General features: G+C 32.1%; 5 protein-coding genes and 1 long non-coding RNA gene across 12 annotated transcripts in view; 1 reads left to right on the plus strand and 5 right to left on the minus strand.

The window, feature by feature from the left end:
• Positions 1-4,544: 4,544 nt before the first annotated feature.
• LOC147386715 (protein trichome birefringence-like) lies at positions 4,545-8,827 on the minus strand. Its single transcript, XM_086423439.1, has 5 exons — positions 7,980-8,827; positions 7,487-7,679; positions 6,987-7,180; positions 6,707-6,865; positions 4,545-5,221 (listed from the first exon to the last, which is right to left on the minus strand). The coding sequence occupies exons 1-5, from the start codon at positions 8,720-8,722 to the stop codon at positions 4,867-4,869; spliced, it is 1,644 nt and encodes a 547-aa protein (XP_086279565.1). The 5' UTR covers positions 8,723-8,827; the 3' UTR covers positions 4,545-4,866.
• An 11,200-nt stretch (positions 8,828-20,027) lies between these two features.
• LOC147386716 (protein trichome birefringence-like) lies at positions 20,028-24,302 on the minus strand. Its single transcript, XM_086423191.1, has 5 exons — positions 23,317-24,302; positions 22,817-23,009; positions 22,340-22,533; positions 22,078-22,236; positions 20,028-20,753 (listed from the first exon to the last, which is right to left on the minus strand). Exons 1-5 carry the CDS (start codon positions 24,069-24,071, stop codon positions 20,399-20,401), a joined length of 1,656 nt encoding a protein of 551 aa, XP_086279317.1. The 5' UTR covers positions 24,072-24,302; the 3' UTR covers positions 20,028-20,398.
• Positions 24,303-27,100: 2,798 nt separating this feature from the next.
• Positions 27,101-34,455, minus strand: LOC147386717 (uncharacterized). The gene is made up of 3 exons (XR_015171868.1): positions 34,319-34,455; positions 34,107-34,152; positions 27,101-27,299 (listed from the first exon to the last, which is right to left on the minus strand). It is a non-coding gene; the product is annotated as an uncharacterized LOC147386717 (long non-coding RNA).
• Positions 34,456-44,220: 9,765 nt separating this feature from the next.
• On the plus strand, positions 44,221-47,852 carry WCRKC1 (WCRKC thioredoxin 1). The gene is made up of 5 exons (XM_086422347.1): positions 44,221-44,739; positions 45,763-45,837; positions 47,315-47,381; positions 47,517-47,534; positions 47,635-47,852. The coding sequence occupies exons 1-5, from the start codon at positions 44,426-44,428 to the stop codon at positions 47,731-47,733; spliced, it is 573 nt and encodes a 190-aa protein (XP_086278473.1). The 5' UTR covers positions 44,221-44,425; the 3' UTR covers positions 47,734-47,852.
• A 1,209-nt stretch (positions 47,853-49,061) lies between these two features.
• Positions 49,062-58,085, minus strand: LOC147386719 (E3 ubiquitin-protein ligase RING1-like). The gene is made up of 2 exons (XM_086422346.1): positions 57,038-58,085; positions 49,062-49,274 (listed from the first exon to the last, which is right to left on the minus strand). Exon 1 carries the CDS (start codon positions 58,021-58,023, stop codon positions 57,049-57,051), a length of 975 nt encoding a protein of 324 aa, XP_086278472.1. The 5' UTR covers positions 58,024-58,085; the 3' UTR covers positions 49,062-49,274; positions 57,038-57,048.
• An 11,785-nt stretch (positions 58,086-69,870) lies between these two features.
• Positions 69,871-72,089, minus strand: part of SPC98 (spindle pole body component 98) — a 5,175-nt gene continuing 2,956 nt past the window's right edge. Inside the window, exons 2-6 of one of the 7 annotated variants that reach the window (XM_086423211.1) lie at positions 71,578-71,988; positions 71,304-71,353; positions 70,946-71,030; positions 70,590-70,835; positions 69,871-70,323 (exon numbers count right to left, since the gene is read on the minus strand). In XM_086423211.1, the coding sequence (XP_086279337.1) occupies positions 71,694-71,988 (295 nt within the window). In that variant the 3' untranslated portion in view covers positions 69,871-70,323; positions 70,590-70,835; positions 70,946-71,030; positions 71,304-71,353; positions 71,578-71,693. Of the gene's footprint in view, positions 70,344-70,589; positions 71,031-71,073; positions 71,354-71,577; positions 71,989-72,089 lie in introns of those variants that run through there. The other 6 variants (XM_086423214.1, XM_086423209.1, XM_086423213.1 and 3 more) reach the window with 6 other exon arrangements.

The raw sequence follows: 72,089 nt of genomic DNA on the forward strand, positions 1-72,089 counted from the left end.
CACGCGTCCAATACCGAATTTACCCTCTAACAGAAACTATTTAAATTCAAAAAAATTTTAATGCTTATGTTACTGATTTATCTTTCCTAATCTTTCTTCCACTCATTCATGCCAACTTCCTCTTCTTTATTACATTCAATTTTATAATATGGTGCTTCACGACTGTTAAACATTTAACTTTGATTTTTGGTTGATCAAGTAGAACTTTTTATGTAATTTCATAGAGATCCATAAACTATGGTTCTTAGTCTTATGATGTTATGCCTACATAAATAATTATTTATTCTATGGACTTGAAAATATAAGCCCCATCTTCTTGTAGGCTTAAGATCAAGGCCCTGACCCCTTTTTTTGTTTTTTTTTTTGTTTTTTTGTTTTTTTCTGCTGTGTCATGTCAGGTCAGGTCAGGTCAGGTTAGGTTAGGTTAGTAGGACAACAGCCCAACAAAAACGCTATAGTAGGCCCAGGCCCATTTCAGCACTGCAAACCTTAAGCCCAATCTGGTTGAACCAGAGATGGGCATAAAAACATGCTATGGGCCTTAAAAGAACCAACTCCAATTAGTAAACTTTCTTCATGATCGGGGCTACAAATCCTGATGGGCCTTCACATCAAGTCCCGGGCCCGTAGCACTAATTTGCCATTTAATTAAAGTGACTTACACATATTATTACAATTTTCAGTATATATGTATATATTTGTTCCCAAAATTAGTCATCTTCAACGACTATGGAAAAATTCTTTTACTCTACTCTTCAACTTTAAGTTTCTAACACCAATTAGGGCCCATTAGATATCCAATTGAATCTTCTTAAGGCCTGACACATAATTTTAAGCCCATTATATCTGGGTACCAAAATCTAGAATAATTAGGAACTCCCCCATTGAAGGAAAAGCCATTAAAGGCCCAGCCCATTAACTAAAACACTCCCTATTTAAGGTGTTCATGAATTATTGACTGATTATTTAAAAAGTAATTCATTTTATAAAGCCCAAAATTCAATTCAGCTTGACCTTGGACCAGACCTATATGAAAATTTTGCCATTTTGGCAATCAATTACTATTAGATTGGAGCATTATTTTCCAAATAAAGTTTGGTCCATAGGTCTTTCGTGCAATAAGGCTAAAAATCATTTATCGGTATGATAGAGATAAGTTAGGTGCAATATAATAATATATTATTACAATATTTCATCTAATCATATATTAAAGGTTTAGATTAGTATCAATTATATTGATGAATTCATGTGGAGTATATAAATCTTCTAGGATTTATATAAATTTTATTTTCTTTGTATGAGAGCTCAAATTCTTCTCAGAGCACAATCTTAGTACGTCTCGCTTTGTTCACCCCACAAACTAACGTATCGTGATCTCCTTTTATTTTATATATATATATATATAAAAGGTTGGGTTATTTTGACAAAATCCTAAACAATATTCTAGACAAAGTTTTGTCTTATATGGCTAAATATTTTTAGAATGGGCCGATTTTTTTGTGATGATGATCTCTATAGTCAGTAGATCATCTTCACAAAAAATCAACCAATTCTGAAACTTTCAATCCCATGAAAAGTGGTTATAAATTAACAATAAAAAATTGATAGTTCACGATTTTTCAACTTATAAATTAGAGCTAGAAATTTCAGAATTGATTGATTTTTTGTAAGGATAATTTTCTCACCATAAAGATTATCTTCACAAAAAATCAACCCATTCCGAAACTTTTGGCCTATATATGACAAAATGCGTTGTCTAGGATTTTTATAAATTCAAAATACAAGAAAAATCCAATAATAATGGGCTTCTCAAGCAAGCAATAATTGTGAAGAAGGTAGGTGACATAAATACATAAAGTTAGGGTTCATAGATATAAGTTAGGTGTATTACCAATCCAATAGGTGTAAATTTTTTGATACTATGATAATTAATTTAGAGAGATTCTATTGGCACACCAACTTTTATTTACAACTCACCAATCCTTATGAAATTAAATGATTATTTACTTATAGTTTGATGTTTTTAAGTAAAAAAAAAATTGGTGGGTTAATAGAATCTCTCTAAAGATATTATTATAATTTTTGTGGAGTAACATTTTGGTCGAGATCATCAATATTCCACATTAAAACTTGGTGTTGTTACTGTCTATATCTTTGTCAATATTATCATAATCGAACACTTGTGTGGTATTTGCCAAAGAGTCTCTAATGCGTAAGTTAGACTAAAGTTTCTATTCAAAGAATGATAAAAAAAAAAATATCATTTTAACTCAAGGATCCCCTCCCCTAGACAATAGCTTGCACTTTCATAAAAATTGTTTGGCAATTTTCTTCCTCCATGTTTCTCCCAACAATCTCACCCACGATTTTAGAATTCTTGTCAATTATGCTTTCTGGTCTGTACTTTGATTCAAGAAAACATAACTTAGATGTATTGTTAATCAATCCACGCATTTCGTCAATCAAGCTTCACGGTGAGTTCGTTGTGGGGATTATAGGGTAAAATCGTACTTTTCAATTATTATGTTTGTGACATCCACAAACATAATAATCTAATGCTTCAGGGTTGTAGAGAAAAAAATTCTTTGAACTTTGAAAAAAAAAACATCCCAAAAAATAATTATTTTTCACTGTTGAATTTCAATTTTAAGTTTGGAAATTATGTGGAAGTTTGGTAACCGTCCATTTTCAAAACCTTGGATCATGTTAAAAAAATTTGTTTTTTGTTTTTTATCCTACTTTTTTGAAGCAACTTTGAGGGCTGTGGTGTTGGATTGTGTTGAGGTGATAATCCATTTGAGCTAAATGACCCTTGTTAAGGCTCAAATCTTTACTAAGTTAGTTAGGAAACTGTTTCTCATTTCTTTATCGTTCTCTTCCATTTATTCCGTAACCCAGAGTCGACAGTTGGAGTTTTTCCAACACCAGATTCTTTTGTATTGGGATTCCTTTTTAACCACTACAAAATATGAATCTCGAGGTAAATATGTTTTCATCGATGATTAACTTTGTACTTTTTTTCTAAACATAATTAAAATTAGACTAATTATAATCTTACTCGAAGATTTTCACTTGGTTTGTACTAGGTCGACGTGGCAAGTTCACATAACCGTAGAACTTTTTTCCTTATGTATCCCAAAGAAAAAGACCAATGGTTGTGTACACTTGCCATGTCGATTGAGTGAAAAAATTTGGAGTCAGAGTATCATGACTTATAATTATAATCAATGGTGATGAATTGATGTAAAACAAGTTGCAGAAGAATTTATGGAACGTTTGGATCGTCAAAAGTCTTAGACCCACACGGGCCCACAGACCCAGAGGGACGATACACTCAAAATCATCTGAACAAACTCATTCTCAAATAGAAAAGTTGAGATCGTCAAAATCAATTGCTTTGTAATTGAGTTTTTCGTTTTTAGACTTGATTCATTCATTTACCTTTTTTTTTTTTTAAAGGCAATTTTACTATCTTTGATCATTTCTATTTTATTAATAGCTTTACTTATACAAGTGAGAATAACGAACCATCAATTATCTCTTACTTCTATGGTTTAGTAATATTCATTTTTAGAGCTTAGATAGTTTTTTTTTTCTTCTATTTTTAGTAATTTTTACTACTTTTGACAAATTTCGTGTTTTCTTAAGATTAGTAGTTTTTTTTTTCTATAAAAAGATTATAACATCGTCAATTTAATAAAATTTCTCTTTTAAGAATTACTTCCTAGTGGATTTCAGATTTTATTAGTCTTCTATTGTTGTTTCACACTCGCTGTGTCATGAACTCTTGTGGGTCGACATAAGCTATCCCTCCTTATAAGTAACTTTTACACACACACAAATACAAAATCAATCACGTTTTTGTGTGACCAACAAACCCCAAACCCAACTTGAGAAATATAAAGACTTGTCAAATTCTAGAATACAGAATACACAAGAGGACTTGTACAAACCCACGACGAGTAGACAAATATCAAAGAAGAATAGTCAAATTTCAGAATACATTAAGGTCAATGGACAAGACCTCCTGGAAACATTATTGAATGGTTGATTAAAGAAGAAAAATGCGCGTATCCCATGTGCACCAGACTTTTAAAAAACACTCTCCTTAAGAAATTATTTTCATTAAAAGCACCCAAAGTGTTCCAACATTTCCTCTTATTCAATCAAACTTCATCTATCTGGAAGAGGAAACTCTGATTGATGGATCAATGTTTCGTGTTTCAAATCTGGGCTCACGCTCACCCCTATGGAACGAACCCACCCCACTTACTTGGGGGTACGTTGCTCCATTCAAATTTTCATTCCAGAATCGACACTCTGAAATAAACCCGACTCACTAGTAGTATATTGAGATAATTGGTTTCTCAATTACCATTGAGCACTCCAATAAAATGATAATTTAAACAAAAATAAAATACACATCATGTCAATTAATTTAGAGAATCATCGATTATATAGTAGCTTTATTTATTAACCAACGATCATACTATATAATGAAAACTAATATAAATCTATTTCACTTTATATATAAAGATTTAGTCTTCAAGCTTCCTGAAGAAAAAGAATATTTCGTGGTGGGGTTAGAGAGAGATTCATTCCCCACTCTTCCCAAATATAAAACAAATAGATCCTTTACAGCACACCCCACCCGGTCCAAATAAGACCCATTTCACCTCCCTCTCTCTCTCTCTCTAAATCTCTTTGCTGCTTATTAGAAAAGACACTCTTTCTTGGATCTTCTCCATGTTATTTGTATCTTTCCAAAGATGAAAAATATTATATGATACACATTAATTTAATAATTTAATAATTAAATAATTAATTAAATATAGCTCATAATCTTTGATTTTTCTTTTATGTTACCTAAGGCTGCTTCGTCTGTTGCTCTTGTTGCTTTTGTTTGATTAGAAGTTGTGCATAGAAGAGTTCGTTCCATGTATCGGGAACTCCGGGTAGGCACCAATGGCTGCAGTCTTGGTACCTTAACGGAGATTTTTGCTCCTTTTCTGAATAATTCTGTTTTCGGTAGATTGATGGGTGAGCATCCTTCCTGTAATCGGTCATCCTCGTGATGTTTAGGTAGGAGACGGGCACTTTCATCCCTTTGAGTACCGACTCCAACACTCCCATCTTTGGAGGGTATTTCATTAGATATGTCTCATTCTTGATGGGTTGAGTCTCGCTATCGCATTGTCCACCCGAATTCCACTGCCCACCACTACAAAAACATAACAATAGAGAAAAAAAATAGTTCATTATGTGAAACAACAAAGCAGTAAAGAGAGAAAAAAAACAGAAATCACGCACGAAAAACAATGGTTTATGTGGTTCGGCAGTGTGCCTACGTCCATGGATCAGAACAAGAACAAGAACAATCACTCCCTTTTCTTCTTTCCTTGCTTTTACAGCCCTAGAGATCTCTATTTATAAAGCCGGGAGTTGCTAAACGAGTCTATCTCCCCAAAATAGAAACCTCCCTAAAAAGAAAAAACACCATAAGAAAATATTACATCATACCCTTTTAGTAACCCCTAAAAAATTTGGTCCGGGGGCTCCACCAGCTTCACCCCAGAAACTCTGCATACTGCCAACAGAATACAAGACATTTGCACAACACTTTCTTTCCTCGTTTTAGAGATCTAATGAGTATAAATCAAAGATGATGGAAGAAACTAAGACGTGGGTATTATGAATTTAGAGTGGATTTGATTAAATTTACATGAATTGGGAAACGAAACTGAAGGTAGTGAAGGAAACTTAAAGATTGGAATCTAGAATTTACGATGTTCTTATTTCCCCATCTCAAGCTTCAATGAGAATTGAATCAAAGATAATGGAGGAAAATAAGTAACGGACATTAAGAATTTGGAGTGGACTTGATTCTATTTACATGAATTGAGCTCAAAGATTGGAATCTAGAACGCACAATGCTCTTAATTCCTCGTCTCAGAGCTTTATTGGTGTGAAAAACAAAGCTGCAAAGAGAAGAGAAACAATTACACAAACACAAAGATTTACATGGTTCGACAGTGTGCCTACGTTCACGGATCAAAACAAAATCCAACCACACCATATTCTTCTTAATTACAGCCCTAGAGATCTCTAGCAAAAACTGAGAGCAGAGAAAACATTTCTCTCTTCCAAAAATACAAAACCCTAGACGTGCATATCCCCAAAAAAATTTGCAGGGATGCTGCCTCAGAATCCCCACATGAGCCTAGTCGAGAAGCCTGACCGGGACCTTTTTGAAGCAGTGTGGGCTCACCCCAGATGTTTTGCCTCATGAAGCCCAAAGATAGTACAAGACATTTACACAACAAATGGGGACGAATCAAAGTAACTAATAAAATAACAGTGGGCTATTTACTTACAACCCGCTGCAACTTTGCCAACTTACACACCTTTGTCTTCTATAACTAAGACAGTTTTAATAATTTAGAGCGGATTTAATTCAATTCACATTGAAGATAGTGAAGGAAACTCTAAAGATTGGAATCCAGATTTTACGGTATTCTTATTCCTCATCTCATCTCAAAGTTTTAATGGGGATCAATCAAAGATGATTGAAGAAACTATGACATGGGTATTAAGAATTTAGAGTACATTTGATTCAATTTACATGAAACAGGAAATGGAATTGAAGATAACAGAGAAAAAACATAAGTATTGGAATCCAGAATTTAAGTGTCCTTGGTTCAATTACCTGAAATGGGAAGGTGAATAGCCCCTAAAGAAAACTTGGGTCTTGTCAGGATTTACATTTGCATCGACCCATCTTGCCCATGTTGTTAGAGCTTTTCGAAAAGCCTCTAGAACTTTCAATTGTCCATAGACATGGCTGCCTTCTTGGTAATAATCTTTCCTGCCAATCGTTCAATCATTTGGTGTTTCTACTTTAGTTTCTTATAATGAAAAATCTACACACACATAAAAATAAAAATAAAATTCATGAGAGAGAAACGTTAGGGAGATGGAGAAGATACCCTTTAGAAGTCTTCTCGTGAGTCCACCAATGTCCCGTATTGAAGACAATGATATCTGCAGTTCTGTATTTTGACGACGATCGTTCAACTAAATCAAGTCGAAGTGTTTCCTTCTTCGATCCATTCATGTCAGGCATTTCCCATTCTTGAACCAAGAATGGAGATGGAAAAAACTCAACGGTGCAATTATAGTCCTATTGATCCATCAAACCCCAGATCATCATCATCAACAAATAAATGAAGAAGAACAAAGAAATTTTTATTAAATATGAAACTAAGAACAAAGAAATCATGATGAACAATAGTCTTACTTTAAATTGCACTTCTAAGTTAAAATAAAAAATAAAAAAACTCAACAGTGCAATTATAATCCTAATGATCCATCAAACCCCAGATCATCAAACAAATAAATTCTACTAAAACAAGAAACTGAGAATTAACGAAATTCTACTAAAAATGAAACTAAGAATTAAAGAAATCAGGATTAACAATAACCTTACTTTAAATAAAAAGGAGCAAGAACGCCCAGTGCGAAATTTGCGTTGACCAGAAGCTTCAAAGACCTTGCTTTTATCTTGCAATGAGTTTCTAAGAATGCAAACTAGAGATTCCCACATGTTTCTATTTAGAGAATCACCAACAAAAACCAACCGTTTTCCTCTCAACAATTCCAACATCTCTATCCCATTCAACCTTCATTCATTCAACAAAAAAAAAAACCCAAATTGATCAATTTCAGTAAATTTGAACAAACCCCATTATAGAAAAAACTGAAAGAGAAATTAAAAATTGTAACTTGGGAACAAATAAACATAACCAAATCGATAAATTTCACTAGATTTGAAGTTTTTGAACAATACCCATAATAGAAAAAACTGAAAGAAAGATAAAAAAGTGTACGTTGAGAACAAATAAACAAACCCAAATCGTAAATTTCACTAGATTTGAAGATTCTACCAAAATCTATAATAGAAAAGAAAAAAAAAATTGTACCTTGGAAGATTGCAACCCTTGGGTTGCCACCTAAGTTTCTGATAATCTCCATCTGGTCTACCATTAAGATAACAATTGAAACTTTCATCAATATAAGGACAAGATCCAGGAGAGTAAAGCGGATGCAAATCATCCCTCACCCATTTCCCATCCAATATATCACATTTCATCAAAGAATTCGGCAAACCCATTGTTTTGTTCTTCAAAATCTGATCTTTAGTATTACTACTAGTAGTAGTAGAATTAGTGAAATTCGAAACCCTGTTTTGCTTTGCATCCCCTTTAACAGTATGATTCGAATTAGTAGTAGTTGTGAAATTTGAAACCGTGTTTTGCTCTACAACCCCTTTAACAGTCTGATTCGATTGTAATTCTTTTGATGGAGAAGTATCCATTGTTGGATTTGAAGTCTTGTTGAGAGATTGAGTGATGTTTTGGTTAATTTGTGAAGTGGGTTGAGATGAATTGGGGAATAAGTAAGAGAAAAAAGAGGACTGAGATCTATTAGGGGAATCTTCAAAAGTTGAGGAAGAAGTAGAGAAGATGTTGTGAAACCAAGGAGAAGAAGAGTTTCTAGAAGGACTGAAAGCTAGAAAGGCAGTGCAGGCAACGAAAGTGAACATCAACCCATAAACAAAGAGAGCTGTTTTTCTTGTTTTGAGAACAGAGAACAAGTTTCTGAAGTCTGTGATTAGATTTGCTCCTCCACCATTTGTGAAGATTTGCTTTCCTGTGTCCGCCATGGCGGATTTTTAACAGGAGTTGTGGAAACTAACCAACCAAGAGTCCTCTCTCAACATTTATCTCCTCTCCTCTCTCTTTCTATATATATATATATGTAACAGTAGTTCTTGGGTTGAGAGAAATGGAGAGAAGAGAAACTCAGTTTCTCTTTTCAGGTTTTAATCAACAGTAGAGAAATTGGGACAACTTTGGAATTTTAAAATGAATCAGAATCTAATAACGTGTCCCGTCCTACAAAATAGGTTATGTTTCTACGTGCCACGCTTTAGTTAGTGTTTAAAATATCTTGGGCTTCGAATCAAGCAGTTTACGCAGCCCAATGTATGTATTTTCTAATCAAATTATGACACGTAGACAATGTTCGTATTTATAGAAACAGACTACCGTATAAGATCTTAACTCTTTCTAAACTATCTTAAAAGTGATCTAGAAAGAGAGAGAATTGAAACTACATACGGTCGTTTTGGGGTGACACATCTGATGTGGTGGCGCGCACGTATCCGTAGATATTTTTCCGCGAGATTCGCGTAAAATCATCTACAATTATGTATACGGCATCATGTCAGATGTGTCCCCTCCTGTCACTGTAGCATTAGTGAATTATAAAATATTTTAAAGGGATTTACCTGCACTGGTAGATCTGTCTGGTTGCAATTTTTAAAAAAAAAACTCTCTTACCTGGCCGACTTCGTTACTTACTTTATGAATCATGCTACCATGACTGACTTAGTAAAATTTCAAATCTTATTAATGGTTGTTGGTATCACATCTATAATCAAATTAGCAATCCAACATATATATAGGTATATATTTCATGGAAAAAATCAAATTTAAAAGAGAACATAAAAACAAAAACCTTTTTAAGCTTGATAGTAAGTTTTGAAAATGGATAGCTATCAAACTCTCTAAATTAAAGATGAAACTTAACATTTTTTTGGAATAAATTTTTTTTTTAATTCTTATAATTTTATGCTTTTTGATCGTGTGGAATCAGATCATATTTTTGGATGCCACAAAATGTATGTTAAGCAACAAAGTAAGTGCATAAATTTGAATATTATGACGTGGATTCCCATTCAAGGGTTTGCTTGGTAGGTAAATAAAGTAAGGATTGGTGGGCTCCAAGGGAATTTTTTTATGATAAAAATGCAATAGTTGAATTTGTTCGGTAAATCTCTCCATCAGTTTGTATATAGAGAGAGAATTGAAATTATAAAATGTTCTAAAAGGATTCGCTCCATCCGTTCCTATCTATAGAAACAAGGCAACGTATGGGATCTCTATCTTTTAAAAATATCTTAAAAGAGATCTAGACAAAAAATTGAAATTATAAAATATTTTAAAAAGGTTTCTCTCCATTTTTCTCAATCCAAACATAACGAAGGAGCTATTCCCTACTAGACAAAGAAGTTCTCCTCTATCCAAATAGGGCCTAGGCCAACAACCCACAATTCATAGCTCCACTATAAGCCAAAACTATTGTACTATCATTTTTATTAAAATTAACTACATGTCCTTACCCCTTATGAAAAATAAATTCATTTTTGTCTAAAATTCAAGAAGAAAAAAAATATTAAAGTAAATTATGATTGTAAAATAGTATCCATTTCTTATAAAAATAAATAAATACCAAAACAGGCACATAAAAATAAATAAATAATCTAGTTGGACCAAAGATGGGCCTAAAAATTAGGCCAGCTTGAGACAATAGATATTTATAAGAAGGAATGAGCCTTAAAGAATCAATTCCAAGTAGTGGACTTTCTTCATGATCTGGGCTACAAACCTTACCGATAAGTCGATGAGCCTTCACATATAGTCAGTAGCCCATGTCACTAAGGCTTCGTTCTTTACAGAAATCAGCTCCAGCTTTATAAGCTAGCTTCTCGAAAAAACAAAAATCCAAAGCCTAAAAAGCCACATCCAGTAGAAGCTTGTAGTTACAGAAGCACATAAGCCATAAATTAATGTTCGTTTGACAATTTTTTATTTTTAGATTCTGAAAAATGACTAAAATACCCTTAATGTTGATAATGTTACTTAGAATGTACAAAAAAATAGACAAAATACCTTAATAAATATACAATTATAGTGTATATATATATTAAAAAATTATAAAAATAATTATTTATAATTTAAATAAATTTATAAATTTTATAATTCTATTAAAATTTTGATAGCATTTCCTCTTAAATATGAACATATGAAATTTTTCTGATAAAAAAAATACCTGCATAATACACAATTCAACATCCACATAAAGATGAAAGGTGTTTTGATAATAAAGTAGTGATAATGAATTGCTTTTGATCTTGGTAGTAAAGATGAAGGGTATTTTGGTAGTAATTCCCTTTTATTTTTTAAGATTAGGTTTAATTAAAAATTTGATTAAAGATGAAAGGTATTTTGGTAAAGATGAAGGGTATTTGGTAATTTTCTTTTATTTTTTAAGGTTAAGTTTGATTGAAAATTTGATTAAAAATGAAGGGTATTTTAGTATTTCCCTTTTATTTTTTAAGATTAAGTTTGGTTGAAAATTTGATTAAAGATAAATGATATTTTGAAAAATGAAGGGTATTTTAATAATTGGTAAAGATGAATGATATTTTGAAAGATAAATGGTATTTTAGTAATTTTCTTTTTATTTTTTAAAGTTAAATTTTGTTGTAAATTTGATTAAAGATGAATGATATTTTGGTAATTGGTAAAGATAAAGATGAAGGGTATTTTGGTAATTTCATTTTATTTGTTAAGATTAAGTTTGGTTGAAAATTTGATTAAAAATGAAGGGTATTTTGGAAGATGAAGGGTATTTTGTTAATTGGTAAAGAGAAGGGTATTTTCGTAATCTCATTTTATTTTTTAAGGTTGTTTGTTGAAAATTTGATTAAAGATGGATGGTATTTTGGTAAAAATGAAGAGTATTTTAGTAATCTCATTTCATTTTTTAAAGTTAAGTTTAGTTGGATATTTGATTAAAGATGAAGGGTATTTTGGTAACTACATTTGAACCATTTTACATTTTTTATTTTCTGAAAAAAACTATTTGAAGAAATCTCTTTTAGACTTTTGAGCTTCAATTGAAATCTACAATACTTAAAAAAGTCCAAACGAACATCATTTATTTAGTTTTTTTAATTTAAAAGCAAAAAAAAAAAGAAAAAACTGGTTCTTGAAGCTCAAACGAACAAAGCCTAAGTTTCCATTTACTCTTCCAAGTTTTAGTGCACATTTGAGATGCCCTTCTTTTTTCAAACTGATGAACAACCCATTTGACCTTGGTTTTCTCTAAAGACTAATGAAAAATGACCTAAATACCCTCATCTTTAACCTCTTACTCAAAATCCTTTATTTTCTATTTTCTTCCCACAACCACTTGAAAGAATTTTTTTTAACCCTACTTTTCAACCTTATTGTTGAAAAATGGGCCCAACCACTGACAACGCCCATTCCCAGAACTGCTGCTATTTGGGTAATTGGTGTAAGCCCTGCACCTTAGGCATTTCTATTCCAAATAGGAATTGACTCATAATTCTTAAGCCCATTAAATATGGGTCGGACTTGGGCTTATAGGGTTCAACCCAGCTCGACCTAAAATAATTAGGAATTGAATGAAAAACCATAAAAGTCAAGCCCATTAAGATGTTCATGAATTGCTACCTATTTATTTTAAAATCAATTCATTTTACCAAGCCCATAATGATGGAATGACCTCAAGATTGAACTTAATTCACACTTTGCTGAGGTGGAGGTGTACACGGAACCATAGATGCTTTTCATTGAGATAGGGGTGCAACTTGGTTCTGTTTAGAGTAAAATTAGAATCGAACCGACCAAGGTTGGTTCCATTATATGAGAACTGAAACCGAACCGATTTGATCTAGAACCGAACCAATCCAAACCAATCTTAATTCGGTTTGGTTCGGTTCGATTCCATAGGTTGCAAAAAACAAAAAAACAAAAAGTTTTTCTCCCACAAATTTATCAATTAAATTAAGTAAACACATAAATTATAAAAAATTAAAAACCAAAAAAAAAAAAAATGAGATCACATAAAAATTAGATTAATTTTTACAAAAAAAATTAGATTAATTTTTACAAAAAAAATTGGTTTCTAAAAATTATGAAAAAAATTAATTTTTCTCCAAAATCCATCCCAAAACAAAATGGGTTTAGCTAACCTGCAACCGCACGCCGAGAGAGAGAGAATATCTGAAAGCCAACGGAGTTCGCACTCCCGCAGTCCCACACCAAGAAAGAGAGAGAGAGAGAGAGCGCAGCCCGCAACAGCTCCTCCTCCGACGAGAGAGAGAAAGTAGCAGCAGCAGTCGTAGCCCGCAGCAGCTCCTCCTTCGACGAGAAAGAGAGAAAGAGCAACAGCAGCCGCCGCCCGCAGCAACTCCTTCGACGATGAGAGAGAGAGCAGCAGCAACAGCTCCTCCTTCTACGAAAGAGAGAGAGCAGTCCATAGCAACTCCTCCGATGGCAGAAAAAGAGAGAGAGTAGAGGGAAAAATGAAAGAATGAAAATTAGTTTAGGATTTTAAAAAAAGAAAAATATATATATTTTTTATTTAAAAATAATTGTTGGTTCGATTTTCGGTTTGGTTCGATTTTTTATTAAGTCTGAACCGAGAACCGAACCGAATTCATCGGTTCTTCATTTTTAAAACTCGAAACCAAACCGTTATTAATCTAAATTGAACCAAACCAATCCAAAACGCATGGTTTGGTTCGGTTCTCGGTTTGAACCTAATTAACTTGCACCCCTACATTGAGATACAAGTGAAAAGCATCTATGGTTGTGTGCGCACTAGGGCTAGCAACAGATCAGTTTGTTACCGGATTAGAGCCACTCCGATCTAATCCGGTCGGATTAATGAATATGTGAACCGAATCCGATCTGTTTCATTTCATCATTAATCCAAAATCGATCCGAACACATGCCTTATTTTTAAATCAACAATGTTCAAAAAAATTAAAAATATAAAATGTAAAAAATTCTACTTTCCTACTATAAATGTAGAGGGAAATAAAAAATACTATGTATTTATATGAAATTAAGAATAATAATAAAAAATTATTGAAATATGTTCGGATCGGATTGGGGTAGATTCGAATCCTATCCGAAATTATTTCAAATCTAAGATTTCAATCCAAATCCAATCTGAAAATACGATTTTTCATATATTTTTGGATCTGATAAGACCAATTTGAACATCATGTATATTTTGAATCATTGCCAACCCTAGTGCACACCTCCAAATCAGCAAAGTGTGAATTGAAACCGATCTTGAGGTTACTCCTGCATGAATCCTTTGGCAAATATCTTACTATTAGATTTTACCATTATTTTGATAAAGAGCTTTAGTGTACAAGTTTTTCGATCGATAAGTCAAAAAATCATTCGTTAGTATGATACAGATAAGTTAGATGCATTTTAAAATTTTATGAGATGCAATATATCATTACTATGGTGGATCTGATCATATGTATCATTACATCGATTGAGTTTTTCATATTGATGGATTCTTGTAAATTTATATAATCCGATAGGTTTTATGTAATCACATCAAGATTTTTAATGAAGTTCATTTTTTTTTACTTCGTATCAGAGCTCAAGCTCTACTAAGAGCACAATATTAGTTCACTATTTTTTCCATCAGCAATCTCATCACCACCAATCCACCGTCAGATGTCTAACGTGTTCGAGATGCACGATATCTTTAATATGATGTATTTTGTATTCATTTCGATAGTTCTAACCCATACATTGAAAAAAAAATGTTTGGCACAATATTTGGTTCTCTTTAGGACCTCCGAGCGCCACCCTATACATTTACATATATATATGGGTTAGGTTCAGCAGTCAACGTTAGGGAGCCAATGCATTTATCCTATATGACCTAAAAGTTTTAGATTGGGCTGAGTTTTTGTGAGGATGGTCTCTATGATGAGGAGATCATCCTCACGAAAAATCAGCCCAATCAGAAACTTCTAACCCATAAAAAATGGTTTAGAATTGTGAACCATCGATTTTTTTACCAATAATTTGTAAACCCCTTTTGATGGATTTTAGAATTTTCAGATTGAGCTGATTTTATTTTATTTATTATTATTATTTTTTTTTTAGGATGATCTCCTCATCATAAAGATGATCATCCTCACAAAAAATCAGCTCAATTCGAAATTTTTAAACCATATAAGACAAATATATATATATATATATATATATATATATATATATATATATATATATATATATATATATGGGGCGGTTCAAGGGCCATATGTAAAAACATATGAAAAAACAATGGTTTTTCAAAATATGGGTTAGAGGTTTTGGATTGAGCTGATTTTTCGCATGGATGGCCACTATGATCAGAAGATCATCCTCACAAAAAATCAACACAATCAGAAATTTCTAAATCCATGAAAATTGATTTACAAATTATTGAAAAAAGTTGGCAAAAAATCGACGGTCCACATTCTAAATCACTTTTAATGGGGTTAGAAGTTTCAGATTGGACTGATTTTTTTTTCGGATCGGATGATCTTCACATCATAGAGATCATCCTCACAAAAAATCAGCTCAATTCGAAACTTCTAACCTATATTTTAAAATTTTATTAATGTTACAATGTTTTTACATATGGCCCTTGATCCTGACCCACATATATATATATATATATATGTATGTGGTTCCCGTTCAACAACAAACATTTTGGCAAACATTTTGGCAAAACATTTTTCAAAACATGGGTTAGAGGTTTTGGAATCAGCTGATTTTTGGTGAGGATGATCTCTACGGTGAGGAGATCATCCTCCCCAAAAATCAGCCCATTCTAAAACTTCTAGCCCATATATATATATATATATATAGGGGCAGTTCAGCAGCCCTAAAGTTTGCCAAACATTTGTCAAAACCTGGGTTAGAAGCTTTGGAATGAGCTGATTTTTTGTGAGGATGATTTCTATGATGAGGAGATCATCCTCACCAAAAATCATCCTATTCCAAAACTTCTAACTCCATCAAAAGTGATTTACAAAAATTGGACAGTTCACGATTCTTCAACTTGTAAACTAGGGTTAGAAGTTTCAAAATGAGCTGATTTTTGGTGAGGATGATCTCTTCACCGTAGAGATCATGCTCACAAAAAATCAGCCTATTCCAAAACTTCTAACCCCATCAAAAGTGATTTACAAAAAATGTTTGGCAAACTTTAGGGTTGCCGAACCGCTCCCTATATATATATATATATATATGGGAGCGGTTCAGTAACCCCAAAGTTTACCAAACATTTTTCAAAATATGAGTTAGAAGCTTTGGAATGAGCTGATTTTTTGTGAGGCTGGTATCTAAGGTGAAGAGATCATCCTCTCCAAAATCAACTCATTTTGAAATTTCTAACCCTAGTTTACAAATTGAAGAATTGTGGATCGTCCAATTTCGTAAATCACTTTTGATAGAGTTAAAAGTTTTGGAATAAGCTGATTTTTGGTGAGGATGATCTTCTCATCATAGAGATCATCCTCACAAAAAAGCAGCTCATTCCAAAACTTTTAACACATGTTTTGAAAAATGTTTGGCAAACTTTGGGGCTGTTGAACCGCTCTCTATATATAATTAGCATTTTTATAAGTGATTTTTCGCCGATAATAAACATCCATAGTCACCAAGTTTGTGAAAATAAGTTGGCAAGGAAAAGTTTCAAAAAATTTGGTAAAAAAAAATCGAGGTAGATTGAGGGCCGTGTAATTGTTCTCATATTATAACATCGAATCCCATGTTAAACTACAATAATGAAAAAACCAAAAACATATGTTGATATCCTCAATGGATTTGTATGCATCAAAATTTAAACGGCCCCTTGTAGTCTTCTAAGTTAACAAAAGGCTCACCAAATCACAATTGGGCCCACAAATCTAAATTGGGGGTCTGTTAATCGGGACGGGTCTCATATGGTTTGGGTTTGAATTTTCACAGATAAAACCTATGATCTAACAAATCCAAGTGATCCATACATTAAATATTGAGTTTTATACCAAAGTAAATGAGTTTGGCCCAATAATGATCCATATAATCCTTAAAATTGGATTTGGACAAATTTAGCATTTTAAACAAATCAATTAAACCCCTTTAAGTTGGGGTATAATTGGAAAGCTAAATTATCTTTAAGTTTATAAATACAAGAACCTCTCTTATTAAAGGGGGATTTAGACCACTTTCTCTCAAAAGATAGAAAAAAATTTAGCCTTTTAAACAAATCAATTAAATCCCTTTAAGTTGGGGCATAATTGGAAAGCTAAATAATCTTTAAATCTATAAATAGAAGAACATCTCTCTTTGAGAGGAGATCTGGATCACTTTCTCTCAGAAGATAGAAACTCTCCCTCTAGAAAAGAAAAAGTTCTCAAGCCCTCCTCTAGAGACAAAGGAAGGTTCTTCAGAGATCCAGACTCCGACTAAAGAGAAGATCAAGCATAAAGTCCTTCTCCGGAAGTCAAGAAAACATTCTCAACCGATAAAATGTGAAGTCCGGAGAGAAGAAAATCTACAGAAACCTTTACAGAAGATCAAGCACATAGCAAAACCAACGTCAAAGCATCATTCTCAGCTAATAAAACACGAAGCTCGGAGAGAAGAAAAGCTACATACATCATTATCACTATTTTATATTTAACTATTAATCAGAGGAAACACTGAGAGTTGTATCTTTTTTTCATCAAAAATCAATAAAATTATTTACGATCTTATTTCACGAATCTCGAGGTAGTTTTGTTGAAATTTATTGTCGACAGGATCCACAACAAGTAATTACAATTTTACAACTCCTTCATGGTTTATACTGTTTACATTTTATAAAAATTACAATCATTAGTTGAAGTTAAGATTTATCAATTGATCAAAATCAATATCATCCTCATTTGTTGTCATTATCTAATGCTGCTTATTAGATAAAATGGTCATCGTCATCCTCTCTTATTATTGTATTAAGGTCATCTTTTTTACTTTTTTTCAATTTAATTGTAACATTCATGTAGTTCGCGATTTAATTATAAAGTTCTAAAATTCATAACTAATTAAGAAAAATTGCGATTCAATCAGTGAAGGACAAAGTCATAATTTAATCGCGGCTTTTTCAATAAGTAGTAGAATTTTATGACTATGCTTGAGATCGCAAATGTTCCACATCCGAACTTTCTACTAATGTTTTTTTTCGTCAACATTGTCATCTTCAAGCACTAGTGTAATTAGGGGTGTCACCCGAAATCAAATCGGAACCAAAACCAAAAACCCCGATTACGGTTCCCTTTTTATTGGAACCGATAAGAGCTGGTTCTAATATGAAATCGATCGATAGGAATCGGAACCATTGGGTTCTATCCAATGGGTACCCGTGGATATTTGGAACTAATTTATTTTGTCATTTATTTCTCACATTATACTTGATTGGAGGTTATCCCATATTTTAAAATTAACATATATGATATAAAGTTCTTCAAATTCCATATAAACTAAATATTTAAACTTAAAATAGGTCATTTAAAAAAAATTATTACATATAGAAGAAATAAATTTTAATTTTTAAAAATAAAAGTCATTAAATCATCTTTCTAGTGAAATAAATTATTATTAAGTTGATACTTTACAAATGATTTGTTGTTTTTCTCATAATGATTTTGAAATAATTTTTCTCATTCGATTCTTGAGAACGATAACAGACGGGTACCTGTGATTTTTGACGGTTCCGATTTCAGTTCCACTTTTAAAATTGGAATCAAAATCAAAATCAACAAAAACCAAAATCGATAAAATATAGTGATTATGATTCTAATATTCATTGGAATCGAACCGAAACCCACCCCTCTATAATACCTATTAAAGAGTCTTTACTGATAAAATTAAAATAAAACTCCCATTCAGAGATTGATAAATTTAAATAATAATTATAAAAAAACACTCTTCACTCGGCCCTCATCTATTCATAAGGGAAAACTCATTAATAAACTTTTGAGAAGGGACATGTTTGAAAATGCACCTAGAGTTTTGGGGTAATATCTTAAAAATCATGGAACTCAAATCATTGAACTTGACAATTTGAATTGTTGAGATTAATCATTCAAATCATCAATCTCAGTGATTTTATGTTGAAACATCGAGATCAACAACTGTAATTTATAACAAGGTCGATTTGACAATTCGAATCATTGATGTTAATGATTCATATCCAAATGTCGAGATCAATCAGATACACAATTATTGATCTCTCAACAATTGGAATTAAAGTTAATTCTTAATTATTTGAATCGTCAATTTGATAATTACAATCGTCACTCTCACCAATTGAGGGGGGGGATTAAGAAATAAAAAATTTACTAAATAGACCATCAAAATAGAAAATTTACTAAATGGACCATCAAAATAGTGAAAAAAAATTAGGTGGTTTTTAAACAAAATCCTACCATTAATTTTTCCAATATATAATACACTAGTCAAACAATATAGCACACAAAGACAAAGGTCAAGCACCAGAGGACTTGTACAAACACAGGACTAGTAGAGAAATATCAAGAACAGTTAAATTTCTAAAAACAGTAAGGTCAAAGAACATAGAAACATCAGACATGATTGAATGGTTGAAAAAAGAAGAAAAATTCGTATCCCCATGTGCACTAGACTTTAAAAAAAACTCAAAGTGTAACACAATAAGAAATTATTTTCATTAAAAGCACCCAAAGTGTTCCAATGTTTCCTATAATTCAATCAAAATTCATCTATTTTGAAGAGGAAACTCATTTAAATATCTAAAATAACATATATTTCCATTGATCATTATTTTATTATAACTAATACAAAAATAAAATACACTTAGTGCTCCAAATTCTACATATTAGACAACTTTTTCTCCTTTTTTATTCTTTTGTTTTTTAAATAATCATATTGTAAATTATGATTAGTAATTAAGTGTTGTGTAAATGTCTTGTATTCTGTTAGGAGTATACTGAGTTGAGTTGTCGTGTTGGGGATATTCTATTTTGGGAGATGGACATGTTTTTTCCCGACTCCGATTTTTTATTCGAGTACTATGGGTAAGAACAAAAATTAGGAAAATTCAAGAATTATAAAAATGGTCCTTAAAGAATAAAATAAGTGCTTTATGGATTTAAAACTAATTCAGTAGATCAGAAAAAGAACATTTTTTTTCCAATTAAACTATTTGTGGATTAATTTGGAGAATAATAAATTATTTCAACAAACCAGTAATAATTAAGGGGGGAAAAGTTAGTTATAATCACACTGTAAAATGAAGACTAATGTAACATTATTTCACTTAAAATAAACAAAAGTTCAAAAAGAGATTTACAGTCTTCAAGCGCCTTGGGGCTAAAAGAATATTTCGTGGTGGGAATACAGAGAGAGATTCATCCCCCACTCTTCCCAGATATAAAACAAATAGATCCTTTACAGCTCACACCACCCACTCCAAACAAAACCCACTTCACCTCTCTCTTTCTCTGTCTCTGCTGCTTCTCATCATAAAAAACACTCTTCCTTGGATCTTCTCCAGGTTATTTGTATCTTTCCAAAGATGAAAAATATTATATGATACACATTAATTTAACAATTAATTAAACATAGCTTACTAATCTTTGATTTTCTTTTATGTTTACCTAAGGCCGCTTCGTTTGTCGCTCTTGTTGCTTCTGTTTGATTAGAAGTTGTGCATAGAGGAGTTCGTTCCATGTGTCGGGAACTCCGGGTAGGCACCAATGGCTGCAGTCTTGGTACCTTAACGGAGATCTTCGCTCCTCTACTGACAAATTATGTTTTCGGTAGATTGATGGGTGAGCCTCTTTCCTGTAATCGGTCATCCTTGTGATGTTTAGGTAAGAGACGGGTATTTTCATCCCTTTGAGCACTGTCTCCAACACTCCCATCTTCGGAGGATATTTCATTAGATAAGTCTCATTCTTGATGGGTTGAGTCTCGCTATCACATTGACCACCCGAATTCCATTGTCCACCCCTACCAAAACATGACAAAAGAGGAAAAAAAATTGTTTGTTATGTGAAACAAAAAAGTAGTAAAGAGAACTAACAACAAAAATCGCACATAAAAAACTCTACGTGGTTCAGCAGTGTGCCGGCATCCATGGATCAGAACAAGAACAATCACTTTTTTTTTTTTCTTTCCTTCGTTTTACAGCCCTAGAGATCTCTATTTATAAAACTGGGAGTTGCTAAATGAGTCTGTCTCCCTAAAATAGAAACCCCTCTAAAAAGAAAAAAACCCTTTAGAAATATTACATCATTCCCTTTTAGTAACCTCTAAAAAATTTGGTCCAGCAGCTCTGCCCCCTTCACCCCAGCAATTATAATACAAGACATTTTCTCAACACTTATTTCCTCATTTTAGAGCTCTAATGAGTATAAAACAAAGATGATGGAAGAAACTAAGACCTGGGTATTATGACATTAGAGTGGATTTGATTAAATTTACATGAATTGGAAAAAGAAATTGAAGTTAGCAGAGGAAACTCAAAGATTGGAATCTAGAATTTACGGTGTTCTTATTTCCACACAATGTTCCTAATTCCTCGTCTCAGAACTTAATTGATGTGAAAAACGAATCTGCAAAGAGAACAAAAACAATTGCACAAACACAAGGTTCTACATGGTTCAACAGTGTGCCTACATCCACGGATCAGAACAAAATCCAACCACACTATATTCTTCTAAATTACAGCCCTGGAGATCTCTAGCAAAAACCGAGAGCAGAGAATACGTTTCTCTCCCAAAGATAGAAAACCCTAGACGTGCATACCCCCCAAAAATTCGCTTAGTCAAAAAGACTGACCAGGACCTTTTTTGAAACAGAGTGGGCTCACCCCGAATGTTTTGCCTCTAGAAGCTAACAGAATACAAGACATTTAAACAACGAATGGGGATGAATCAAAGAAAATGGAAGAAACTAGTAAAATAACAGTGAGCTATTTACTTATAAGCTGTCGCAACTTTGCCAACTTATACACATTTGTTTTCTATAACTAAGCCATAGTTTTAAGAATTTAGAGCAGATTTAATTCAATTCACATGAAATGGGCAAATAACATTAAAGATAGTGAGGGAAACTCGAAACTGGAATCCAGAATTTTACAGTATTCTTATTCCTCATCTCATCTCAAAGTTTTAATGGGGATGAATCAAAGAAGATTGAAGATACTAAGACATGGGTATTAAGAATTTAGAGTAATTTGATTCAATTTACATGAAACAGGAAACGGAATTGAGGATAATGGGAAAAACTTAAATATTGGAATCCAAAACTTAAGTGTTCTTGATTCGATTACCTGAAATGGGTAACTGAATAACCCCTAAAGAAAACTTGGGTCTTGTTAGGATTTACATTTGCATCGACCCATCTTGCCCATGTTGTCAGTGCTTTTCGAAATGCCTCGAGAACTTTCAATTGTCCATAGACATGGCTGCCTTCTTGGTAATAATCTTTCCTGCAAGTGGTTGGATCATTTGGTGATTCTAGTTTAGTTTCTTATAATTGAAGAAATAAAAATAATAAAAAAATACAACAATCATGAGAGATAGAAAAGATACCCTTTTGAAGTCTTATCATGAGTCCACCAGTGTCCCGTATTGAAGATGATGATATCTGCAGTTCTGTATTTTGACGACGATCTCTCAACTAAATCAAGTCGAAGCGTTTCCTTCTTCGATCCATTCGTGTCGGGCATTTCCCATTCTTGAACCAAGAATGGAGATCGAAAAAACTCAACGGTGCAATTATAGTCCTATTATCCATCAAATCCAAGATCATCATCAAAAAATAATAAATGAAGAACAAATAAGTTTTACTAAAAATGAAACTAAGAAAAAAAGAAATCACAATGAACAATAACCTTACTTTAAATTGCACTGCTGAGATTAAAAAAACTCAGCAGTGCAATTATAATCCTAATGGTCCATCAAACCCCAGATCATCAAACAAATAAATTCCACTAAAAAAGGAAACTAAGAATCAACAAAATTCTACTAAAATTGAAAAAAAGAAATCAGGATGATCAACAGCCTTACTTCAAATAAAAATGAGTAAGAACCCTCTGTGCGAAATTCGCGTCGACCAGAAGCTTCAAAGACCTTGCTTTTATCTTTCAATGAGTTTCTAAGAATGCAAACTAGAGATTCCCACATGTTTCTATTTAGAGAATCACCAACGAAAACCAACCGTTTTCCTCTCAACAATTCCAACATCTCTTTCCCGTTCAACCTTATTAAACACACGCACACAAATTGATCAATTTCAGTAAATTTGTAAAAAATCCATGATAGAAAAAACTGGAAGAAAAATAAAAAATTGTACCTTGTGAACAAATAAACAAAACAAAACAATAAATTTTACTAGATTTGAAGTTTTGAACAAAACCCATCATAGAAAAAAACTGGAGAAAAATTAAAAATTGTACCTTGGGAACAAATAAACAAACCCAAATCCATAAATTTCACTAGATTTGAAGTTTTGAACAAAACCCCTAATAGAAAAAACTGAAAAAAATATATATATATTAAAATTGTACCTTGGAAGATTACAACCCTTGGGTTGCCATCTAAGTTTCTGATAATCTCCATCTGGTCTACCATTAAGATAACAATTGAAAGGTTCATCAATATGAGGACAAGATCCAGGAGAGTAAAGCGGATGCGAATCATCCCTCACCCATTTCCCATCAAATATATCACATTTCATCAAAGAATTCAAAAAACCCATCGTTTTGTTCTTCAAAATCTGATCTTTAGTCTTAGTAGAAGTAGTAGTTGTAGAATTAGTAGAACCAGTGGAATTTGAAACCCTGTTTTGCTCTACAACCCCTTTAAGAGTATGATTCGAATTAGTAGAAGTTGTGAAATTTGAAACCCTGTTTTGGTCTACAACACCTTTAACAGTCTTATTGGACTGTAATTCTTTTGATGGAGAAGTACCCATTGATGGATTTGAAGTCTTGTTGAGAGATTTAGTGATGTTTTGGCTAATTTGTGAAGTGGGTTGAGATGAATTGGGGAATAAGTAAGAGAAAAAAGAGGAGAACTGAGATCTATTAGAGGAATCATCAGAAGTTGCGGAAGAAGTAGAGAAGATGTTGCGGAACCAAGGAGAAGAAGAGTTACTAGAAGGACTGAAAGCCAGGAAAGCGGTGAAGGCAACGAAAGTGAACATGAACCCATAAGCAAAGAGTGCTGTTTTTCTTGTTTTGAAAATAGAGAACAAGTTTTTGAAGTCTGTGATTAGATTTGTTCCACCATTTGTGGATATTTGCTTTACTGTATCCGCCATGGCGGATTTTTAACAAAAATTGTGGAAAACAAACCCTAAGTGAGAGAAGAAGATGAAGAACAATTGTGTGTGTGAGAGAGAGAGCGAGAGACAGATGTGGAGACGAGAGAGAGGACTCTGGGGAACTCGCTTTTTTGAGTGGAGAGGAACGATGGACAGTTTGTCGTTTGGCAAAGTTGTATGTAAAATTGTAAATGGTCACATTTTTTCATTTTATATCGTTAATGCCACTGACTTACCATTGATGAAGACCATGAGGTAGGGAGCAAACTCACTCTGCAAAAATGGAGAAAATTTACCATTGAATTTTTTAGCCCATCATCTTCAACATCACTAAATACTTACCTCTTCTTTAGATTTGAATGTTGAAGAAAATAAAATTTTGAGAGGGAAATGTGAAATAACATTTCATGATTAATTGATAAATTATTGACTTAATTGATTGGACTCTTATTTTAAGAATCTTACTAATATTTTAAAAAAATTAACTAATTTTGATATTATGGTACACCAAACTAATTTTGATTTATAATAGATAGTCATTCTAGATATTCAAGGGGTATACACTCCAATCATGTTATCTATAAGTTTTTTAATTCAACTCAAAATGAAGATAGATAATGCATTAGAGGCTTATAAAATTTAAAATGACTCTCCAAAATAATAATTAGGGGATGAAAAGTCCAAGCTTATTATTTAAAATGGATATTGAAAATCCCACTCTCCAAGACACATATTTTGGATTTAACTCTTAGAAATACTTAGGAGGGGTCAAGCTCTTGTGGATTGATCCAAAACCCGAACCATTTATTCATGATTCAAGTCTATATATTTTAATTTTAATAATGAAATAGAGTTTGGTAGATCTGAATAGAGGTGCAACTTGGTTTGGTTTGAGGTCAAATTTAAAATGACTCTCCAAAAAACTAATTGGGGGATGGAAAGTCCAAGCATATTATTTAAAATGGATATTGAAAATCCCACTCTCCAAGACACATATTTTGGATTTAACTCTTAGAAGTACTTGGGAGGGGTCAAGCTCTTGTGGATTGATCCAAAACCCGAACCACATATTCATGATTCAAGTCTATAGATTTTAATTTTAATAATGAAATAGATTTTGGTAGATCTGAATAGAGGTGCTACTTGGTTTGGTTTGAGGTCAAATTGGAATCGAAACGATATAGGTCGATTCCACTAAATAAGAATTAGATACAAACCAAACCAAATTCCATTGGAACCAAACCGAACTCAAGTCACTTTGGTTCAGTTCGATCTACAAATTGCCAATATTTTATAAATTGTAAGTAATATTTTTTAATGAAAAAACAAACATATAATAAACATAAAATTTCATACAATAATCATTAATCTATTCATAAAAAGTCATTAGTTTATCCACACAAAAAATATTAATCCATGTCCTATCTCCTAAAATAATTCATAATAATTATTATTTATACACACACACACACACACACACACACACACACACACACACACACACACACACACACACACACATATATATTTCTATACTAGCTTGATCCGAGAATTGAACCAATTTGATCGATTCTCCATTTTCGTAACTCAGAACCGAATCGCAACTTGTTCCAAACCGAACGAAATCACCCCGAAGCTATTGGTTCGGTTCTCGGTTTGAACCGAACCAAGTTGCAATCCTAGATATCACTGATGTGAACATGTTTTAGATTTGTAATCTCAATCTAAAAAACATTATGAAATTCATTGTTTTACTTGAATCTATCTAATCTTATGATAATAAGACTAACATTAATCTATGAAATAAATGGCAACAATAGTTAAGATTTCTCATCCAATGATAAGAGTTGGTCATCTGGTTAGAATTATGGTTTATTATCTCATTTTTGAATTTATCTATTATGCTATCATAACTAAAATCCCAATTTACATCTAGTACCATCGATAAGTATTTTTTACAATTTTTTTTTTTTTTGTTTTTTATTTTTTACTTTTTTAATAAAAGTCTAACACTCACTATTAGCCATGGAGCCTTAAGTAAGGGTAGAACTTGGTTTTGTTCAAATGGAGAACTTAACCTAACCGATAGCTTTGGGCTGGTTTGATTTAATTTAGAACAAGTTGTGATTGGGTACTAGCTTATGGAAATAGATAACCGATCAATTTGGTTCATGTCTTTGTTCAAGACTTGTATAGAATCAAACCAAACCAATAATTGAACCCTAATGTAATATATATAATGTCGGGTTAATGATTCATTATATGAAATTTTATGTTTATTGTATATTTGTATTTTGTTTTTCAATTAAAAATATGTCACTGCCAAGCAAGTTTATAGAATATTGGCAACCCATAGAATCAAAACAAACCGTCTTTAGTTTGGTTTGGGTTATTTGGTTCTATAGGAATGTCGGTTTGGTTCTAGTTATTATTTAGAAGAATCGACCTATGTCGATTCAATTCCAATTTAACCTCAAACCAAACCAAATTGCAACCCTAGCCTTAACCAATTATTCAATCTACTTTGGCATGTATTTGGAAATCTCATATTTTCCAATAGAAACATAGGCCTAATTCTACATTAGATATATCAACTAAGACTAATGTTGAAGCGACGTTAGGTTGGAATCTCATATCGTACTTCTTTACGTGAAAGTGTATAGGAATTATAAATGATACGAGTGAAAAAGTATTTATGGTGCCTATACACTTTCACGTCAAGAAAGATATATGAGGTTCCTGCTTGAGGTCATTCCGGCACGAATCATTGTATAATCCTTTTAACTTGTCGATGGAACATGATAGAACATTCATCTTGCCTTATGATAAAAAAAATTTAGAATTAATCCAACCATGGTATTTTTACTAATTTAACCCTGAGGGCCTTGAATTTATTGTGATCACAAGACCAATATGTGGGCACATATTCCCATAAAAGAGATTTGTTTTGTTCCTCTTTAATGCATGTGCCTTTGATTTTCATGATTAGTTCAAGTTCAACCGTTGGTTTGATTGATTGTGTTCATCAAACGGATTTGAGGTTAAAAAAGTCTTTTTCGAAATGGCAAATCCGTAATATTATGGATTTAATTAGTTACTTAACAAACCTGTTTATATTTGTCACATTGTTTCATGTAGTTTTCGCAGCTCACCGGCTTCACTTTCGACAACGCGGCAATGGTCGCGTGGGTCCATCAGTGGGACCGAATGTGCGTTGCACTGTAACTGACGTCGTACACTTATTTAGTACAGCGAAGCAAACGTCAAGAAAAAGTGAGAGAGAGAGAGAGAGAGAGAGAGAGAGATCACTTCAGTTGCCATCCTTAGGCGTGATCGAGAGACGTTGTTGACTCTAATACTTTAGAAAAATTCCACGTTACTACTTTAAAAAAAAAATGTTTTTGTGCAAATGAGGTGCACCGTATTCAGTGAACCTTAGAGTTTATGATTTTCTTCAAGATTTGTGACGAGTTATGTTGGCGTCCCTACTCGCTTGCGAGTTTTAAATGCTTATTGGTACAATTTATTACGGTGGAGCCTACTGCATGAAAGCAATTAACTACATGTTTCAAAAAATATAATTTTTTTTTTTTTAAATAATGTGTAAATCAAAACTATCAAATTTGTGGTCGCTCGGGCTTATCTCCTTTAGACAGTTATGATTTTGATGAGTCGAGAGAGCAAAGAAATTGACAGATCGTATTGACAAGACATGCGAGCAACTTTTATTCTTTAGGACAATAAAATGATCGAATTTATAAAAATCTATACAATTTTAATATGATAAATAATTATTGATTGATTTAATCGTCAGAATGCAATTACGAACAAATTATTAAAATTAAAAAAAAAAGATTTGATTTTTTTAATTTAAAATTAATCTCAAATGTTGAACTTGAAAAAAATCAATCTCACTGTAGTGCAAATAAAAATTTACGAACAATTGCAATATTCATTGTCGCAAACTATCAAATTACAATTATAAGAGTAACTCCAACCGAGAACTTTAAAAATTATCTTCAAATTGACATCTTCTTCAAAATAAAGACTCCAAACCACTTTTCTACTTTTTACCAATTTCACCTTTAAATCATTATTCATTACTTTAAAACACTTTTCAACACACATTAAAATAAATGTAAAATAAACTGAGTATTGCTATTGAAACTCCAATTAAGAGAAAAAAAAAAAAAGAGAATTGCTATTCACACCCCAACTTTAACTTATCATCACCTAATTTCTTAGATTAGTTAACACAACCAAATTAAAAATTAATACTCTCCAAACATTAAAAATGTTTGTCTTAAATTATAATCTTAGCATTACAAAACATTATAACATTCGTTCAAATCAATTTAATAGTTGTTTACAATCATGTGATTAAGTTCATTTAAAATCCTAAATCCAATCAAACATAATTTGTGATAAATTTTCATAAAGGTTAATCGATTAATTGATTTGGCTTGCTTTTAAAATATTAAATAAAAGACTTTAAAACTTCTAAGGGACAAAAGTGGTATTTAAATCATGTTTCATGAAAAGAGGAGAGTAAATTGACATTTATAAATAATAAAAAAATAATTAAAATGAGACACAATAGGATATATTGAAAAAGATGATAATGATAAAGGTGGAGTTTTAAATCTTCTCTCTCCACCTCAAATATAAAACAATGAATAGTGATTTAAAAGTGTTTTCTTCAAAATAAGGATAGTTGGAATTTAGTTCAATTGCCCAAGCTTTTATAATCAGAGTTTTAAAGGATGGTTGGAGTTTCTCTAAATGTGCGTATTATTTTCCTTTGGTGAATGGGAGGGTTAGCTGAACGGATAAGAAATACACTTGAGGCAGAATCCCCAATGTTATGCCTTTCTATTTATCAAATTAGACCCAAATTCTGATTTGTTCAGATTTGATAACTTCATATCTAGATCGTGGATTTTGGGTTCGAAAAAGGATCAAATTGACGAGGATTTAGTCAGATAATCTATCGTTTTGTATTTGGATCAACCTTCTCCAAATCCCAAAGACTCATGATCCAACAAATGCGAAGAAGTTTATACATCATACTATATATTTTATTTAAATATATAATAATAACATAATAAAATACTTGATCATGGTTAATGTTAATGGTGACGGATTTTGGCACAAAGTACCAACCCGATACAATCTTCCTCCTTTAGTAGGGTTTAAGTCCAACAATGCACTGGAAATGAAGTAATACACATAAAAATCAAACTTGATCCAATTCAAACATGATACAATTTGGATCATAATTTTAAGATCCGATAAAAATTCAATTTGTAGGGGTCCAATCCAATTCTTATCAGATCAATTTCGGGTCGACCCTAATTCAATCCAGACTACTTGATTTATTAACAACCCTATCTAACTTCTTCCCCAACTTTCTACCTATAATTTGTTGGTATTTTTTCAGCTTTTGCTTACTTAATCATGTATTATTTTGACAAAGAGCACATATACTTTTACAAATTACAACCAAACAACTGCATAATTATTGGAAAATGGCAAATTCAAACGGTCGGTGACATAAGTCATTATTCCAACCCACTAAAGAATATGAAAAATATTTTCCTTACTAACTTAGTAAGGAAAGTTTCCTGACCACATCATCTTGTGGCATCAAAAACATGATCTGATGCTATAGGGTTGTATAAGACAAAATTCTAAAAACTTTAAAAATGAATTTAAAAAAATTTACTTTTCACCGTTGAAATTAAATTTTGAATTTAACAGTTTGGTGGCCATTCATTTTCAACACTTTTGGAACAAATTCCAAAAAGATTTTTTTCATTAATCTTTATATTTTTCGTGAAATCTAGAAGATTGTAATGTTGGATTATCAAAATCATAATCCATATGAGCCCCAACAACCCTTAGTAAGATTTAAAATCTTACTAACTAGTAAGGCTAGCTGTTTCTAGGAACATTCATGAACAAAGACTGTTGTCTAATGGAGAAGCTGACACGTATCTGTCCTTTATAGCAAATTAGGTCCGTACCATCGACCATATCTAGTGTGTTGGATGCCGTGGGTTATGATTTCTAACCTAAAGAGGATTCTAGAGAGACTGTCCTTTTTGCCCTTTCCATGGCCCACTGTGAATGTTTGACCCTTTTTTTACTTTTTCTCGGAGGACCTTTCTTTGGGTTACCTTATAATTTAATATTATTCTTGATTAGAGTAATAAAAATTATTTTCTAATAATCAAAATATGAGAAGTTGACTAAAATGATAAAAGATGGTATATATATTCTTGATTTATTTTTTTCACTGATACATTGTTTTTCAATAAAAATATATAATATTTCATCTCACACTAAAGAAAGGGGGTTGTCAAGAAAAGAAGATTTTAATTCTAAATTATGTAATTAGTTTTCAAATATAATTTAGCATCACAAGTTTTTGAATTTTAAAATCTAATCTATATTATTTATTGATTTAGTAGTTTTAATTCACAATCAGAACTAATTCTCTGTTTGATCAACTCTCAGATTCTATCGTTAGAAAAAGTAATAGTTGAAGTGTTATTAAAAGAAATTGAGAAATGTGATTGGCAACTATGTTGGAGATGCATTATTGTATCATAAAAACCAAGGTTTATTGTTTGGTAAAAATAATTTTCAGATATTAGATTATTACGACAAAATTTAAAGATAAAAACACCCTGAACTAGTTTTAGTGAAAAGCAACAGGTGAAAATTGTTTCATATTGTATCGTAAATTTTGTTAGTGGGTCAATATGGGAGCATGGTTTTAAATCTTATTCGACATCGAGATGACTCAAGTGACTCATCCGAGTCGTCTCGATCTCAATCAACAACGATCCGGATATACATAATATTTTAATATTCATATCATCTTGCAAGATAAACAAGAAGTCTCGAATGACATTTTAGGATTAAAGTCTATCTTATATTATTAGAAAATTATAATTATTTAATTAAAATATATGTAAATCAATCAGGATAAATCTAGTTCAACTCGATCTCATCCATGGACGACACAGACGACAAAACTGAGTTTTCAAACCTTGTCCGAGAGAGATTGACAAATAATTATGAGTTAAACGGTCACAAAACGCCATGGTAGAGGTCTGTCCTTTGTGCCTTTTCCTTTCTTTGTTTTAATAAATGATCTTTGACTTATTAAAAAAAAATGTCATATGGAGAAAAGATAGAACAGAAGTTGAATAAAGTTATTCAACTCCTGGAGCAGCAGATCATCACTAAGTAGCATAAAAAATAAAACACTCCGTACGATGTGGCGCGTGTGTTTGTTGGACCGCAAGACTCATGTCGGTGGCTGATTACTTCGTTAAAAACAACTAACTATTTATTTATTTAAAAATAAAAAAGAATATATTAATAATATTTGTTATAATCGTATTGGATGGATGGATGGATGGATGGATGGATGGTTTGTCTCCAACATCACTTTCAATTCTACAAATACTAGACTTCTGTGCTGTCCTTTAGCCTAGACACTCGATAAGTGACGAAAAAGGTTACGGAATACGGACCCCTATTTCGTAATTCTCTTTGATAAATTTACCTTTATGCCCTTAAGCTGAATGTAGATTTATGAGAAAGAGTGAACAATATATAGTCACTGTGATATAAATAAGTAATTATAAAGTTAGGTATATTACTGTTTTAAGTAGTTGTCAATCTAAATGTAAAATTGAATGAAACAGATTTCAAAAATGTACGAGACTAAATATATGGGAGATTCATTATTACGATATCAATCAAATATTGGATTATATGAGATAAGAATCCAAACCAACTTTCATTCTATTTGATTATATTGAATTTGAAACCAGGCTCTATGTCTCACCCTTTGCCGAGGGAGGTCTTATGACGATGGTTGACTCAAGTTCAAAACCAATCGTCACCCCCAAGTTATTGAACTCAATTATAATTTTCCTTTAAGGTTGAAGAACATGAAGTTGAGTGATTTTGTGACGAAAATTTATTTGTTTTTTGTTATAGGTTGTAGTAAGAGCATTTAGATCATTTTTTATTACTATAAGAGAGAAGACTTAAGTCAAGGGACGATGTCATCAATGGGGGGACCGACCAAATATTAATCAAATAGAAGGGTTTTAAAAAACCCAAAACTTTAGTGGGGTGGGGGCAAACAACTAAAAATTTGTGAGGGGTAAACGGATTTGAGTATTCAATTCCCAAGTGGAGAATGGTTTTTTTTTTTTTTTTAAAATTTTGTAGGGGCAAGTGTCCCCACTGTAAATCCACTGCCAATTAGTTTAGTTTCTGAAGTCTTTAGATGTTGATACAATAGACCTGAGTTCAAAATCTGCCCTCACCCAATTATTGATCGCATTAAAATAGATTTATCCAATGACAATATCTAAAAAATAAGGTGCTAGCTAGTTTAGTTGGTAAAACCTATGGATGTTGATATCATTTACTTGGGTTTATATCCACAATCACCTCAATTATTTATCTTATAAGAAATAAACACAAAAATCCAAAATCTTAAAGTCAAAATTTCCACGCTCATTCCTTAAATCTTGTTTTGTGGTGGTCAAATAATTTGGTTTTGGTTTGTGGTAATAATGGAAAATATAAAACACAAGTCATATAAGCGTCAATGAGGATTAAATGCACCTTTTGACAAACAGAGAATACCGGAGTAGGCAAAAGTTGATCTAACACTCATACAAGGTAGCATTCGAAGGCCAAAATTGGAAGTCAATGTTGTAGTCAATATTTTGTCCCATATGACTAAAAGTTCTGGAATGGATTGATTTTTTGATGATGATCTCTATGATGAGGAGATCATCCTCACAAAAAATAGAAATCATCCTAAAAACAACACCTTATTCCAAAACTTCTAACCCTATCAAAAGTGATTTACAAATTAATTGTAAAAATTGATGGTCTACGATTCTATGATGAGGAGATCAGCCTCCTAAAAAATCAGCCTATTCCAAAAATTTTAGTCCATATCAAACAAATGATTTGCCAGGTAAATAGTTTTATAAGAAAATTTCTATCTAATTTTAATTTATAATATTTATTTACCTAAAAGTAATTTATTTGTTTATTATTTATTTTAAAGTTTCTAAAATTTTGAAATTCAATAAGGTTTGTTTAAAGGAAGTTGTACTATTAAAGTACTACTGTGCTTTTATAAATTTGAAATGTTTTTGGAGAGAATTCAAATTTCTTTAAAATTTTAATATTGTGGAGACTTAACTTTTCATCTACTTTATTAATCCTACGTGAAATACGAGTAAGATTCACCTCAAGTTTATAAAAGACTCTTCACTTACAATATTTGTTATTTTAGTAGAAAGATTTTTTTTTATGTGTATAGTAACGGTTCACTGCCGCATTCGTGCATGTGACGTGCAAAAGGGTAATTTGGCATTTAGGACGTTTTAGAGGCGCACTTTGCATGTTCACATCGCCACGAGCAACATTGGGGAGTTCTTTCCTATTTGCTAAATATACCACTAAGGTTTGATATTGAGCATTGGATAAACAATCAGGTTGATTGGTGGTTCAAAGTGATTGATCATGATTAAGATTGTGGGTCAACGTGGTTTAACCACGCAATGACTTGTCAATTGGTATGACCGTGAATCAAATAAAGTTTATTGCAGGTCAACACGATTTTTGCAACTGTTGATATCCATTCCAAAAGGGTGTGATTATCTAACAAGAATCCTTAATAGTCATAGTGCCTATTCAACGAGACACAATCACTTTATAAGTTCAGATTTTTAAAATCCTTTTAAACACATTGAAAAATCACATATTTTTTGTAATTTTTAAATTTCTCTCTCTCTCTCTCTCCCCTTCTATAGGACATAATTTCTAAGTGTTTCTTTCTATTAATGCAAAAATATTAGGAAAAAAAAGAGAGATTGGGCTTTGTTGTTTCTTAGGAACATATTTATTATAATCATTTTTGCATTCTCGATTTAATTTCAAAAGAAGACAATTAACTTTTAAAGAAAGCGTAGTACAACGTACCTCGAATAACAGTCCATCTTCTTTTATTGTTTCCATACAATTTTTCCTACAAACAAACATGCTCTTTGTATCATAAATGTAGAAATATGGATTCAATGAATGAGATTCTACTTCTACGTTTTGAAATCAATTTCAAAAAACATTTTAACCAAAGAAATTTTAGATCGTAAAAATTACAAAAATTTGAATTAGATTAAAGGTCGTATCCTCACCTCATCCTGTCGTCCTCTTGGATTAATCAGAAATTTATGATGTGGTTAGAAAAGATTTGGAAATCTATAGTGATTAAGATTGTGTGAGAGAAAGAAAGTTGGTCTCTCCTCCATTAATTACATCAATTCTAATGGGATCATTGGGTTGTCCTCTATTAATTACATGCCATCCAACTAATCAAACCACCATCTTCCACCGACGAGACTCTTAAGCATTGGTACCACACGTTCTCTCAAATTAAGGAGATGCCATAACATGCCATGTGGGTCAGAAATAGATATTCTTGCTTTAAAAAAACACTTGCCTTACTAATTTAGTAAGATATAAAATCTTACTTAGGGTTGTTGATCTCAAATGGATCATCACATTAGCAATCCAACAATATATCCCTTTAAATTTCATGGAAAAACTCAAATAAAAAAAAATAAAAAAATCAATTTTTTTTAAAGTCTTATTCCAATATTTTGAAAATGAAAGATTACCAAACTGTCAATTTTAAAATTAAAATCCATTGATAAATTTTTTTTTTATTATTATTTATATATTCAAAATTCATCTTACAATAACATTGGATCATGTTTTTGGGTGCCACAATTAAATGTGCTCAAGGACCATTAGTAAGATTTAAAATCTTACTAAGTTAGTAAGATTAGTATTACTCTTCTTGCTTTTGGTCTCACACCAAACATAGCACGTGGCACTCTTTCGGTTTATGTCCATGATCGTTGGTCCTCCTTGGGATTTTACATTTACACCAAAAAAACAAAAAAACCCAAATGACAAAAAAGTATCAAATTATTGAAAATTAGTCAGATCAAATATCTATAAATGATCAAATTAGGAAATTAAGTCCCAACATGAAGAAGTGAGAGTCTGTTAGGTGGCAAAGTTAGGCTAGACCAGAATGGGATGGCATGCTCACATTTTGTTCTTGTCTGACTTATTAATTCATTGCCCACCTGCAAATTATTTTCCACAATCTCTTTGGAGCTTTTGTTCATATTATCAAAGTCAATCCTAACCAACTACAGAGACATTTGTCTCCTCTTAGAAAATTCATTTAAAACTAGGAAATATTGATTTAAGATCGAATAAAAAAAATTCATAAAATTCTCCAACTTATTTATTTATTTATTTTAAATTATCAAAATACAGGCGTATTTGATTACAGGGAAAATATTTTTCGGGCATATGATGTATACACAATCCCTTTCAAGTGTCCGAGCACATCATGGAAAATCACGGTAAAAGGTTTTTTTTTTTTTTTTTTGAATATGAATTTTTCCATGAAATCTAGAGGGTTATGTTGTTGAATTGCCAATTTGATAATCCATTTGAACTCAACAACCTTTGGTAAGATTTGAAATCTTACTAAGTTAGTAAGGAAAGTGTCTCTCTTTCCCTCTTAATTAAATTTGAAGGTGATATGAGCAAATGGGCATGTATCAAAAAAGTTTATTTGTAACTTAAACACTGAATAAATGATTTAAGAAGATTATATAGTGAAAAAAAGGGATATTTTTATATTTTTAAAAGTTAATCACCATGATTGTAGGTTTGTAGGTTGCAATTTTATTAATTTTTTTTCTTACCACAATGACTCTGATTATATTAAGTTTAAATGAAAAAGTGAGGGTATTACTGAGATTCAAATTTTGGTCCCATGTGGTAATTCTTGCATATTTGTGCTTGACTGCTTGTAAACAACACGTGCATTTAAGTTCCCCAAGAGAAAGGAAAATTCGGAGCATTGGGGATGATTTGCATGATCACTTTCAATCAAATATTTGTTTGCATTTTTCCTAAAATTTGATTTGATAGCGATCATTAAAAGGTTAAATTGCAATATCTTATAATAAGGTGAATTGTGTTACCGATCTCATTAAAAATAATTTAATTCATCAAAAAAGAATAAAAATAAAAAAGATAATATCTTCTTAAGATCACAATATTGTATTATTTTGTGAATCTCGATGACCATGCAACCTTAAATGATCAATCCGCCCCGTTGATGACAATTTTGCCCTCTCTCTATATTACAAAAAGCTGTCTAGATACTGATCGATACGAGTGAAAAACATCTATGACTCCATGCACACCACCACATTAATACATTATTGTAGGAAGTCAGTTTAGCATTTTTGTATTATAAAATAGAGTTAATTTGTAATTGTGTGACCAAAGTGGAATAAGTGACTGGTTGACGGGACCAATGCGTCCAATTCAACGACATTTTAACGAGGTTGAAGCCCCGAATTAAATTAAGAAAAACTACTCGAGTAGAAAAAAGAATGAAAGAGATACTCGCATATGGGTTTTGATATTTTGAGAAAATAAAGTTAGGGAAGATAGGGATTGATGTGCCGACCTTCAAAATCAACTATTATCATTATTAATCCATAAAAATAGTGCTCTTACCTGCCTCCATTAACTACAAGGAATTAATCTCTAGGAAGTTTACATTGATAAATAGGAAACCCCCGTCCCCGTTTTATTTCTTCTCATCTCATCCTTCCATTATTTTGATTTACCATTTCGTGAGTTGAAAATGAATTATTTACGACTCTGGCTAATTGTTCATTTTAATTATCAAAACGTGAATGATCACGTTTTTGTTATAATTTTTTTTTTTTTCAGAACAGTAATGAATTCAGAGTTTTAAAGTCACTTTAAACTTATGAAATAATCCCTTTAAAAACCTTTAAATTAGTTATAATTCACGTTTTAATAATTAAAATGAACAATGAACCAGGATTGTAAATTCGTCAAAAGTTAATCACTTTTTCTCTATATTTTGTTGGGCTTAGACCCATAGCTTTGTTGATTAATGCAACTTTGAAGTCATGGATTAAATAGAGCTTACTTATAAAAAAACAAAAAACAAAAAAACAGTCTTATTTATCTTACAACTCTAAATAGATATTTTATTTGAAGTAAATTTCAATATCGTGCATTTATGCTAGGGTCATGACAACTTAACAATAGATTCCCAAGGACTTTTGAGATGATTGTAAACATCAATTGTTTGGTGACAATAGTCGTGGACGCGCTTTTTGGGGTCTAGAAATACTTTCAAAGTTGGTGGGGCATTTGATGAAAATGTCTGTTGCCGACATTTTGATCATAAACTTATAAAATTTTGAAATTTCTCATTAAAATCATTTTTGATTTAAATTTAATCCAATTTCTATATAACCATTTTGATCATCAATATTAAAAAACTGTTATTTGATATAAGATCGTTATATGAATAATTTGAAAATTTTACTTCTATGCCCTTGCATTGAATGTAGATCGATAGGAAGTGTAAATAAGTAAATAGAAAATGTAATTGTACATTAGGTAACCATATTTGTATAAAATAATTAATAAATCAGGCATAAAAGGGTTTGTATAAATATTGAAAAGGGTATTTTAGTAATACTCTTTGCAATATGCAAGATTAGGTGTACTCCTGACCGAAAGTCAATATCCCTTTTTGTTGATGAATCAAATCAATGGTGAAATTTTGATCTCGTTCAAAATATATAAATTATTAAATCAAAATGCCACTATTAATTCATCAACCAGAAAGGCATCAACTTTTAATTAAGGGGTAAATCTAATCTTGCATTTTTCAAAGGGTAAACCTAATATTGTTAACTACACAAGGGGTATTACAAAAATGTCCTTAAAATTTTGCAGAATGGATGGCACTTTTTATGAGAGCATCTCCAACTCACATCTTCAAATTTTTCTATCAAATTGGCATCTTCTTCGAATTATAGATGGAGATTCCCTCCAAACCACTTTGAACTCAGCCAACCACCTCTTTTAAATCACTATTAATTAGAGAAAAATAATATTTAAAATATGTTTCATGAAAAGAGAAGGCCAAAAATGAAATTTATGAAGAATGAGGATAAAATAAATATTTAGAAAATGTGCATAGTGATTTGAGAAGCCCTTCGAAATTTCTCTCTCCCCCTATATTTGAAGGTGTGAATAGTGATATAGAGAGGGTAACTTAAAAATGAAGACGGGTTAGAATTAGGTTTGGGGGCCTCCTATCTCTATAGTTAGAGTTTTGAAGACCGGTGTGGAGACGCTCTAAAACATCCTTGATAAATTACATGTAGTAGAAGTTTCTCTATTAATTCAATTAGAATTATTAAAAGAGTCGTGATACACTGCCTCCGTTGGATACTGTGTTCAACACTATACTAACGTTTTAGTGCACAGATAACAATAGATTTATTTCCTCGAGATACAAGTTAAAAAAATCAACAGTTTTCTGAGCACTGCCATGTAAGTGCAATGTCCAAAGAAGGCAGTCCATCACAAACACTGTTTTTCATAGTCTAAAAATGACAATTGTATTTTTTTTTAGGGTTTAAACTTTTGTAGGGCTTGATGACTAGCATGGAAAAAATTTCTTCCTAAAAGAAAAAGAAAAAAAATGATTTCTTACTTCCCCTTTCAACAGTGAAGAAAAAAGGGATCTTATATCACTAAAATAATTATAAAAAAAAAAAAAAAAAAAAAGGGATTAAAGGAACAAAAGAGAGAAACAAATTAAATGTGTTCTTGATTTAGACCAAATCATAAGAGCTTTTGGGTTTAAAGGTTTACAAAGGTCACATGGCTAAGAAACATCTGTGTTTTATTTAACCTTAAAAAAATTTAATATACCTTGTTGTACCCTTTTGGCACCGACCATGCACAATGGGTAAGACTCAAAAGATTCTGCACGCCAATGTTACTTGGTTTGTGACTTTGGGGTGTAGAAATGTTGAAGGTTAATGATGGAGAAAGCCCAAAGAAACAAGCAATAATGGTTGATTAGCCTTATATTGTCGCCATTCAGAAGGAACTTTAGATGTGACCCACCAGTTCATCCATCCTCACCAATCAAAGATCTAATTTAGTGGTGTTAATGGGTACCCAATTGATCAATCGATACGGACTAGAAGGGCTAATTTATACCCGTGTTAGATACACTAAATGTGCACTTTTATTTCAAATGGATATAACTTTGTGATCGTAAATCAGAATGTATGGCCATTGAAATATATTTAAAAATATATATATATATATACTATTGATCGACCTCGCATGCTTGGAAACCTTGATTGCTCATGAATCCTAGCCATGATCACACTGCAACAAGAAAATAAAGTAGGAACATATGTGCTTGTAGCACCATGCACAAACACAAGGCCAATAGACATGTGAGAAGGATTCTTGTCACCTTGTCACCTTTTTAATTATTACCATAAGCAATATCATTGTGAGAAGGATTCAAATGATCAGGGCTGTCATGGATCGGATCGGATCAGGTCGGGTCGGGTCGGGTCAATCTGGGCCCAATCCAGTAAGGATTGGACCTAGCTAGAGCTGATTTATATGATTTGGATTGGGGCCATTGTTGGATTGGATCTCAAGATTAGGATCTAAATATGGATTGGATAAGTGTGTTCTAATGGTTTTTTTTTTTCCACTCACATACAATTTTCCATGGTAGAGGAAAAGTAGTCAAAATTGCACCATTTGAAGGATAAGTGCGTTCTCCACTAGCATAATCACAATAAGCACAACTAAGATAGTTTTAAATTCAGGAATCGAGGTTTGTCGGCAACAAGTTTTGGATCCTTATTACCTTGAGATATGTAAAATAAGATGATTGTAATTTTTTTCAATTTTGATGTCTATAAATGATAGATTTCCAAACAACAAACAATCTAGAAATAGCCCATTTCTAGGTTAGTATTGGACTTGGCCCTGATAACCCAAACATGCACTAAGTGATGTTTTCTGCTTTTGGAGTGGATAAGATACCCTTTTTAGTGCTTATATTTTAGGAGCTACAATTATCACACTAACTTTTTTACTTTTAACACACCAATCCATATGTAAACAACTCCTTAAATTTCAAAAGTATTGGTTTGTTGTAAATAAAAGTGAGTGTGGCAATAGAATCACTCTTATTTATGCTGTTATTAAGTGAAGCATATATAGCTTTAACCAAACATCTAATTCTCAAATGTGAAAGCCCAAAAACTAGAAGAGACCACCTAAGATATGGGTACAATTTGGGCCTACGAAATAGAGCCTGACTGACCCAACCCAGCCTTGGGCCTGACTTGGACTGGTCTTTTCCTTATCTTGAATTTGTCTTAAAACTTTTAATTCATAAACCTAGGGCCCACATGAAATCTTGTTTCGAAGATCGAACCATATAGTGGGTCATCCGATCCTTATCCAAAGGATCAAAGTTGCCAAAAATCGGTACGTTTTAAAGTCACTAACCACATAACAAATCGATCTAAGTCAATCAATCAAATCTATTTAGTGGTAATTATTTTTTTCAACTTCAAATTAATTTTCTTTACTTACAAAGATTAGGGCTAAATTTTTCATCTATGAGGACGGTCTCTCTACAATATAAAGAACTCATTTTATGGTTTTATACGATCATTAAATATGATATTTATAAGTCTCATGATTTTGAAAATCAGATTTTAGGATTGGAGTTGGGGTCATTAGATTGAAAGCATTATTAAGCAATAAATAATAATAAAAAAAATTATCCCAGAATCAGGGTCTTGATTTCATTCCCATCGAAGAATTATCGATTAATTAGACTATATTTTGATTTTTATTGAATGTTGGGTATGGGCTACCTTGGATTGGGCTTATATATGAAGGTGTACCTTGGAGTGGGCTTAAATTAAGGGAAACAATGGGACTTTGAAGACTATGTGTGGATTTTGGGTATGGGGTCATTAAATTATTTCACATTGTCTATTCTTTTATAGTGATTAGTGAAGAATGAAGACTAATGAGAAAACACATGATCTCCACCATGTAAACATCAAATCCAACTGTCAGATTTTCTTTGTCCCATTAATGACACACATCTTCGAGATACTTATCATCGCAAAGATAAATCCCAACCATTGGATTTCGTATTTACACTCTTTTTTGCCATGAGTCATTATTCTTGTGTCATCCTAACCTGAACGTGACCCTCTCTTACATAAGTAGAAGAAAGAGAGGAGAGAATTTATATTTTTATAACACCAAAAAAACATACACCGAAAATTGAAAAATTCCCATAATGGTGCACTATTCAAATTAATTCTGAAAACAGTAATATACCATTTTTTTAAAATAAGGTTTTTTTTTGGTAACAAAATGGTAAGAAATAAAATGAACAGTATTTTCTTTACAATTTTTATTTTTATATACAAAATACCTTTTTTTTATTAACTTTATATTGAAATTACTTAATTACCCTTTGTTTAATTTATATTAAAATTACATTTAATACACTCTTATCTTCATTAACCAATATTATATAAAAGAGTTGGATTTTGATAAATGCGATGGGTAAAATGGTAAAAAGGTAGAAGAAAGAGAAAATGACATTTTTGGTATGAAAAATTACTTATCATTTTTTTTTTTTTTTACTATTTTGGTAAAAAGAAAAACTTATTTTCAAAAATGGTAAATTAACAATTTTGAAATTAATTTGAATAGTGCACCTTTTTAGATTTTTTCAATTTTCGTGCTCCATTATGATAATTTGCTCAAAATATAAAATGGTTATCTTCAAACATTATAGCTTTTGTAATTTCATTTTGGGTGCAACTTGGTGTGGTTCAAATCGATAATTGAACCAAACTGATAGCTTTGTGCTGGTTTGGTTCGAGTTAGGAACATGTTGCGGTTTAGTTCTAGATTAAGAAAATGGAGAACCAATCAAAATGGAGAATCAAACCCTTATAATATATATATATATATATATATATATATATTATTTTAGTTGTAAGGACATAAATTAATGACTTTATTTAATGATTTTTTTATATATATGAATAGATAATTAAAATTTTATATTTATTTAAAATATGTTGCTTCTCAACAAGTTTATAGGATATTGGCAACCTATAAAATCAAGTAGAACCAAACCAACTTACTCCAATTTAGTTTGGTTCGGTTCTATTTGCATTTTGGTTCAATTTTAGTTCTTATTGATGGAATGAACTTATGTCAATTTGGTTTCAATTTGGCCACAAAACCAAACCAAGTTGTACACTTGATCCCCTAATTTCCTTCAATTGTGTGGAGATTATTTTTGTCACGCAACACAATTAGGACACGTGCCACAAAGAAACGAAGGGGCCCCTACTAAAAAGTTATGTGCCAAGGTCTTAAATTAAGTCGGCAAACAGGAAAGAATCGAATTCTACGTCTTGAACCTTACAATAAGAAGAGATTAAAAATTCGCCTTCCTAGCATATGGAGTATGGAATGCATTTTCAACAGAGACTAGAGGTACAGTCATTACTGCCTCAAACTCCATGAGAAGTCAAGGAACCAATGCTTATGCCAATGTATGAGAACGGTGTTATTAGACTATCACATACTAAGGTGAGAGTTGTAGGTGCACAATTCATCAATTAAGCATGGGCAATGAAGGAATTAAACCTAAATCACCTAAGTCAAACGTAAGTTCAGTGCAAACCGAGATCATCCAAATCAAGAGTACGGTTAAGACCTTGGGTTGGTAGGTGTAGGACAATAAGCCGCGTTAGTTTAAAGGAAATCAATTAGTTCAGTAAGAGCTCAACTCGGATTGAGAGTCTGTAATCTAATAAGGCAAAAGACTTTTAAGGAGATAAAAGCTCTCCCATACACAAAATCTCCTCATTCATGACAATGATCGCATAACTTATCAAGATGGGTGAATGCGACATGCCTTAACTTACCCGCTCCTAAAATATGAAGTTATCTTTAAGAGAAAAACGAAGTCCGAACTTATTTAATTTGATTCACATCTGGGTGATATCTTATACAAATCTAATTCCGAGCTCGTATTTAATCTCTACCTTATACTTGGTCTAAATTCGAGATTGTATTTTACCCTAATTTGTTCATGATCTGATCCCTGGCTCATATCCAACTTAATCCTTAACACATAGACAATCCCGAGTAAATACTTGAGTTTGAACACATCCTTTCACATGAATAAATGCAAAATAAGATCATATCAAACTGATAGGACATCATATGTTAGAGATCTTTTTTTTTTCCACTTCATATTGATGACCTGTAAGACTTATATAACGGATTCAAGTTTTTTTTACAAGTGATAGATTCATCTTCCAAAGCACTAAAGTAAATCTTAATTATCCAACTCATCATACACCTAAACAAATAATATGGTGACACATGTTACCTTAAAAAAATTAAAAGGATTAATCGATTGGTTGGTTGGATGAATTTTAATCTCCAGATCTCTTAAAATACTATTCATCTTCTTCTCCACACTTCCTCCCTTTTTTTCTTTGATTTATATCATTTTACTAATAAAATCATCTGATGATTTTTGACAAGCATCACATCGAGACCTCAATCCTTCATCCTCTTACCTTTTATCATTCAAATTAAATATAAAAAAAATTTGAAGAGAAATCTCCTAAATTAGAAGTGGAAGTTTAAAAACCTCTCCACGAATTGGATTATAAAATGTTGTAACGGCAATATAAGTACTCTTTTTGAAGTCCCGGCGCATATTAGCGAATAAAAAGAAAGTATCTTAAGATATTTATCAGGGGATTGAACCCATGTTGGCCCCAAGAAATACTTCGCTTAAAAGTTGATAGCAAAATTTGATACAAAATCCCAAAAAAAAATGCCAAGTGGCAAATAAGTCTAACCCACAGACTGGCATGACAAGTCATAGCTCTATTTTACACGTGGCATTTTAAAATATACAGTGTATAAAAATTGCAATCTGGAGGTGGACAGCAAAGTTTTGCCTGGGCCCACTTTCTTCTCTCACCTCTCGAATATTTTCCTTCGGATAAGCTTCTCCTTATCTCTATCATAAGAAACAGAGAAATTAAATTTTCTATTTTTTTTTTATATTCCAATTTAACCCTTCTCTACTATTTCTCTGACTCAATTCCACATCTATCAAGAAAAAAAAAAAAAAACCCACCATTTGAAACAAATTCTGGATCAATTAACATGTTTTTAATCAACCCATTTGCCTAAAAAATCATTCCTTCATCTTTGATTTTGTGTTTTTTTTTAGAGAGACAGAGAGAGAATACTAAATGGCAGTATTTGTTGCAAATTCTCACGTCGTGTGCAGAGAAATTTTCAATCAACAGCAACAACAGTGGTGTAATAGTGGAAGCTGTTCGGTATCAGTGGTTTATGGGGTGGGATTCGGGTCACCTGGTTTCTGGAGTGACAGTGTAAATAAGGAAAAGAGAAGGAAATCGAAGAGAGAGATGAAATTAGAGGCTTTTTGGCAAGATGTGACGAAACCCAATGTTGTAGAGATGGAACCCATTACAGGAATTGAGCAATTAGATCAGATCTTATTGCAAGCTCAAGAGCTCTCGCAGCCCATCATCATCGATTGGTACCCCTTTTCTTTTGTTTTTTTATTAATTAAACGGTTTCATTCTACATTTTATTTTTTTTGAGATTTACCAAAAATGAAATTTGTGAAATTCCCATTTCAGCGCACTATATATTTTAATTTTGAAAACGGTAAATTACCATTTTTGGAATTAAAATATATTTTTTTACTGGTTTATAAACTAGAATTTTTTTTAACCAATATATACTAGTTTATAAAACGGGATTTATTTTTTTTCAATTTAAGTGAAATATTTTAATTTCAAAAATGGTAATTTATGGATTTCAAAATTAAAATAAATAGTGCACTGAAATGGGAATTTCAAAATTTTGTTTTCTAATATTTGGAATTTCCACCCATTTTTAATTATTATTATTATTTTCTATCTTGTTTTGGAAATTGGAATTAGGGGTGTCAATGGGTACCCATTTAACAGAAACCGAACCGGAACCGGAACTGAATACCCGGTTCTGGATCCCTTTTATTGGAACTGATATCAACCGGGTCTAAAATGGAACCAAACCGATAATGTCTTGTCATTTCTTTCCGTACTTAGATGATTTAAGGCATTTTTTATTTAAAAAATAAATGCATGTTATATAAAATTCTTCAATTTTTTATATAAATTATCGATTGAAACTTCAAATGAGTTATTCTTCTAAAAAATTATTACTTCTAACAAAGATAAATTTTTATTTTTTTAAAAAAAATAATTAATTTGCACCTAAAGTATGACAAATTAATACTAAGTTAACAATTTTGTTGATAATAAATTTTTTGAAAGGAATTTTTTTTATATATGATTTGAAATACTTTTTTTGTCATTCGATTCTTGAGAACTGGAACTGATGGATACCCGTGATTTTTGGCGGTTTCAATTTCATTTATTTTGGAACCGGACCTGAAACTGACAAGAACTGAAATCGAACTAATATAATGGGTTATAGTTCTAAATTCCTTAGGAACAAAACCATTGACACCCCTAATTGGAATGGTGATTAAATTTGTTCTTGAATTTGTTAGGATGGCTGCTTGGTGTCGTAAATGCATTTATTTGAAGCCCAAATTGGAGAAACTGGCAACTGAGTACCATTCAAGGTAATCTCTTTCTTTCTTTATTCATATCTTGGAGATCGACAAATTTTCAATTTATTATAACATTCACAATTTCATGAAAAGTTTATCTAAATTTAAAAATAAGATTATTATTATTTTTTATATACTTATTTTGAATCAACCATTTTTACTATATATATTAACGATCAAAACTATGTTCATGTATGGTTATGGCCTTATAAGTTGTTAGAATAATGTCTTGGAAATGTTAATTTATATTATTATTATTATTATTATTCTTTTAAAGATTATTATCGTTATTAATTGTTTGAGATTGTGAGTACTTCATAAATTCCATTGCTAATGGGATAAAAGATAAAGTAAATTACCATTTCGTGTGTTGAAGATGGCAAATTCCGATTTCGATACATTGTTCATTTTAATTCCCAAAACGTGTTTTTCAACGAGTTCGTCACTTTTATAATTGGTGATCTCGCTAATAGATTACCAATGATCTTCCCGTTAAAAATGTCTAGGTTATTTGACTTTAACATTACCTGCGATCTCACTGGTAATTTATCAGTAAGATTGCTAATTATAAAAGTCATTTTAAAATTACCTGCGATCTTGTTGGAAATCATGTTTTGGGAATTAAAATTAACAGTGTATCGGAATGAATTATAGGATATGTGATTGAATCATCGTCAACAATGTAAGATATAATGATCTAGTTCATGGGTGCTTATGTGATGACTGATTGCAATTAATGATAAAATAATTTGTTAATAGATTATTTCTCACAAGTAAATAACATAATAAACAAAAAATTCTAGGAACTTTAAAGAAGAAAAAACATAAAAGATTATTTTTCACCATTAAAACTTGGGAGTTTAGTAGGAGTTCAGTAGCCATCTATTTTCAAAACCTTGGATCAAAATCAAATTATTATTTTTTTCTTTTGAATTTTTGTTTTTTGGATTTGAAACTTTCATGAAATCTAGAGAGATGTGGTGTTGGATTGTGAATTTTGTTTTGAAATCAAGAAACCTTTAGTGTGACTTAAAATCTTACCAAATTATTAAAGATCATCTAGCTTAAATGGATTGACACATTGGCTATCCAACACCAGAATCCTCTAGATTTCATGGAAAAACTTGTATTCAATTTTATTTTTTTTAAATAATTTATTTTGGGTTTGATTAAAGATTTTGAAAATGGATGGCCATGAAATTCTCAAATCTAAATTATTTTTCACGAAAATTTTCATGATGTGCTCAAACGTTGGAAAAGGAGTTGCCTGTGCAATTGCAAATGATTTGTCAGGCAATATTTTCTTTGCAATCAAACATGCAATTCATTCAAGAGGTATTCTCTACATGGATCTGATCGAAATGTCTTGATGAATTTATCTATTTATTTATTTACTAATATGAATGTGTATTAGATTTTTTAACTTATTAAATATTAATAATGTGTTGCATGCAAAGTTGAAGTAATATTTTCAAAATGTTTTAAACAGAATCAAGTTTTATTATGTGGACGTAAACAACGTCTCTCAGGCTTTGGTGAAGCGTGGAAACATCTCTGTACGTATATTTATTTATTTTTAATTAATTTGTTGTGTTTTTCAATTATTTAATTAATTAATTTATTCTCTTTTATTTGAATAAATTATTTCTCCCTCTAATTTAATTTTGTAATGCAACCATTGACATCCCCAGAAAATGCCAACTATTCAAGTGAGTTGATCTTCCCAATCTCTTTTTAATTCCTTTTTTTTTTTTAATATATTTTTTTAATTTTTTAAATAAAAATAATACTAATGGGCTGAACTTGCAGTTATGGAAGGATGGAGAGATGAAGGAGGAAGTAATTGGGGGCCACAAAGCATGGCTAGTGATTGATGAAGTCAGAGAGATGATCCAGAAGTATATCTGATGGATGGATATGATTGTCTCTCTCTCTCTCACTACTTTCTTTACTTCTAATGGCATCATCTTAGCAATTATAATGCATTGTTTTTTCTTCCAAAGTCATATATAAATAAATTTTCGGGTCTATTACCAAAACGGATGAATAAGATTTTAGAATTTTTATCAAAAGAGATTTATGCTCGTGTTTTATTATTTATTTATTTTTACCAAAAGGGTACCCACCGTTCATTAACTTTTGTAATTTTACTTTTATACTCTTCTTGTGAACGTCATTTATGTAATTCAAAATAAAGATATAACAGTAAATTCAGTAAAATGGTCTGAATAGTGGGTACCCATTTTGATAAAAATAAATAAATACCAAAATGGGTTTATGTTCTTTTTAAAAAATGAGTCTGGCCAGAAATTTGGGAATCATCTGTGCCTGGTTTGGTAACTTTCCTCTAAATTTGTATACAGTTGCACATATTCATATGAACTTCGCTAACCTTTTTTTTTTCAATGTTAGCCATCTATATTGATGACTAGTTAATCAAGATGATCAGAATAACACAACTGGCCGATCTATGGATCATCAATTGTAACTTTTGGTTCTAAGGTCCAATTGGGATATGTTGACCTTCGTCAAAGGTCAAAATCTCATTTTGACCTTCATCTACCCTGGATTACTGATCGAAAATGACTTGAATCAAATGCCTTCATCTTCCAACTCTAGCCAAAATCCCTTGATATTTCACCTTCAAACCCACCTATCCCATCGTCCTAGGTACAATTTTTTGCCCTCATTTTCAATCTTTTAAGAATCTATATATCCTTCAACCTTCAAATCTTAAGAGCAAAATAAGATATTTGGGAAGTAAAACAAGATGGAGTTCTACTTTTATTTTTACCACCTCAAATCAGACAACTATAATCAAACCCCGAGGGGGTTGGCTCAATGGTAATTTAAGACCGATAAGCGGTTAATGCCGTGTACGTCAATACCCAGTATGAGCTTTAATTCCTTATGGGCCACCTGCAACACCGCACCCTCACTTACCTGGTGCGGGACTAGTCCTTAGACAAGACCCGTGATCTATGGATTGGGCAAAGCCCAGATACCAGCGGAAACCAGATTTTGTGAATGAGCATCATCTGCTAATCTGCTTTTGCAGTAAGAAAAATAATAATTTTAAACCAGTTTCACTGGTTCGAAACAATTGACTCAGATGAGTCAACTTGATGGTAGGGAAAGCGAAAGACAAGATGAAAGGCGATACCAGATTTTAAAACCATGGGAGGGTAAAACTGCATCATATCTTCCTCTGGATCAGCACAAATTGCAAAATCATAGAAGGTCCATAAACATCAACATATTCAAGACCAAAGTGATATTAATGTACATGCAATGCAACAGTACTAGATCACATAAATAATTCAATATGTGCAAATGGGGGCAAAAACAGCTACACATAAATTTAGTGAAGATTTACACTTCATTTTAAGTGAGAAATAGTGAAGAAGGTCTCCTGGATATGCCTTGGGGCAACCTATACTTTATACAAACTGCAAAACAAATTAAAGCAAGCTCAGGTCAGAGAAGTTTAAAAAAAAAAAAAAAAATCTAAATATATGAATAATTACATTTAATAATATACACTTTGGTCATTGGTTAAAGATAAAAACATAATGATTCTACAAAGATTCCTGATTGTAGCTCTATAGAACTTCAATCAAGTGAAACTTGAATTATTTTCTCATCATATTAGACAAATAACCCTGAAAATTAAATATGGGATTTGTGGGGCATCCTCATCCCACAATATACAATAATATATCATCCCAGTGTTTCACTAGAAGTGACACTTAATTGTAAACATCTAAGTTGAGTGCTCAACGCAACTTAGTGATTTGGACTTCAAATGGACCAAAAACTATAGACTCACTAACTCATCTGCAAGAGAAATAAAAGAAAATAGAGACACGCATAAGTCAGCCATATCAACTTTACCTCAGTTTCCGGTTTCAGACTGGTATTCAGTTGCACATTGTGTACAAATGTAAATCTAAAATCATTGCTAATAGGAGTAAAGAGTGTTTAATTAATTAGTTCTAATCAAGCTGATTTTGTGGAAGGTGGAAACATTAAACTTGCATATGAGATGCGTGACTCTGATGGTTACCCATCTCTGTTTTGCCGGGGATACGATGGTGTTCTTTGGAGATGATTAAGCAACCGCAAAGAATGTTGCAGATCCTTAGATAAATTTGAAGAGTGGTTCGAGCTGAAATGAACTTGAACAAGAAAAAGGGTCATTATTTTGTTGTAGGAATGGTCAGTGAAGAGAAAAAAAGGCTTGTGAGCACAATGGGGGTTTATGAGGGAACCTTCCTATGAAATAAAGTGAGACACTATTGTTATGGCATGCCTATACTACAATTGAGAAACCATGATATGGCGAGACCTATTGGCACCCTAAACGGTTATTGATTCAAAGTGAATCTGTTATGGATCAGTACTAATATCTACTGAACAAAAGTACTTGGCACAAAATTGTTTGTCTACATGATAGAGGAAGAGGGAATAAAAAACAAAAGAATAAATATATAAAAGGTCGGGGTGGAGCGAATATTGTTGAAGGCAAAAGTTCAGGATAAGATGCTCGTGAAGAAATAACAAAGTTGCTCAATGAAACTGCGAAACTAGGTGGGTCTCTCAAGGCTACCATTTGAACAGAGAAACTGTTTTTATTTTGTACTGATTCGATATTAGAAAAAATTGACTAGAGACATCACATGATGTTGCAACCTTTGACGAATGAATTAACTTACACAAGGTCATGCTTTACAAATTGAAGGGAATGGAAGCTCAAATGAAAAGATTGATCCTCTTTTGGATGTGAGAAAGTGTCCTCTCCGTACATGTAGATGAGATTTCTTCTGTATAAACATCTCCCAAGCCCACTTGAGACATGATGGAATAGATCATTTTATTAGCAAGTACTTTTTTTGACACTAGGTCATTAGATCTCTAAAAGTGTCTTCTTGTCTATAAAAATGTAATAACCCAATTACCTGGAGGTTGCACAGCTCCTATTATTAAGGGTACTATGCCATTAATTTTTTTTGTACATATACGATCTAATGCCCAAGCCCACAAATACAATAGTTCCATCTTCAAGGATAAATCCTAGAAAATGAAAGTGAGAATTGGAAGAAAATAACAGAAAGATATTTGTCACCTAAAATATTACAGAAGATTGAAATCTTAGGAGGTTGATTATAGCTGACAAGGCAATCTTGGTTTGACAACAACAGTAAGGGGGGGAGATTTTCGTAGAATCCTTAGGAAGACCATTCTTGGGAAGAAATATGAAGTTTACCAAGTATCAGTGTTGGGCAATCAACTTAGGTTCTACAAAAGTACAAATAGTTTATTTTGGGAATTTTGTCATGTCACGAATTCTGGAAGCTCATCTGTGTCTATAATGTAGGACCAGACTCGTTATCCAAAACCTCGATTCATGAGAAAAAAATGCAAAATAAATACAATCAAATCATAAGTAAATCTATGTTGAAACATAAAATTTATCTTTCAAAACTAAACATCAATACATCATCATAAATATCTACCATGTCCACAGACCCTATATTAAATGAAATATCAACTTTAAATAACAAAAGTAATTCACTCAATATCAATTTCTAGTCAAATAAAATATTTAAAACTAATAGTATGGCGTAGTGAACCTAATGTAGGGTAGAACACACAAACCTGGAGCTTATGTTAAAAATCTGGTTCTAAGATGAAATCTCAAGAACTAAGAGTAATGAAGAATTTCTATGTCGAGCAAAATAGACTAGAAACTTCAATCTAGGTTTCAAATTGATGGAAATCAATTGCAAACACTAAAATTAAGAACCAATATCAGGCTCTTATGCTCAAAAAAACAAATAAAGGAAGAAAAGTTTCTTCTTTTATTAATTAATCTTCAAAAAAACTTACTTCACTGAATTTGTTTATTGAAGCTTTTTATATAGATAACTCCATAACAACTTAGAAACCTTCTAAAATACTAAAAAGTAACTTCTTAATTTATCTATAATATATTACTAACCTTCTAATCCTGTTAAAATTCAATTTCGACATCTAAAAGGACTCCTAATTATAACCTAAAGAACAAAAACGAATTTTAAACATAAAGCAAATTAGAAACTAACTAGGAAAAGAAACTTTCTAAAATTGAAATAGAAACTAACTAGGACTACTTACACATCTTAAAAAATAGAAACTCAATGAATGAAAGAATCCTAAGAGAAGTTGTACTAGGTCTTGTGGACCGGTCAAAGCTTGAGTCGAGGTGACTTGGTCAACCACAGTTGACTCAATCAATGATGCCAAGTTGACTTGGTCAATGCTATTGATTTCTTCTTTCGATGCATCTTAAGTCGATCATAGGCATTGAGATAAGCGTCGGCAAGTTTATCTACATCGGAACCCATGTTTCCAAATCATATTTCGCAGCTACTCCAAATCTAAAAAAATAATGATAAATAGATCATGAGCTTCACAAGCCTATGAGTTCATTCTGACACCCTAAACATAATTGTGAATACTTACAAAATTACCGATAAAACAAAATAAACTATCTTTCAATGAATCATATACGTATAAAAAATACTTCAAAACTTAAACCAAACCATTATTCAAATAATCTTATTCGCTTACAGTGAATACATCTCCAACATAAATGACCAGTAAACATTATTATAGGGTCATATTTTGTAGATGAGATCAAACAATCCCTGATGTGTTAAACCGGTCTTAAACCCTAGAGCTCTCCACACCCTCCTTATCTGAGTCGCAACTCAATCTTATAAAATCAGCTCACGTAAGTCATTAGAACCAAGAATCAATTTTTGTTTCTATGCACCATATAAGATTTTTACTAAAATAATATTTTCTTTTTTCAAATTATTAATGAAAAATCAAGCAACTAATTCAAAGTCAACACCTATATCATGATCATGCGATGATTAAATAAAATTTCATAATAAGATTATCAAACTAAAATACTAATGTCAAGCCAATAAATTTTACAACATCAATAATCACGACATAGTCAATCATTGAAATAATATTATATTCATAACATTTAAGCTAATGTAAACAATGATAGATGTCAAAATTAACAACTAACAAGTTATAAAAAGTCAAAATTCAGAAATTTCTTTAGTTAAAAACTTCACACTAGTTTTGGCTCAAATATCTCATAGAAAATGAAGCTTTCTAGTTTTCGATTTCTTCACAAAAGTTGCAGAGCTCTTTTCCTCTTCCAACGAGCCTGATTTCACCCAAATCCGACATCGAAGTAAGAAGTTATGCTCGTTTTACAAACATTGCGCAAAACCCTATTTCAGACAAGGGAAATATCAATTTTTTTTTGTATTTTCTATACTATTATTATTTTTAAATAATATCAATACCACATGATCATATCACCATATCATCATCAATCATTTATTCAAAAAATCAAAGCATGAAAAATACATGATTTTCATATAAATTAATTATATTTAAGGGTTAGAACCACTCACCTTTTTAATGTTTTCCAATGGGTCCCACGGTGCTTTGAATTACAAATCTTATTTTTGTTCCTGGTTGTAGTAACCTAACCTTAGCTCTGGCTTAAGTAAGCCCATGGACTCAAGGCCAATGAGTTCATATAGTTAATATTTGTCCATAGGCCCAAACTTTTTTTTTTTTTAATAATTAAAAGTAGATAAAAGAAACTTCTATTTTTATTTTTTTTAACGGAGAAAGGGTATGGAGAGTTAAATACCTAAACCTAATAAGAGTATTAGTAATTTTTTGTTTATTGAATGGATAAAGTGGATAAAAAGGTAAAAATTAGACTAAGGAGGGTATTTCTTTTGGAAGAGAAAAGTAAGATTTGGTCGGACTCCCAACTATCCTATCCGTATAACCCTTCTTTGGAAGGGGGTTTGTGTAAAAATTGAGAAATTTAGAAGCTCCCTAATCTTGAATAATCGTGGAGTTCTCGTGGGAGAGTTTTAAAGTTGTTTTTTAAATCCTAATCTCTTTTATTAAGTCCTTTGAAAATTCTAGAATCTCTTTTTATCAATTCTTCTTTCCTCAAAACTCCATTAAAAATCTTGATTCAATTGTCACGAGAAAAACAGGGAAATGAGCAAGAATAAAATATGTAGATCAAATCACTCTAAGACCCATTTGGAAACATCTAAAAGATTAGTGATTCTAACACTTAAATATAATTAATTAATTTCTATGAAAATCATGTATTTTCATGTTTTGATTTTTTGAATAGATGATTGATGATAAAAATGGTGATATGATCATGTTGTCCTCATATTATTCTAAAAATAATGATAATATAGAAAATAGTTTTTCCCGTATCTAAAATAGGGCTCTGTGCAGCTCTGTGCACGTTAGTAAAACAAGAATAACTTTTTTACTCCAATGCCAGATTTGAGTGAAATCAGCCTCATTAGAAAGAGAATGAAGAGTGCCACAACTTTTGTGAAGAAACTGAAACTAAAAAACTTTATTTTCTGACATATTTAAACCGAAAGTTCTGTTAAATTTTTAACTAAAGAAATTTCAGATTTATGAATTTTACAATAACTATAAACACCCCAAATTGCGCAAGCCCGCTTATGAAAGAAGCCCCCAAAACCCTTTATTTCGACCTATGGATCCCTAAAATAGCCACTTGGCTTTTTTCCATTTACTTCCCCTTTTTGCTCACCACTAGACAAATTCTTATTCCTCCCATTCATTTTCCCTTTTACTTTTTCATAATCCAAGCCCGTTCAAATCCCTACTCTAAACCTAAGCCCTTTCTTATTACAAACCCATGTCTAATACCAAAGCCCATTTTAAACTCATCCCTAACCTAAACCCAGGTTCAAACCCCTAACCCAAGTCAAACCCATATCTAAGTCCAAGCCGATGACTCATTTCAAGACCTAATAAGCCCAAAGCCCATGGTCTCACACATTTCCCTAAAAGAGGACACATGTCACACTCTAAGAGGGCCAATTTCAAATTTATCTCTTTTCCTTTCCTTTTGAAGTTATTTACATGAGGATTAAGGTCAACTTTACACATGACACCCTCCTATTCATGTTCCCAAAAGCATTTTTTCATCTGTTCCCATTTACCCTTGCTTTATGTGTTATTTACAAATGAACCAAAATCTAGTTTTTACCTACCACATCACCTTTACACATGTCACTCCCCATTCATCCTCCCAAAAACACTTTTTGTCTCTCACTTCTTTACCCCTACTTTTGAAAATATTTACTAATATACCAAAGATCAAAAATGTTTTTAGCATTTCATCTCACAATTCCCACTTTTACCCTCATGAAAATGAAAATTCTAAAAAGAAACAACATAAACCCCATGTCCTTTCCCTTTGTTTTTAGGGTTGGACCACTTTACCCCCAAAAAGTCTCCTAAAACCTCTACAAAAAACCTCATTTTCTATAAAACAAACCATGCTCTCAAGTCCCCATCTCAACCCTAAACTCTACCCAATTTTTTACTCAACCTTCTTCTAGCCTTAAGCCCTCTCAAAAATCCCTACACCATTCTCTAACCCTTCACTCATCAAGAATCTCTAACCCTTCTCCTCTTCTAAGAACTTCCACTAAAAACTTTGAAGGAAGAAGAAGATAACGACAAGAACACTAGGTGGGTTAGGGTAGATTTACTTTTCAAGGTTATTACATTCCCCTCTCCCCCCTTTTTCTATTCCCCTCCTTTGTTTTCTTTTTAGAATGCCACATGATGTGTAGAAAAAACCCTCATCCATCTCTAATAAGTTAGAGTTCAACCTCGTGCATTATACATGCAAGATGGTTTGACTGAAAATAGTGGAGGTTGAAGCCCTATTAACCTTGATGTCATGCATCATAATGTATACAACACACACACTCACACATGCATGGCAATGATGAAGACATGTGTCAACACCCACAAACTTTACCAACCTACCAAGCTGGCATCTAAAAAAAATATCTTTTATCGATAAGAAATCCAACTTCATGTTTCATCACTTAATTGTTAAATATAGTTTCTATCTCATTAATTGTCTCAACTCTCAATTGTTCAAATTACTTGTAGGTCGAGAACTCGAGATGACCAATTGAAAGATCCAAAGGAATAAGAAACTCAAACAAACTATAAATGGCCACAAAAGACCCCTCACCTCGACCAAATCATAAAGAAATGGAACACACCCAATCCCATCTTCCCAATCGATCCTCAAAAAATACTCTTTTAAATTATTTGAAAACCTTACACCTAAAGAAAATGAATCCTATAATAGAAATGATAGTCTATTGAAGTTAATATTTTTTTATTCTCAAGTCGGTGGTTTCTTTCTTTTCAGATTCCCTAAAAATCGCAAATGGGGGCAATGCTCCACGAGATCCTCATAAAGGCTAAAAAACATTTTCAAGATTCAGCCAACCTCAAACAAAGAACATAGAGACTAAGGAAAACAACTGTCTTCATATGTTTACTAAGAACGTAGAGACTTAGGTTCACTAACTATCTAAAAAGAACATATAGAGTTAGTGGTCAAAATCTTCATATATACGCACTAATATGTTTGCCTATCAAAAAAATAACAAGATCTTTTGTTTGTATAGTTATGCAATTAGAATAGTGTCGTCATAATTCATATCGGGATTGCCAGTAACTTGTTTTGTCGTTATCTACAAGTATTCAAACAAATCATTTATGTTTTATACAAGTTATGACCCAACATTTGAGAACCAAAAATGACATGTATGGAGGTAGTAAAAAAAATATATATATATATATATGACAATGCATGTCTTGACTAAAGATATGGCTCAAGATAGAGTCTTCATCATCAAAAAAGCCTTAACCCAAAAACTTGGCGTCAAATAAATGAAACACCTTCCTCTATTCAATTCTGTTTAAAGCCATGTCTTATGTCAATTCAATTGTGTTCATATCCGCTCTCACTGCCTCAATCAACTTAAATAGATTTAGTTGTTATCTGATATCTCATTTAAATTTCAGAGAATGTGGGATTCCAATCTTGGGACTGTGAAGGTCACAAATATTTTCCTTATTTCATCAAAACAAATCCTATTTTGCCGTTACAATCTATCTTGATCATGTCCAAGTTAGAAGGAACACACAAATTAAAGATCGAAAAGAGCAAATTGAAGACCAAAAGAGAACAATTCAGTCGAAAACATCTATCAGAAAAATAAAACAACAAAGAATCAACCAAAAATCATACCTTTAACTCTCTTAATCCAAGATACCTTCCCTAACTCCAGACATTACTGTATCACGATCTTCATCCAACCTACCATTTCCACGACTCCCTCCTTCAACCGGAAAGCTCGACACAGTCTCACCACTAGTCGTAGGTCCTCCTGAGCTTATCTCAGCTTCTGCCATCTGAGCCGGGGACGAAGAAGAACCCAAAGAAGTCGATCTCATTGGAAAACCATCTTGATGTCTTCTCACGATACGCCTCAATGTACTCTCCATCCCAAACAAACCCTCCTCCTCTTCTTCCTCTTCTCCAGTCATCAAATTCCCAAACCTAACGGCAAACCTCGCTCTCTCACTCGATTTCCGCTCGATCTCATCAGTCGGGAAACAATATCGGCAAACAGGGCACGAATTATGCTGGGAAAGCCACGGAAGAATACAATCGAAATGGTAGAGATGATTACAAGGTAACTGTTTAACCTCTAAATCAATCAAGAACTCATCTTTACAGATTGGGCAAAGAATTGAATCGGAACCCAAGAAAGAAGTAGTGATTTTAATGGAGGGGATGGATTCAATTGAAGATTTCGATGCAGGAAATGATCCGTGATTTGGGCGGAATCCAGATGCGTCGTCTTCTGGATCGTTGAGATGTTGAATTAGACGATCGAGGAGATATGCGTTGGAGAGACGAAGAGTTGAAGGAATTATTTGGTAGGAATCGAGATCTTCGTCGAATTCTTCGTAGGTGTTTGTGTTTAGGGTTTGAGAAGGAGAGGAGAAATTAGGATTAGGGTTAGGGTTAGGGCTAGGGTTAGGGTTTGGAGAGGAAGTGATTTCCATTTCTTCGAGAAAGTCACTGTGACAGTGAGGACAGAAGAGTGGAGGCGAAGAAGAAGAAGAGGAGAAGAGAGAGACACTCATGTCGCACTCGTGACACCAATATGTACGTCTTCTGTTGGACTCGGTCGTCCGAGTCTGAGTGCTTGTGTTAATGGTCGACATTCTCTCCCTCTCTCTCTCTCTCTCTCTGCCTCTGTTTCTTGATTGCTATTTCTTCCAAGAAGCTCTGGTACAATGTGGTGTTAAAACTTAAAACTCGTTCAAATATCCGAGATGACTCGTCGAAAATTTTGAAAATCCCCACTGAGTCGACTGGTTTTTATTTTGGTATATATAAATAAGTAAGTAAATTTTAATAATTTGATATTTATGAGCTATGATTCTACTCTGATGATAAAAAATAAAATAAAAAAATTAACTCGTATACATACTAGAACATATAGTGAGTATATTTTTGATGATTTTGAAGATAATAATACATGGTGTTATTGGAAGCAAAAAGCTTTTCAATGATTCATAGAAGATTTTTTGCTCTATATTGATTAGGACTGCAACTTGAGCCAGCAAAACCTGAACCCAACCTTGGGTCATGTTTAGGCATAGCTAGTTTGGGTTTTGCCTTAGGTACGGGCAACAAAAAAAATACCCGACTCAAATTGGATTGGGTGCGAGCATAGGTATTGACCAACTTGATTTGTCCGAACCCGAACTTAATATGATTATAATTTAATTTAATTTTTTTTTTATCTTGGTTTCTTTCACACTCATACTTCATTGTTCAATATGTATGCTTTTGATTATCTAAATATCAAAACTAATATATGATTATTTTCATTAGATAAATAATTGATTTGTTATTAATGCTTTGTTTTAAGTGTAATTCTATATTGTCATACAAAAATTACAACTTCAAATGTTTTTTTCTTTTTTTGAAAATTACAATTATTAATAATAAAAAATATTTATTTTAGTCAATTTTATTATTTTTCTTCTCTCTTTAAATTTACTTATAATTATATGTATATAAACTTTTGAAACACATTTTTAGGAATTTTTTTATAAATTTTAAGTTCTTTTACACGTCACTTGTCTTTATATAAATCCTTACCAATATTAAATTACTTAGTATTAATGAGAAATGAATTAATCTGAACAACTTAACCAACTTGACTTAGCTAAGGTTCGGGTTAAGCATTTCATGCCCGAGGTCGGGTTGGGCAAGGGTGTAGGCTAGGTTGGTGTTTGTCAAGTTTGGGTTGGGCCAGAGTCAATCCCCACCCTCCCGAGTTCCAATCCTAATATTGATACCAACACTTTTCAAAGTTTAGCGTTATGATACTAATAATCTATTAGCAAAAATCTGTATATGACGATCTTAATTTGATTTAAACAATACTTATGGCATACAAGATTAAACCAAAATCGAAACTAAACTAAATAACTAACCCGGAAGGAACCTTCAAAATCTAATTCAAATCTCCGTGATGGATATCCAACCCAGAAAAGAAACCTTGCACAATTATATATTGAATCCAATAGAGCGATGAATAAATCTGAAAAGCTAAGAGAGCAAGTGTGAAGAAATAAGATGCTCAAGGTACGTGTTGAACACGTTATCCTAAAGGAAATATCACCCTGCTCCAAGGATGCTGCCAGGTATATGCGACTTCCCTCCTAAGATTCAATGGGTTATGATCTCTTTAATTAACACAGTATAAGAGAATCTAAATAACTCTCAGATATACTTAGACTTGAAGATTTATAAGGTAATTTTGGAAATAAAATAAAATAAAAAAAGTTGAAGTTAAGAGATAGAAGAAACATGTTTCTCTCAAAGAGGAAGAAGAAAACACAATTCTTAACAGGGGGCGAATTTACAGTAGGAGCAATTGCCCCCACAAGAATTTTTTAAAACAGTAAGGAGGTACTAATAATTTTTAAATTTTTTTACATTTGTATTAGTTTGCCCCCACAGAATTTTAAAAGTTTTTTAGAATAGGAATTTGCCCCCACACACTTCTACTGTCAAGTTTTTTCTCCAACACAGCAACTCAGCAAAACTGAACTTTGAAACTCCTTCTTAGTTCTTAGCTTAACTCTCACGATCTACAATCTTCCGTCTCCACCACCACTAACCGTCACGGGTTTCTCTTCTCCAAGACTCAACCCCCTTTCACGATCTACAAGACCTAAACGGCTAGACGACTCTATCTCCATCGCCACTAGCCAACAAGGCGAGAAGAACCCCACGAATTCGAACCACAAAGTCGAAAAGCTCTTAATAGGTGACATCCGCTCCGTGCTCCATTGCTTTTAGTTATGTAATCTCTCTCTCTCTCTATTGTGGACATTGTGATTTGATTTTGTGAGAGGTCTGTGTACGTGTGAAAGAGGTTTTTGAACATTAGATGAAAATTGATGATTTTATACAAACTTTCATAGGAATTGGATTTTGGAAAAGGTGAGGATCAATGGAATAAGATTTGAGGTTTCATTTTGGAGTTTGATTTGATTTTGGATTTAATTTTTGGATGGGGTTCAGGTTAAGTTTAAAACAATAAACTAAAGATATGTTGAATGAATTAAATACAATTTTGAATGAAGGTTGAAGAACTTGAATATGACATTTTGGGAAGAAAAATAGAATAAGAATTTTTAGGAAAATAGAAAAATATTGGAATTAAAAAAAATATATCGGAATTAAAAAAAATATCTAGGATTTTCTACATAGGGTTAAAATTAAGTTGAAATGATGGATTAAAAATATATGAGACTGAATAGATTAAAAATTTATTCATGAAGGAATTTTTAAAACTTAGGGTTTCTACTTGGATTTGATTTTTGGATGGGATTCAGATTAAGTTTAAAACAATGGACCAAAGATATGTTGAGTGGATTAAATACAATTTTGAATGGAGGTTGAAGAACTTGAATATAACATTTTGGGAAGAAAAATCAAATAAGAATTTTTAGAAAAATAGAAAAATATTGGAATTAAAAAAAAAATCTAGGATTTTCTACATAGGATTATGATTAGGTTGAAAATGATGGATTAAAAATATATGATATTGAAAAGATTAAAAGTTCATTCATAGAGAAAATTTTAAAATCTAGGGTTTCTACTTTGTACTCAGATTTTCGAAATCAAGTTAACATGTTTGAATAAAATATAGTAGCCCTTTTCATTTTTATTTTATTATTTAGTTTTTTTTTTTTTTTAAAATTTTGTATATTAATATAAGTTTGGATAGTCTAGGATAGATTTTTTTCTGATTTTAGTAGTTCTCTCTATTTCTCTCTCTCTCTCTCTCTCTCTCTCTCTCTCTCTCTCTCTCTCTCTCTAATTCAAAGCCTCATGAGTAAAATTGCAATTGTTAGTGGTATTAGAGTTTGATTCTTGTATTGCGTCAAATGTGTTTGATGATTTGTGTAAGAGAATAACATTTTGATTTTTTTTTAAATGCTGATTAACTTCAAGATGAAACGACTTTAATGTTGGAATTTTTTATCTTGAGGTCGATGTGTTTACAAAATCTAAGTTTAAGATAAACCTTGCTAAATTGTTAATGAATATTCCCTTCAAATATATTGATGTGTTACCAGTTAAAGTTGGTGTGTATATTTTGACAATTTTTCTTAATTACTTTTTATATTTTTTACTCAACCAAGTATAATTTTGCAAGAATCTTTCAATTTATCATCTAACTTAAGCCTTGATCAGTCAATGATCAAAACTCTTCTAATTTTGTTATTTAAGTATCGAAATTAACTTCAAAGGTATTCCCTTTAAACTCATATTGTTATTTTTTTTTATAAATGTATAAGGGGCGAAATCCAATTGTTAATTTAATAATGAAAAGTTAATATTTCTTTTATGAATATATAAGGGGGCGGAGTCCTATTATTTAATTATTGATGAAATAGTATTATTCTTTTTATAAATATACAGGGGAGCGAAGTCCTATTATTTATTTCTTGATGAAATAATATTATTCTTTTTATAAATATACAAGAGGACGGAATCCTATTGTTAATTTATTCATGAAATATTGAATATACAGGGAGGTAGAGCCTTATTGTTAACTTATGGAAGATATATTATTTTTTTTTTATGAATATATAGGGGGGTGGAGCCTCATTGTTAATCTTTTGATGAAATATTATTCATTTTATGAATATATACAGGTAGAGCCTCATTTGTTGATTATTGATTATGCTTATGAAATTGTGATGTTATTAATTTTAATTTTTATTGTTCATTGAAATTATTGATTACGAGATTCATATTAGATTAGTTCTTATTACTTTTATTTTACATGTAAAAACATTTTTTAACGTTGGATTAGATAACTTTTTAAGATAGAATAATATGTATCTTTAATATATATAAATATGTTAAAAATATTGATATCTAACTAAATAAATTAAATTTGTGAATCAGATATGAATAAATTTCTTATAAGAAAGTCCAATTTGGAACAATCATCTATTACTCGAGTAAGGAATGATCCTAGTGATGATGACATATAACGATGTTCAAAACATAGTCGTGTTGAAATCAACCTGGAAGATCTTCCTCCGGATCTTGGGTTGTGAATCAAAATTTTAGATTATAATTCTAATGATCAAATGAAATTCGAAGAACGTACTTACAAAAAGGCCCATGTCAACCTCGTGAACATAATTTCCCATAAAGAAAGTTTGGGAATGTGTCACGTCATTTCAATTCAACTTGGTTTGATAATTTTGAAAATTGGTTAGGGTATAGTATTACGAAAAAAGCTGCATTTTGCTTGTGTTGCTAACTGATGAGAGTTGATTTTGATGAGTAAGTCGGTAACGATTCTTTTATTACCATGAGATTCACAAATTGAAAAAAAAAATGAAAGATTTCAAATCCATGTTGGAGGCCCAAATAACGTTCATAACAAAGCTTGGAGGAAATATCAAGATTTAATGAATCAAAGTCGACACATTGAAGTTATTTTTTCTCGACAATTTCATTAGGCTAGAGATGAGTATCGGATTCGTTTGACTGCAACAATCGATTATATCCGATTTCTTTTACGTCAAGGGTTAGTCTTTCGAGGTCACGATAAATCTAATTCTTCAAGAAATCATGAAAATTTTATTTAACTTCTACAATTTCTTTCAAATCATAATGAAATTGTTAAAATGTCGTGTTAAAGACTACTCCTAAGAATCTGAAGATTGTATCTCATGATACACAAAAGAATAGTATGCGTTATATGGCAAGTGAAACTACTAATACAATAGTTAATGATCTTGGAGATAATCTATTTTATATTTTGGTTGACGAATCTTGTAACGTATCAATCCAAGAACAAATAGTAGTTCTGATTCGTTACGTAGATAAAAAATGATGTGTTATTGAGCGGTTTCTCAACATTGTCCATGTTAGTAACACAACAACTTTATCGTTGAAAGCAGCAATTGAAGCATTATTATCAAGACATGGATTAAGTATGTCAAGATTACATGAATAGGGTTATGATGGGGCTAGTAATATGAGATGAGAATTTAATGGTCTCAAAAGTCTCATCATGAAAAAAATCAATCTGCCTTTTATGTTCACTGTTTTGCTCATCAACTTCAGCTGGCACTTGTAGTTATTGCAAAAAATCACAGTCAATTTGCTAATCTTTTCAATATTCTTGCTAATTTGTTGAATGTTGTGGGAGCTTCGTGCAAACACCGAGATATTCTAAGAGAAAAATGCGCTAGTAATATTATTTAAACATTGGAATATAGTAAAATTTCAAGTGGACGTGGTTTGAATAAAAAAACTAGCCTCCAACGAGTTGGTGATACACGTTGGGACTCACATTATGGTACTTTGATAAGTTTGATTTCTATGTTTTCTTCTATTGTTGATGTGTTTGTGACTGTTGAAGAGGATGGCACAAATTCTGAACAAAGAGGTGAAGCAAGTGCCTTATTAGATTTGATTCAATCTTTTGACTTTATATTTATCATGCACTTAATGAAAACTATTTTGGGAATTTCAAATGAATTGTCATAAGCACTGTAGATGAAAGATCAAGATATTGTAAATGATTTGGCCTTGGTTAAAGTATCTAAGCAACGGTTACAAACAATGAGAGATATTGGATGGGAATTTTTACTTAATGAAGTTTCTTCTTTTTATAAAAGACATGATATTATTATACCGAGTATGAATGATATGTATGTAGTTCGAGGGCGACCACAATGTAATGCTGAACAAGTCACCAATCTACACAATTATCATGTTAAATTATTTTGTACGATGTTAGATTTGCAACTTCAAGAGCTTAATAATCGTTTTACAAAAGGAAACATCGATCTACTTCTTTGTGTGGCATGCTTGAATCCATGTGATTCATTCTCTATTTTTAATAAGGATAAGTTGATTTGTCTTGTTCAATTTTACCCATCAAAATTTTCTAACGTGAAAATTATGACACTTGATAATCAACTTAAAACTTATATACTTGATGTGCGCTCTAACAATGAATTTTTACAACTTAAAGGAATCGATGGCCTTGTAGAGAAGTTAATTGAGACAAAAAGAAATGTTGTATATCAATTAGTGTATTTGATTATGAAACTAGCATTGATATTACCAGTGACAACTATAACCATTGAAAGAGCTTTTTCAGCAATGAATATAGTAAAGAATCGATTGTGTAACCAATGGGAGATCAATGGATGAATGATTCCTTGATTACGTATATCGAGAAAGATGTGTTTGATGTCATTAATAATGAGATGATCATTCAATACTTTCAGAATATGAAAACTCGACGGGAACGATTGTGAAAATTTATGTATATATATCAATGATTAGGTCTTTTTGGAAACGATGTAAAAATTTTGTATATATATTACGAGTTTATACTTCTTGTAAGTGTCAAATTATTGAAAATATAGTAAAAGTTAATTTTTGTACTTTTTAAAAATCAAAATTTAATATTATTAATGAGTTCATAGTTGCCTCCATGAAAACAAATCCTAGCTCCGCCCTTGATTCTTAATTTGTATTTTTTTGTGATATGCGTTGAAGGGTTAAATAAAAGATACTTAAGGCACCACAACTCTCCAACAAGTCTCTAATGTGCTAAAGATTTTTGCAAGACTCTAACAAACCACGTTTCACTATGTGAACCACGTCAAACACATGTTGAAGGGTTCACTCAATGGGTAGAATAGGAAAAAAGAAGTATTTCATTCACACACATTTTTGATACGTGATTTTCAAATCTGAAGATCACCTCTACAAGGATTTGGAGTCATCACCATTCTTTTTTATAAAAGGGTGTGAATGGTTACCTGAAATGTATTTTTTGAAAAAAATGTCATTTTGGCACCATAGTGACTCGTACGGATTAGGATGTCGATCCACCTAGGATCTAGGTAAGTGGTTCGATTAAAGGAAGGGAAATGTGTTAGGTACCCCTCTCTCTTCATCAAATGATAGTAACCTCGAAAGGCATGGTCATTTATGAATAAAACGAAATAAATAAAAAAAGAGTCAAATGATCGACAACTTATGCCCTTATACGTAAGGGATTTACTATCAGCTCAGATCATAAAGATCATCACATTGACGGAGATGATCATCATCAATACCATGCCTTAAGAACTTAAATTTGGAAAGTGTCAGCTAGTAAATATGAGCACATTCTCATGGATTGAGAAGTTTTCTTTTCTAAAATAATTACAACCCCTACACTTTCGATCGAATCGAAGTCTAATCTACTGGAGGTAAGAGAGGGGGAGTACTACATCTTAGGGGTTTTCTAAAAATAAAAATAAAAGAAGTGAAGGGAATAAGTAAAAGAGGAAGATGGAGAGGAGAAGAGAGGGGGTACAACACTATGTCTAACCCACCTTGAGGATTGGGCATTCCTTCTAGTTTTTTTTTTCTTATTCTTTCTTCTTTAAGTCCTTAGTAGAGTTATATAAGTTCCTTTTAAAGAAGAGGATGTAGTGAGAGAGGAATAAAGGAGTTGAGAATTTTGAATCTTTTAGAGCCTGATAACATGAATCCCTTTTTTTAGAGGTAAGGGGGGTATTTATAAAATTATTGGGTTGTTTTTAGGGTTAGAAATGTCAAAAGAGAAATGTTAGAAGATAATGGCATGAGGTGTAGGTATAAGAGGTATGTTATTTGGAGGTTGGAGAGGGGTATTTGTGTAAGGTGATGGGAATAGATCATTCTTGACCCAAGTGGGTTGGATCCTTCAACCTATATAGGTTAAGTATTAGGTGGGGTTAAAGAGTGTGGTGTTTGGTTAAGAGAATGAGTTATATAAGGGATTAGGTGATTAAGTTTTGGAATGGTGAAGTAGGTGGTGGCAAGTATCCTAAGGGTGTGGGTGTGTGTGTTAGATGAGTTGATTAAGGAGAATGGATGTGAATTGATTGATTTTTTATGGAATGATGGGAATAGATTATGACATGGGCGTAGATTGGTTTACTTTTTGAGGATGATTATGGGTTTGGTTAAAAGAATTTGGGCGATAAAGGGTAGTGGTGACAAGTGTCCCCCTTGATAATCAATGGTTTGCATGGATCTTGATTGGTGTTGATCATGAGTATAAATATGGATAAGGGTATGGACTTTAGGTTTGTGTTTGATTCGATTGGGCTTGTGTCTTGATGAATGTTTAAGTCTTAGGATTAACTTGAATCTAGGATTTGGGTTGGTGTTGGGTTGCATGGGATTAGGGTTTGGTTAGGTTGAGGCATTGACTAGGGTTAAACTTATTTTAGGGTAAGGCTAAAATGGTTTTTATGGAGTTGAAGGTTGGTGGGCCTTAGGTAGGCTTTAGGACAATTTTGAATTTGGAATTGAAACGGTGAGAGATGAAGAATGTGAGGGGTTTATGAGGCATTATTGTGGGTCCATGAGACCCTTAGGGGTCTTAAGACCTTTTGTTTTGATCGAAAAATTGATTTTCTGGGATTTGGGATTTTTAGGTTTATTGACGAATTTTAAAAACTAATTTTTTTTATCCTTTCAAGTGGGATCCGTTCAAATTGAGGTGTCTACATGTGTATATAAATAAATTAAAATAAATATAACACTATCTAATCTGACGATCATGTCAATTTGATTATGACAAAATAACGGGGTTAGTTCTAAGTTACATTTTTATACCATTTCTGTAAAAACCTTATTCATTTTAACCATGGATTGTTTGTTTCATGATAAAAATAAGTTGTTTTATCATAGAAAATAATAATGATAATAATAGTGGTATTCATGATATTAAAAAAAATTCAAGTTTGAACTTTTTTCTTTTGAGGATTTAATCCATGTGCCTTATTAGATTGTTTGTAATAGACTTTTATTAATAGAAATAAGAGTAAAGCCCAATATCTAAGAAGAGTTGGAGTTTGAAATAATTTAAATTTAGATCCTCCCTCCATTCAACAAAAATTTTAAAATTCAAAAATATTATTTATATATTCTATTAATGTGTTGGAGGATTTAAGAGTTCGCTTGTGGAATAAACTATGTAAGGAATGTCATCAAAGAAAATAGATTTTTAGAGGATAAAAATCTGGAATTTTTTTATATTAGAATTCTCTATACTTATATGTTAAGAAATATAGAAGATAGAGAGAGGTGGAAGACATTAAGAGTTTTGGAGACTCCATTAGTGCTAGGGGAGGCAAGAGAAGGGTTGGATTGAAGAGGAAATTCTAGTGAAAATTTAGCATTTTTCCTTTATAAAGTAGGTGTTCTTTAATATTAATTTTTTTTTTTCAAAGAACACATATTTGCATATGAGAAAAATGTTAGTAGAATATTATATGCTTTCTTTTCATGTGAGAATATGATCTAAAATTAAGTTAATATGATTACTTTGAGTGGTATGAACTTGAAATATTGAGAATTTGTTGCATAGAACATAAAGCATAGTGCATAATGCATGTGTTGTGTAACGAAGGGCTATGAACTTTTCGTATAAGCCCGTTGATGAACAAGTTAGGACCATGGGTCCTTAGGTGGGAATGCCCTAAAGCCCTCGAGGAATGTTTCTTGCGTGAGATGTGGTTGGTGTTGCATGAGTTGGCATGAACCGTCGTTGGTATGCCCAAGTTAGCATAATACATGATTGGTGTTGCCCGAGTTGGCATGAGATGTGTCGATTTGCATAATGTATGATATATGACAAAGTGATTACATGAGTGATATTTTAATGATCAATACATGTGATGAAATGTGTGAAGGTTTATAAATATTTTCATATGTTTTATATATTTTCCTTGAAAAGTAGTATAGTGCTTGAGAACAATCCTATGGGATTCAAGTAGTTCACCCTATCTTTTTTTTTCAGATTGACTAGTTGACGATGGTAAAAATGGAGAATTTGATGGAACTATAGATACCTCTTCTTATTGAAATGTTCTTATTCATTTTAAATTGATTTTGTGGGTTTAAGGGATATTAGGTGCTATTTTATATCTTCGAGAAGTCTAAATATTAGTTTAATTTCAATACTTTGGATGTTATTAATTCATATGTTTATGGTATTTTTCTAGGTAGTTTATGATTGAAAATTCATAACAGAATTTTTCTTTATCGAAAAACTATGAGACCAATGGGATTGACTCACTAACTAATGTATTGAACACTTAAAATTTGGTTAAAGTCAGATTTTGACATTTTGTTGGTTAATATGATTTTTCTTTGTCATTCTATTTAAGTAATATTCTGTTTGATTTTTATTTGGTCTGTATTTAGATACTTGTCAAATCTGAAAAAATGGTTAATAAATGTTAACCCCTTTTATTCTAGTTATTATCTCTGAATTGACTTTCTCCACGTTTTGCTCTCGTGTCATTTTGATGAACGAGTGATTTTCTTCTAGAATGTGTCAAAATAGTTTTTGAAATCTATTTTCCGTTACTTTGAAAAGAAAATTTGTTTTATGCAATTTATTGTCTAAGTGGAATTAGGAAATTTTTTTATTGAATTATAATCTCCCCAATATTTTCATAAATGTATTTATTTGTTAAATTCGTTAAGGAAAAATTTATGAAAAATCTGGAATCTAAGCCATTGAGATATTATCTGCAGAAATAGTGAACAAGCAGTGCTAAAAGAAACCATATTTTCTTATGATTTTTGTATTATAAAATATCATAACGCATTTTGTTTAGATAGTAAATCAAGTTCCCTTATCCAACTTGGGTATTACATCAAGATTGGACGAGATTTGACCGAGCTATGAATTTTTTATCGAAGAGGTATTGATCTATCTCATGATCATGTCTAAAAAAAAAAAAAAATGACAATTTAACGATTTCTCTTTAAACCCAATACGTTTTTAATATCCAATGAGTGTATGTAAGTTTATCTTAAATCACCCTTAAGTCATGGATCTCAAGTTGGACCATGGTTTTAAGTCGGGTCATGGATCTTGAAAATTGAGGCGTGACAATTTCGCTTTAATATTTGCCCTTCTATAATGGGTTAGCGTGGTTACTAATAGATCATGACCGTGCCTTGGCATTTTTTCGCCTAATGTAATTCTCAACCTATGTTATCAATTGGCAAAGGAGTCCCTTCGATGTCAAAATTTTGCTTAGATTTTAAATCACTGCCACTTTGATTGTCGGATTTCAGAGGATCTTCCATCCTTTTTTCCTTTTTTTTGAAGGTCAACAGGGTTAAGGCAGACCCAGACCAGCTACAAACACAAGAAGAGCAAGCCTCTTCCATCCCCTATTGACAAGTGCTATTGACCTATAAAGCCATGTAGAGAGATATGCCGAAGGGGCGAAATGTGTCACTCCTTGGGGGTGAAATGTGTCACTCCTTGGAACCCCCGGCCAGTTGTGTGAGGAAGAAAAGTTGGCACTCCATTGAAATGTTTGCAAGTGTAGTCTCCGGAAACCCCATCCCTAGAAATGTTATTAGATCATCGTAAAAAAATAAATATCATCCAAAAGTTTGAGATCAACTAAATCCCTAGTAATAGATGTGCAATGTGCAATTTGAAATTATCTTCTTTGGAAAGGAAAAAAAATTCAAATATACAACACAATGAAAGAAGACCACAAAAAACAGATAAATTTTTTTTGTAACTGATGGCTTCTCAGTACACAGATTGCCAAGATGCCCAGACAATAACTACTAATTGAAAAAATTTGCCTACCAGACACTGCTCGAAAGAATACCATATACTTGAACGACCATAATATTCGAGTAAAGAATACCATAAAACAATATTCTTCGAATCTTTTATCATTACCTCAATCCATGTCCTTTGGGGCTCTTATTATAATGGCCAGGGACCTGAATGTAAAAACAAAGTAAATGCCGAATGGGTAGAGGACAAAACGTAGAATTCCTTCCATCTGTTCTAAATAAACAAAGTGCTCATCTCAACCATTGACCTGGGGGCGATAATCAGCCCATCGGAGAAGAAAAGATCCAATGACCTGCAACATTTGGCAATCATCTAAGATTGATGGCCAAACATAAGAGAAATGAAAGATAAGGCAAGAAATAGGGGATGAGAAAAAGAAAAATCACTTAAGATACTTTCAATGGACTATAAAGTGTCTTGTCTCTTCTCATTCACCATTTTCTCATGACCAAAAGACATAATAATCTCTTTATTTATAAGAGGAAAAAATAACCATCTAGAGATGGAGCGCCTCTAGTTAATTATGCCAACAGCAAGTTGAAGGAACACCATAATTACCTCGAAAAGATTGATGAAGGGATGTCTCAAACTTATGAAGAAGACATCACAATTACTAATCAAGAACAAAGAATGAAGCACCACCTCGAAACACAAAATGACAGGGCAATCCATTGTTTGATTGGAGATGACAAGTGTTGCTTTCATGATCTCAAGATTCACATGATGACGATGGGTGGTTGTGGGGACAAAAACCAGAGATTGGAAGCCCAATGACCCAACTTGGGGTAGAAGCTGGGATAATCACTGGAATCCCACCAATAGATTTACTAAAGGATCGGTGTGAAAAACTATACATGAGAAAGAATTAACATAAAGCATTCATAATTCTCTTAACTTAGGTTTGAATATCACACCTATTAACTAGCACTCGAATGAGTATTGGATAAGAAGGATACAAGTGTAAGACAATTCATAAGTCCCCTTGTGACGTAAAAATAACTGAAATTTCAAGAGACAAAATTAAGTGAGTGAGCACAAGATATGGAAAAAAGAAAACAGAAAACTGAAATTTCTCCAAAGAATAATGGCACACATTGCTTATCAATTCAACCAACACAAATATAGTATACATATACAACCTCACATGGAGAACTTGCAAAAACAGCAAGAAAGATAATAGAAAAAAACCACCGATCACTAAAATTATCACACACAAATCGTGTACACTAGACACTGGTACTTTTAACATCCCGAGTTCCTCGAAGCACTTACCTTCAAATTCAACCAAAGAAAGCTTCCACACTATCACGAGTAAACAATGTCTGCATTGCAAGCAAAACAAAACAGGTAAGTTCACAAAACAATATAGTAAAATTAGAGAGCAGCTATTGCCACACCAACTTTTGCTAACACCACCCAAGATGTATGCAATTCTTTGGTGATTTACATATGAATTGGGGTGGTGTTAGCAAAAGTTGGTGTGATAATAGAATCTCTCTAAAATTATTAAAGAGATAATCGACCATGTGGATAACTTGAATCTTACCAGTATCTAACAATTAGCAATAACAAAATAACAAGTTGGTCTTGATAGGCAACAAATGATAAGTAGGGGCCTTTTCGATGTTCACGTTGTGTAGCAGTTTTACAAAACCCATTTCATTATTTATTATGACGGAGAAGACTGTAAAATTCAGTGAAGTCTAGTCGGAAAAGAAGAAACTTCAAATCAACGTGTTGTTGCACAGGCAATTGAGCAATGAATCCCTCAAGTGATAGTGAGTATTCGTTTGCAACTTTAGCCAAATCTTCTCCCATTTTGTGGAGAAATTCTCCAGCCCGTTGTGTTAGGGCTTTCCTACCCCCACCACCCCATGTATGAAACTCTGATGGCTCATTAGTCAATTTTAACCTCAACTTGGTCCCCCCTTGAGAAGACAAAGAAGACTCGGTCATTCTGCAGAACAGGACAATGAAAAGTGATTGAAAAAGCTAAATAATTGTTCAAATATATTATATGAGAGTTGCTATTGGCATGCCAACTTTTACTTATTACAC

This window comes from Akebia trifoliata, chromosome 14 (assembly GCF_017979445.1).
Source record: "Akebia trifoliata isolate Shusen 1 chromosome 14, ASM1797944v1, whole genome shotgun sequence".
NCBI lineage: Eukaryota > Viridiplantae > Streptophyta > Magnoliopsida > Ranunculales > Lardizabalaceae > Akebia > Akebia trifoliata.

Bases quoted from the DNA above. Each gene is read 5' to 3' on its own strand.
- LOC147386716 (XM_086423191.1), bottom strand. From the start codon at position 24,071: ATGGCGGATACAGTAAAGCAAATATCCACAAATGGTGGAACAAATCTA. The intron at 23,010-23,316 runs GTACAATTTTAA...GTGTTTAATAAG, and splicing joins AAGGGTTGTAATCTTCCAAG to GTTGAACGGGAAAGAGATGT. The intron at 22,534-22,816 runs GTAAGGCTGTTG...GATGGATAATAG, and splicing joins CTTACTCATTTTTATTTGAA to GACTATAATTGCACCGTTGA.
- LOC147386715 (XM_086423439.1), bottom strand. From the start codon at position 8,722: ATGGCGGACACAGGAAAGCAAATCTTCACAAATGGTGGAGGAGCAAAT. The intron at 7,680-7,979 runs GTACAATTTTTT...GAATGAATGAAG, and splicing joins AAGGGTTGCAATCTTCCAAG to GTTGAATGGGATAGAGATGT. The intron at 6,866-6,986 runs GTATCTTCTCCA...AACGATTGGCAG, and splicing joins CACGAGAAGACTTCTAAAGG to GAAAGATTATTACCAAGAAG.
- WCRKC1 (XM_086422347.1), top strand. From the start codon at position 44,426: ATGGCAGTATTTGTTGCAAATTCTCACGTCGTGTGCAGAGAAATTTTC. The intron at 44,740-45,762 runs GTACCCCTTTTC...TGAATTTGTTAG, and splicing joins CAGCCCATCATCATCGATTG to GATGGCTGCTTGGTGTCGTA. The intron at 45,838-47,314 runs GTAATCTCTTTC...TGTTTTAAACAG, and splicing joins GCAACTGAGTACCATTCAAG to AATCAAGTTTTATTATGTGG.
- LOC147386719 (XM_086422346.1), bottom strand. From the start codon at position 58,023: ATGTCGACCATTAACACAAGCACTCAGACTCGGACGACCGAGTCCAAC.